At 37.6% G+C, this 72,089-nt stretch overlaps 1 protein-coding gene across 2 annotated transcripts; it reads right to left on the minus strand.

Moving 5' to 3' along the window:
• Positions 1–4,310: 4,310 nt before the first annotated feature.
• Positions 4,311–24,894, minus strand: LOC114273486 (chromatin-remodeling ATPase INO80). 2 transcript variants are annotated; one of them, XM_082898415.1, is made up of 23 exons: positions 24,308–24,859; positions 23,930–24,017; positions 23,292–23,679; positions 22,737–23,172; positions 22,425–22,625; positions 22,107–22,217; positions 21,042–21,472; positions 20,812–20,920; positions 20,633–20,713; positions 20,350–20,522; positions 18,563–18,688; positions 17,728–17,889; positions 17,570–17,627; positions 12,931–13,161; positions 12,619–12,765; positions 9,481–10,041; positions 9,111–9,371; positions 8,891–8,998; positions 7,603–7,697; positions 7,306–7,462; positions 5,883–6,080; positions 5,594–5,755; positions 4,311–4,991 (listed from the first exon to the last, which is right to left on the minus strand). In XM_082898415.1, exons 1-23 carry the CDS (start codon positions 24,365–24,367, stop codon positions 4,713–4,715), a joined length of 4,623 nt encoding a protein of 1,540 aa, XP_082754541.1. In that variant the 5' UTR covers positions 24,368–24,859; the 3' UTR covers positions 4,311–4,712. The 2 variants fall into 2 exon arrangements, with proteins under 2 accessions (XP_082754541.1, XP_082754542.1); XM_082898416.1 differs by lacking the exon at positions 23,930–24,017 and having other exon boundaries at positions 24,308–24,894.
• Between the last annotated feature and the right edge of the window lie 47,195 nt (positions 24,895–72,089).

Genomic DNA, 72,089 nt, shown 5'->3' on the forward strand with positions numbered 1-72,089 from the left:
AAGAAAGAAGCAGGTATTTTATATTCCTTATGAACCAGACTTTGATGAGAGATTCATCCCAACCAGAGCTCGCCCTAGTCAAATGAAAAAAGAATATTTAGAAATGTGTAAAACTGAAATTCAAAATCTTCTCCAAAAGAAGTTAATCAGAACTAGTCATTCTCCATAGAGTTGTACAACATTAAAAATACAGAAATAGAAAGAGGTGTGGCAAGATTAGTCATTAATTATAAATGTCTTAATGATGTGTTGAAATGGATCAGATATCTAATCCCGAATAAAAAAGATTTACTTTATTGATTACAGGATGCAGTCTTATTTTCTAAATTTGACTTAAAATCGGGGATATTGGCAGGTACAAATAACTGAACAAGATCGATATAAAACTTCTTTTACAGTACCCTTTGGGCATTATGAATAGAATGTTATGCCATTTTGTCTAAAAAATGCTCTATTAGAATTCAAGCATATCATGAATGATATATTTACTCCTTATACATAATTGGCTATTTGTTATATTGATTATGTTCTTATTTTTTTCATCATCCATTGATCAGCATATAAAGTATCTTAATATATTTAAGCATGTTATTATCAAAAATGGTCTAGTAATATTTGCACAAAAAATGAGACTCTTTCAAACAACAATACGTTTTCTTGGTCATAATATTCATAATGGTACTATTATACCAATTAACAGAAGTATTGAGTTTGCTTCTAAATTTCCCGAGGAAATAAAAGATAAAACTCAATTACAAAGATTTCTTGGTAGTTTAAATTATATCAGGGATTACTATAATCAATTATCACAGGATGTTGCTATCCTTTATATTAGATTACAGAAAAATCCTTCTCCATTGACTGAAGCACACACAGTTGCTGTACAAAAAATTAAGACTAAAGTAAAACAACTTCCCTGTCTTGCTTTACCAAATCCAGAATGGCAAAAAATTGTATAAACTGATACCTCTAATTATGGTTATGGAGGTATTTTAAAACAGGTTAATCCTACCAATACACAAGAAGAATTATTAAGATTTACATCAGGAAATTGGACTAAAGCTGCTTTAAATTATCCAACAATTAAAAAAGCGTGTTTAGCTATTGTTAAATGTGTTTCAAAATTTCAGGATGATTTGCTAAACCAAATTTTTTTAATTCATGTGGATTGTTCAACAGCTAAATAGATATTTAAAAAAGATGTTCTTAATCTTGCTCACAAACAGATATTTTCCAATTGGCAAAGTGCTTTATCTGCATTTGACTTTGATATTGATTATATCAAAGGAGAACAGAATTCTTTACCAGACTTTCTCACTCGTGAATATTTGCAGGGCTCATGAACAGTAGAGGTAGTCGTGGCTCGGGTCGTAGGGGCCGGGGCAACTATTACCAGAATCCATATATAACAGAATTCCTAGCATTACAAGCCTCCGCCAGTAATCAAGGGGAATCCTCTGGCCAATCCACTAAGGATGTCCTCCTTACTCCTAAATAGTACACTCCTAACAGTATTACTGAAGAAACAGTTCTTTGCATTAAACCAGCAAATGAAAAATGGATGTCAGATCCATAGGAAATTAAACGTCACTATCTTACGACTCAACAATTCCCCCCTCCCCACTTTGACCAGTACCGTTATATTTACGAACAGATACTCATTGAGACTGCTGCCATGGAAATCAAGCATACTTTGCATGATCCCTCCAAGACTACCAATCCGATTCAATTCAATAAAACTACCATCCGCAATATTATGCCCATTGCTACATGGGCATTCATCCACATACTACTTGTCAACTTGACATTCGCAACAAAGAAACTCGTATTAAGGAATTTCTTTAGTATATTACATTGAAGCGTTACGTTTGAGAAAAATACATTAAAGAGTTTTTGTGTAGTACATTGATTGGAGTGTTACGTTTGAGAAAAATACACTAAGGTGTTTTTTTGAAATGTTACGTTGTTACATTTGAAAAGTACACTAAGAAGTTTTTTAGTATATTATATTGGAGTGTTACGTTTGGAAAAAGTACACTAACGAATTTTTTTGAAGTGTTACATTTAGTAATTTCAACATTTTAAAAATACTCACATTTGTCTCTCAACTTATGCTTAGCCCTTTATATAATTCACATTAGAATGGGATTTTTGAGTCTATAAGAATAATTGGAGGACCAAACCGTTTGTAAGATTACTATTTGGGATTTATTGGTGTTTCACCGTTTAAAAAATATATAATTAGTTCTATATTTTTTATATAATTATATTAATCTCTCTCAAAGTTTAATTCAAATAACACTTGTGTCTTCTCTTTTTTTTATCAATAATTTGTTAACTGTATGAATGAAAAAAAATGATATTAGCATCTCTTCAATATTAAAATGTATATTTATATCTTTATTTATTTTCGTGTCTATTTACCATTGACTTAGATTTAATTACTTTAATCATACTAAAAAGGTAGTGTAAATATGTCAAAATTGTGAGACTAATTTTGTTTTTTCTTCAAATTTCAAGGAAAGTGAATGTAATTTACCCCCTTTTTTTTATGTGTATTTAATATTTTATATATACAATTTGAATTTCAAGTTGCTAATTTATATTGAATTTCTGAATTTTTTTTTCCAAATCCTGTATTGAATTTAAAAATATGTTTACACAAGTTCTACAAGTTGCGCCCAACCCAGTAGAGAAAGCAAATTTATTCACACAATCAGAAAGTGTGTGAATTTTAAACCCCATTCTATTGATTGATTAGATGAAATGAACCCCCTACTTATAACTTAACTAGAGCTGCACAAAAAGAACATATTTAAATAAGTGGTCTTACTTTTAATTCTAGTTGGCTTCACAAATGCAATTGGTTCTAAAAATAAAAAATAAAAACATACACCCATCACAAGGTTAGTACAAATTTTAGTGTGATGGAGGGCCAAGCTAGTTTAATTCATTCAATACAAGGTTAGTACAAAGATTTTGAATATAATTTATTTAATTCAAAATATGAGAATTTAAGAAGCTGAATGTTTCTCAAAGGAATTGCTATTAACCATTTCAAGAATTCCTATCTACTACCAAAAATATAATAATCTCCAAATTATTAATTGAGAAATTCTACTTGCACAATACTTTTAGCTTATTACACTCATCATTTTGATAATTTTTTTTATTACATTCTTATCCCTTTATAAAATTACTATTAAGGTATCTTTTCATCTTTCTTTCCATCACCCACCACCTAGCCACCATCCCTTCTTTCCACCAATCACCGTCATCCTTTTTCTCATCTTACTCGCTCCATCTATCTACAAATCTAAATACATCTATCTTAAAGAATATATATATATATATATATATATACATACAACGAACAACAAACAAAATAAATTTTATACTTAGAATGTATATATTATCATTATAAATAAGTAATATATACGGGTTTTTTTTTTTTTTTTTTGGTATTTAAAAGATGTTTGGGTATGATGTTCAACTGTGTTTGTATAATTTCACATTATTTGAGAAAATTGGGTTCAAAACTCGTTTCAGCTCTGATTCACTAAACAAATTGAGATTGTTCGTTCATATGTAGCCAAACAATGTAAGTTTGTTCTAACTTCTATGACCGAGCATGACTAATTAATCAATTTTGACCCATTCGGCAATACAAAATTGAACAAACTTAGTTTATTCAGTCATTTCCAATTGAACGAACAAAATTTGTTCGGCTATGTCCCGATGCACAAAGAACAATCAAAGTATGTTCAGCACTTGTTTGCTGAACAAAATGCGAAACCTGCAGATGAAGGTTTGAACAAAACGCAGAACAAAATGCGAGACCTGCAGATGAAGGTTGAAAAGAAACCTGCAAAAGAAGGCTTCGAAGGTGGTGATCATAGTGGGAGCTTGCAGGGTTATGATTGCGGTGGTAGGGAGTTGCGAGGTGATAGCCATGCCAGTAGAGTTGCAGGGTTGTGGTCAGAGATGGCAGCAGTGATGGTAGTAGATGGAGATAGAAGGCTTGAAAGATTTTGATTGTAAGGAGAAAAGAGGAGGTTATGGACGAGGGTACAAGTGAAATAAATGTGTACAGTAATGAAACAAAATTTTTGAATTTTAAGGGAGGTTTAATTAGAAAAATGATGTCATGAGGTAAACCTGTCGTGTAAATAAAATTTCCCTTGCTAATTTTTGTTTGATGCTCCAATCTAACAATTTTTTGAACATCTGAATAGCAGCACAGAAATACCAAAACAGCAGAACCCAATACAAACAATTTCTCCAAGCCTGGAGAGAGAGAGAGAGAGAGATGTGTCAAATTTCTCTGTAATGTACCCCCAAATAAGTGCAGCTTTCGGCCGTTTACAAAATCATTTATCTAATATGGATCTCTCTACAACTATAAATAGGTAGGGAGACAGATCCTAACTATACATGCTGAAATCTACCAGTGTAATAACCCAGTAAAACTGGACACAAATTGAAGTCCCAAAAAAATAATCTATACAACACTATCATACAGTTCCGCTTGCTCACCCTTTCTTCTGCTCCTCTGGTCTAAGTTCAGTCATCACAATGATCAAAGTTTAAATCCCTCCACAGAACAAAGACTTCATCTCAATTGATCAAAGTAAAAGTTTACTTCTTTTTTTTTTTTTTCACGTAGAATTACCCTGTTGACAAGAAGCTACTATTGCCTTAAAAAATCTTCCTCAGCCAGAACTAGGCCCATGGACAGGTGGGTTTTGCTTCTCTAGAGCCGCCACCATAGAGGGGGCTGTAAATGCCGGCTCAAGATTTTCATTAACACTCTTGGTTGGTCTCTTTGGCCTCTTGGGTTTCTGCTGCTGTGTATCAGCATACTGTACCGAATCATCCAAATCATAGTCCATTGGCCCCAGCCCAGAGTTGGGGGACGAAGAATCTACATTTTTTGCAACTTTTTGAGGCCTTGGCTTTGACTGAGTTTGCTTCTCACCAGTAGTTTTCCTCTGCACACAGACAACCCAAATCATCAACAACTACTGTAAATGGATAGTTTCTATACTGCAACCATTGAGCTTGACTTCAACATGTAGTTAACCCAACAAAAGAAAGGAACAGACAGAATAACCACAAGAAAGAAAAAGAACGTTAGAGAGGTTAACATATTCAAGACTTGAAATGTAATCAAGTATCAGAACATATTCGAGAGAGGTTAACAACCATAAGGATGACTTGGTGTACGAGACTCCTGCTAAAACATGATCTGGATAGGGCAAATGTACACAACCATACCACCATTTTTGGAGAGGAGGTTTCTGTTAATCGAATCCGCACCACAAAGGATGCTAACAGTAAGGCTTAGCTGCCCCTTTAGAGGAGGTTAACCACCACAAAATAAAAATAAAAAGATCAATCATGGGACAAATAGGTAGGCCCTCAGCACCGAAGAATATGAGGGAAAAAATTGTCATATCTGCTACATGACACAACAGAGAAATTTATTGCTTGATCAGACATTTTAGCAAGTCCCGGTGATAACCCTTCAACAAAATAAAGTAATGCACACATAACAAGTCCAAAAATCAAGAGTACAGAGTGATTTTGGCACCTTTTTACTACTAGACTTTGCTTTCTCAGGATCAGGAGAGGGTTCGAGTTCATTTCCCTGTGGCTGTGATCCATTGTTTGCAAGATCTTCCAAAGATGCATCACCTTCTGCATCTATCCGTATACCTTTTGTTCCACCTTTTTTCTTTTGTCTATCCCTAGCCTAAAATTAAAAAAATACCACATAAGGATCTTTAATCATTCTGAATATGATTTTTAACTGTGAAAATGCCTTGAACCCGTTGCTAAATATATAATGCGTCTTGGAAACAAGAAAACTAATAGGCTACCTGTAGGGGAATTTCTTTCAATTTCTGCTCCAACTGGGCATCATCAATAAGTAAAGAAACAACATCCTCAGGAGCCAAGAGGTCACCCTGTACATGGCCACCCGTCATGACAAGCTGCTGCACAGTGTTCTTCTGACTCGCTCTCTGCAAGATCTTCTCTTCAACTGTCTCTTTACAGATTAACCGATAGACAGTGACCTACATCATGAAAATAGATCAAGAAATAAAATTATTAGTAATACAAAATCCAGAATCACTATTATTCAAAGTAGTTATGTAACTCCTTGATCAAAACAAAATCTTGAGTGTAAGAGAGTACAGAATGAAGCGCCTAATCTTTTAACTGAGAATTTATTGAAAAAAACAAGAAAACATTCCACATTATATGCCCCAAGATGCTGCACCCTTCCGACAATGCCTTGTAGAATTTAATTGGTTTGACTTCTTACAAAATATGGTTCACACTATCACTAGATTGATTTTATATTAAATTTAGCACCGAATGTCATGTATTTGTATAATCAGAATGGATTCCTTAAGATACAGATACTCTTCAGGGTAAGTAAGAACATAGCTTTGAATCTCCAAAACCAGATTATTCTGTCCACACTTTAATGTTAATAATGTGATAAAAAATGGTCTTGCAAATCATTCTTCAACAAATCCTTTCAAAGATGCTCAACAAAATACGTATCAATTCTACAATTTGGATAGTCAACTTTTTTTTCGCCAATGATTTGGTAATGTTTGTGTCTATAGTTTTTTGTTTATATTTATAACAATTTTAAAAATTGTAAACATACAAAAACTTGTTTGCTATCTACTTTTATTTTCAAAAACTCGTAATCAGTTTACAAAATTCAATAAACTGTTGTAACCACAAAAATTTATTTCACTTGTTTACAAAAAAAAGTATTCATTCATTCCTCCTCACTCACATCACTCATCACCACATCCAGTCAAAGTCACTGTTTGACTTCCTTCCGCAACCACCGGTAATCACCACCTGGCAGCAACCACCTTTGGCCACCACCTCTAGCTGCAATCACCACCTCCCATGGCTGGCAACCACGTCTGGCCACCGCCAACCACCTATTTCTAGAAACCAACTCCGACGGTAGCAACCACTTTCAGCCACTACCTCCCACTGTCACTTGTTTTCAAAACAAGTTTTCAAGTTAGATGTGTACCAAACATTTTTTTTTTGTTTTCATTTTCATCAAAAATAAACATAAACATGTTTAGTGTTTTCTTTAAATAAAAAAAAAATAGTAAACTATAAACGTTACCAAACGGCACCTAATTGTGAATGAAATAGATTTCAGAAATGCTGTGAAAACAAGAGCAGAAACATGGAGGACAAACCATTCACATGCATGCAGTTTTATTGAAAGACCATAAAAGTGATCAGGAGGAAACTAACATCCTTAGTCTGACCCAGCCGATGAGCTCTATCCATTGCCTGTAAATCCAAGGTTGGGTTCCAGTCACTCTCATAGAAAATGACTGTGTCAGCAGCTGTTAGGTTGATGCCTAGTCCACCAGCTCTTGTACTCAGCAAAAAGACAAAGATATCACTCCTGCAACGAGACAATAAACAGTTCAATGATCAAGTCACTTACAAGGTTCCATATTCAGTGGATATAACTGAGTCACAAAAAGAAGCAAGAATACAAATAAAAAACCAAAGTCCTTCAAAAACTAGCCAACAAACCCGTACCTATGCTGGAAGTCCCTCACCATGTCCCGACGATCCATTATAGTGGAGGATCCATCCAGCCTTAGGTATCTGTATTTCCTATAATTCATATAGTCCTGCAATTGAATGAAAGAATCAGCAAAAAGTCAAAATTTCAATGAAAAATGTTCAGTTTAAATTTGAGTGAATTGGTTATGATGCAATAAAGCAGCAAGGAACGATGACACCAAGCTAACTTGCAAGCTCAGCTTATTATGAGAACCTGAGCGCAGGGCCTCTGAATCACTGTCAAAGGACTTTAAAGAGGTTGTTTAGCTTAACAAAAAAGACCAAGCTAAGTTCGAAAATCATTAACAACCCTACAGTAGCTATAATAGTAATATATACCAATTTATGCACTTGGCTTGATTGCGACTACTACAATGCATTGGGTAAGCAACCCAACAAGAGTATTGCACTGAGCTAAGCCTGAGAATGCAGAAAGTGCAGAGAATCTGAGCTAGAATGCTTCAGTACTAGGCAGCACAAGCTGATTTAAGCAATGATCAGCTGTGGTACCATTTGAAAGAGCATTGCAGGCCAGATAGATTTCCTTACAACCCCACAAATCTTTTTATCATTAAAAAAGAATTAACATTCCCTCAATTAATTTTCAAATATTTTCCTCAAATTATCTAAACCATCTCAAAGTTTCCTTGCAACTGGTTTCTGCTTTGCAATTGAAGATACTATTCAAATTCCCAACTCCACCCTTCAATTAAGATGCTATAGCAATTTTACCAGTTTGTTCCAATGGCTTTGGCAACTAGCTTCCTGACTTTATCATACGACTTTCATATTCAATATCACAATCTATGTGATCACTGTCGATATAAATTTCCATGTTCAGAATTTGTCATTTAAATGGTACATTTAACAAGTAATAAACCTTGGCCGGCATTTCCATCCAAAGCTTTCTCCAATTTTAGTGTCCAAGTTAATGCAAATGGAAATTTGTTAGAAACATAACTTGCCCACATTCGATAATTCTTTCATTCTTCTGGCTTCTGAACCTCTTACACAAACTAGAGTTTCTTAAACTCCATGTTTGACCATAAAGAGGCAATCAGGTCCATTGAGAAAAACAACACACACAGACATGAACACATCTGCGGAGAATACACAAGCTTAAAATAGTTATTCAAATGTAGTGAAAGTTTGTTTCATTCTTTTTCCTTAAATCAAATCCCGAATGGAGACCATGGCATGGACAATCAAGCAATATGAGAGAGAGAGAGAGAGAGAGAGAGAGAGAGAATTTTCAGAATACCTCAAGAATATTCAGCATTTTTGTCATCTGTGCAAATAGAAGAATACGGTGATTTTCAGCCCGCAAGCGTTTCAACAATATATCCAGTGTTTGAAGCTTCCCAGAATCCTAGGAGTGCATAAATTAAAATTTCAACTTTAGTATTGTTTCAAACATCCCATAATTTATACACAGGCCATAAAAGACTACGAAAAAATATGAAGTGAAGGAGTAGTCCTACTGTAAGCATCTTTGCAGGGTCAAAGCTTTGCATCGGTGGACATGAACCAAATATTTTGTATGTTAGCTGCAAGGCAGGTTGTGAAACAGGTAGTTCAGAGTCTATCTCTTGAATCAAATGATGAGGAGGACCATCTGGCTTCCTAGGGCCATTATGGTCAGATGTGCGTGCAAACCCAATTAACAACCTCTTAGTCCAAGGGTCATGTAGTTCTTCAACCATTTGGTAAGCAAAGTTTCTATCTGAGCAGTGGGCATTAATCTATCAAGCACACAAGAAACAAAGCAAAGAAAGAGACGCTAATATTAGTGAAACTTCCTGATTACGAATAAAAAGAATAACCCAAAAATACTCAGAGATGAGAACTCACAGGGGGTGCTCTGGTTCTCGGAATGAAACTGTAGGCTGAATGAAGAAGCCTGACATTGGATAGAACCCTATCCTGATGTGACATGACAAAAGCCTCAAATGGAGCATCCTTAGGACCAGTTGCAAGTCTCCTTCTAAGTAGATTGGTATGCGACTTTGATGGCAGCAGCAACATTCGTGTGACTGCTCTTACTTTTTCCCTCTCAATTTGATTACCATAAAGATCATCATCCTCAGCTTCCATATGCATGTTGATGATGTCATCCAGAAATTGCCGATCACATCTCATAATAGAAAACAATAATCTCTCTATAAGAGAACTAGTTGCCAGAAATGCCACCTCTGCTGGGGACAAATCAATCAAATGAGCAAACCCAAAGGCTCCACTTTTAGGAAAGCACCCATCTGGGCTATTCCCTTCTACAAGCATAGATTGATAAACATTTTCTGGGGAGAAAATGTTAAAATGTTTCTCAAATGATTCTCTGCTAAGACCATGCCGTACTGCAGAGCAAAGTGTACTGGAACTCCGGACAACTTCTTGGTATACCAGTTTTGGCATCTGGAAGGCATTACAGAAAACCCTCAGCCATAACACAAAGGGAGAAAATGTCTCTACATGTGTATATATGTTATTGTGCATATTAATAAAGCACATAAAATTGAATAGGCAAGTGAAATTGATCATGCAAATTGGGCCAACATATCATTCTATTGATCAATTGTCCAGGTAAGCATTTGTATCCTTTTCTATTGGTCTTGCATTTTATGTTCCTACTGGAGTCCTCAAATTAACAAAGACTACTACTACTAGATTACACCCAAGTAAAACATGATTTATAACATGCATGTTTTCGTCGGAGCTAGTATTAAGGGAGTTTGAGACCTGAGAGGCTGTTTATTGGAAAGGGAGAAAGTAAACCTTAATTTTCAACTGATGTGAGACAAGTTGGAAAGGTGAATAACTACCTACTGTTCAAGTTGCCTACAATGGAAAAGAGCAACAATTCTTGCAATTTGTACAGCCATGTCTTCTAACCTACATCATAAATAGAAATATGGGAAAAATAGTTTGGCAAAACACTCATTCAAAGAACTAAGTTCCATGTTCCATGCTTTGGTTCAAATAGACCAATCTCCCAAACCAAGGGGTAAAGGCTCTACGAAAAAAAGGAACCAATACCCAACAGAAATCAATGGAGAATCCATACCTATGAAGCACAGATACTTCTAAAAGAGAGGCGTATCGTTTCTGATACTGATATTCCTCCTTGGATACTCATGGATACTAGTTGAGAGTATCGGAATACTTCTTAATTAATTTTTGATTAATTTTGAAGTATCAGATGCTCCACGTCACGTATTACTTTTATCAGATACTTAATTACTATTATCGTATTACTCCAAGTGAGTATTACTTCTTTTACGAAATTAGAATAGTAGCATTTCTTGCATAGCATTATAATATAATATAATATAATATAATTGTGTGTTCTTTGATAAGAACATAATGAGTTAAAAGTGATAGAATTTGTCAAATTAACGTATCCTTACTTTATCATACATGTCCCTTACAACTGCATAAACAATAAAGATTAACAAGAGAATATGGCAATAATAAAATAAAATATCAATAAATAAATAAGCAACTAAACTTCCATAAATAGTGCAAAAGGGAAAAGCACATGGAGATTGTTTTGTAATTGTAATGTTAGACTTGATATTGAATGAAATATTTGCAAGACCTATTGAAAATAAAAAAGTAGACTAGCGATTGGCTTAAATTAATACCTAATTCTTAAAAATTAATATTTTGTATTATAAAATTATATTATGGTTAACATTCTTGAGAATGTGTAACTTGTTACTAATAATTTAAATATATATATTTTTTACAAATGTATCTTAGCCTAATTTGTATGTCCTATTTTTTTAGGTTTTGTCATATCACCGTATCATATCCATATCTATATCCATATCTGTGCTTCCTAGATCCATACTAAACGAACCTTAGACATTGGATTTTGTTCAGTTTGATTCTCAAACAGTCACTCGACTATGCATCCCTGGTACAAGTACAAGAAGATCAAATAAAATGATATGATGCTTTCTTTATGAGACTTGTTAAGCATACTTTGTTTTAGACCCATGCTTGGGTAGAGGTACAAATGCAAGACATCTCCCACAAAAATATTCACTAAGAATCAGATACCCTACGAGTAAAAGACTATGTAACTTGCAAGAAGGTGACAGACATTATGCAAGCTTCATGGCTCTCACCGAATAAATATACAAGAATGCATACCTGCAGGCTGCAGCACATTCACAGCTGTGTTACATGGATTCTTCTATTTCCCCGAAGGTACCCGTGTCCATTGAATATGACATGGATAAAGGTGTGGGATATGTGTCCAACACTCGTACCCAATTTAGATACTCAAATCCTTTAATTTGTGACAATATATGAAGAAGAAGAAACTCACATTTGCTAGTAAAACAATATATTTAGCCTCTCACATGAATTAGATATAGAAATTTCATATTTTCCCTGAATTCTTTTAATTTCGATAATTTACAACATCTCATCTGAGAATATTATATAATGTGCAATATATTGTGACAATACTAAGGTCTAACGCTTGAATACACCTACACCCGATACTCGTACCTGAGTCCATGTAACATAGAATCACGCATAACATGTGCCCTTCCACACATGACAAAAAATTCAGACATTCAAAAGATTATGAATCATTTGATGCCATCTTTACCCCTCTTTTAAGCTACCTGTTCCTTGAAACCCTTGTAACTTCTATGTAGCTAACTCACTCAGCTAACCCTTATTCCAATTAATTGGATCAAATTCCCATTACTTACCAAAAAAGGCATCAAATCTCCATATGCATGGACAAATTTGCAGTCCCACCAATAGATGTTCTTCAAATCACATAATCATTGTATTTTTGCTATTTGAAATGCGTCAGATGAACAGTAGAATGAGCGTCAGTGGTCCAAAATATTTAAGAGATGCAATATGTTCAACTGCAGTGTTTAAGATACTCTACTTGTCTTCTTATATATTGCATAACCTCATAAGTATGTAGGGACAAAGAAGTGGGCGGCACAGCCAAACTGGTACCTTGTATGTAATAGGATTCTGACCTCCAGGGTAGTATATATCCTCTAACTCCCCAAAGGGAGGGGGCAGAAGAGAATTTGAAATTTCTCCAAAATAAAGGTATGAACTTCCTTCATTTCTTTCAAATAACTCAGGGTGGTTGCAAACCTACAATAAAATAGAAAAGAAATACTTGTTGATGATACACAACTACTCAAGTCTAAAAAAAAATGACATAAAAAGCAGATAAAATTCACATAAGATCCACATACACTTACTATGTAAATAGAGATATACCAAACAAAAGCAAGAACCACAAGACTAATAAAATACCTTTCTCAGCTGAATGACAATATTCATTAAGTTCATAATTTTTATCTCATTAAGATGCCCGCGGTTGCTGTCAAACAACTCAGCAAGAGATATCTTGTTCTTTATAGCTTGATAAAATGCTTGCTGCCGAGAACTCAACTTGCAGTGCACTGTGATCTCAGTTTTAGTGGTTAACTCAGAAATCACATCTTTTTTAACCCGCCGCAGCATAAAAGGCTTTAGAATGGCATGCTGTTAAAGAAAGAGAAGCCAAAATATTGATCAGCAACACCCCTTCATATAATCCAAACCAATTCTAATCATCTACATGGAAATTTTCATATTTTCGCAGCAAGACAAGATCATACTGGTTACAATCTTCTTGAAACACAAATATACAAATGCAGTAGTAACAGAAAGAATAACAAAGTTGGTAACGTCCACAGAGAGTAATTGAAAATATTAACTACATGTTTACTTGCACTGTTATGTGTTCTCTTGAACAAGATGCATTGTGGAATTTGAGTCAAGGCTTCAAGCCAAACATTCTTATCCACTTAAGCAATCCATTCCCTCTGGAAACAAGAGTAACAACATGGGGAAGCATCTTGTATGATCAGGTATGTGGTGTGTTAGAGAACAGCTAGTCCAAAAACTCAGGCTGTTAGGAAATGGGCCAACAATGTGCGATCTTGTCTTGCACATGGAGAGATAAACAGATAACTAAACAGAGGTTAAACAAGCAAGCTTCTTAAGCAAAGGACCAAATACAACTGCAAAGACTTGAACCCAAGACCTTTAAAAACCAAAGTTCTAATGCCATGTTAGAGCATCACTAGTTTCAAGAACTTAGCTGATAGGAAATGGCCCAACAACATTTATCAAGCTATACAGCATTGTATATGCCATTTTTAAAGAAAGATTTAGTTGAGAAAACTACTGTTGGTCAATCCAAAGATAGAACGACAGAAAATCTTGAATTCTAATTTTCAGGTCAAGCACACACGACTCACACAAAATATATGTATCCTGAGCAATATAGTTAGGAGTTGGGGGCCACCTAACCAACTCTTTACCAGTAGACAGAAATGAGGGTATAGTGAGTTATCAAGAGGACGGTTTTTTTGTTGGGGCAGATTGAGGCACAGTGAGACTTGACTAAAGCAGCCATTTCTGTTTTCTTGGATCAATAATCAATGAAAAGGGAGAGACTTGGGAGGACATCATCCAAAAATATGAAAACCGCAACCATGATGGGCGAGTACTACTAGAGTGTTATGTAATCACAAACTTCCTGGCAAGTCAATCAATAGTTTCATAAGATGGCTACAGGATTAGTTGTGCATAATGAGATGGAATGTGGCTGATCAATAAGTTCGGCAACAAGGGATGTCAAGATAAACAAAAGATAAACTGCAATCAAGGTAATTAGAAGTGGCACCCGTTTCAACCAAGTATAGATATTATCATATGACAGAGTCTGTGACATGCAAAGTAGACCAAATGTGTAGATTAAGACAGTGAGAAAACATATCATTGCCTTTGTTGATTTTTTTTTTATTTTTTTTTATTTTTTTTTTTTTCACAAGGAGTCCACAGGAGAATCAAATCTTTGCAGCTGTTCCCAAGTAATCGGTATTAAATTTTGTTGAGAATCTAGAGATAAGTTGAGGAATCTGGTTCTTCCAATTCATCCAAACAAAGGATGATCCGATATAAATCTTACAGAAAATGCAATGAAAGACTTATTGGCTTTGAACAAACAAGTAAACAGAGAATACATAAGGAATGGATATGAATTATTAAGACAGGACAAGGGATGGGATGGTAAAGAGAGAAGAGAAAGAAAAAAAAAAAGGAGCCAGAAGATTTTTACACAGATAATAGCAGGGAAATCAATAATCTCTTATCACACAAAGCCATATAACAAAAAGAAGCCACCCTAATTATCTATAGTTTTTCGTTATTGACTCATCAGGTGTTAAAAAGTGTCATAGCCGGGCTTTCCTATATAAGTAAAACTTAGTGACAAGAACAAAACATATTTCAACTTTTTGATTTTCCATTTTCACGAATAAGAAAAAAGGGATGATCACTTGTAGTGACTAATCACAAATTGAACCAATGTATTGATCCACGATGAGATTTTTTCTATAAGTAATCCACAACAAGATAGTTGCAATTACAAGATGAAAATCAAAATGCAAAATAGAAACTGAAATACAAACTTCAATAAAGAGCAATGAAGCATGGACACACCATTTGAGTCGTTGTAACAGTGTCCGACACATGACAGACAAAGAAACGGCTTGGACACGTGTCGGCAATGCCACGTGACTTGCCAACTTTTTTTCTTTGTTTTTTTATGATTTATTTCACGGGACATGTTGGGGAACACATCAAGGACGGCATGCCCTCTGTCTGAACACACCACAAGATATGTTTGGGGTTTTATTATAATTTTGGAAAGGTGGATTGGTGGTCAAAGTATAGTATTTTCGATCTTTGATGGAATAGTATTTTATATGTTGAATGATGTTTAAATTATAGATCAAGTAGTTTTTTCATGCTGAATTAGTGCTAGTTTTTATTATTTTGGTTGTTTGTGGATAAAATCTAGCAAATATATATATATACTACTATAAGAGTCACTTAAGTTTTGGGAACAGTGAGATGGGTCATATTTTGCCATCTTCTGCCACCTTTGCCCTTTGGCGTTGGAATCCTTGTCGTTTAGTATCAAAACGATGTTGTATCGGTGAATGAAAGAGGAAAAAGAAAAAGAAAAACGCTTGCTCTGCCCAACGAAGAGAGATAGATAGAGAGAGAAAGAGGTAGACGAAACGAAGACAGAGAAGACAAAACAGACGAAGGAAGAAAACCCACTGTCATCGGCGATGGCGAAATGAGGAGAGAGAGAGAAGACGAAGGAGGAGAGCTCCTGAACCAGCGAAGAGAGTGAGAAAAGACCACCTGGGCTCAACCGCCAGAGCTCTTATGAAGAGAGACAATGACCGCAGATTGAATCCGCCGGAGCTGTTGTTGTCAATGTTGCTTTCAATCTTTATTTTCCTTTTCTAATGCTGAGTTTCTGTGTGATTTGTGTGTGTTGTCAATGTTGCTTTCAGTCTTTATTTTCATTTCTAATACTGAGTTTCTGTGTGATTTGTGTATGTGGGGTTGAAAAAGTGGGTTTACAGATTCAAACTATACCTACTTGACTTGACTGAACTCCACAACACATACAAAGAAGGTACAGTGGAATCTTTCAATCGCTTGGGTTTTATTGGGGGATGTTGTGCTTTTCTTCTCTCTTTAAAAGTAAATTTCTTTGGTAGTGTTTGTTTTTGTTTTCAAATCATGATTTGGGTCAAAAAATTGAAAAACATGTTTGGTTAACATGTTTTTAAAACACAACTCAAAAGTGTTTTCTCTCTCCTCTCCTCTTTTTTTTTAATTATTAATAAATCAATCAATCACTTTTTCTCTCTCTCATCTCTCATTCTCTCACATTCTACATATCAATCAATCAAAAAATAAAATAAAACTACAAATCATCTCAAAACTATTTTCAAAACTCATAACCAAACACAATTTCAACTTTCAAAACTCATTTCAACAACTTATCTTTCAAAATACAACTCAAAACTCACTTCAAAAACTAAACCAAACGGAGCCTTTTGTGTAATATTTTCAGTTAAGTGTGAAATACCCACAAAAAAGTTCTAATTTTTAACTTCAATTTTGCTTGTTTCACTCATTTTTATGTTTTCATCCATGTTGGACGTATATACCCCTGTATAAAATTCCTTGGGTTTTATTTCTTTGCCTTTCCAATTAATTGCGACTTGAAGAATATTTGAAAAATTGATGCATACACACGTATCCAGATATTCTTTGTTGGTTGGTTTCAGGATTTGAGTTTAAAAGTTTATAATAAACTGAATATTCTCTTTAGGGAAAACGACCGTACGACCTATTTTCTTTTTATCAAGCTGCTCCATAAATGGCCTCTCACCCATATTTCAGTTGGCCCGGAGGTTTCTGGCGCAAACTTGTTGTGCATTACTAAATGCATAGTGGTTGCATCTTGTGCAATCTAAGGCACGTAGTTCCTTTACATTGATGCTTGAGAAATTTAGAAGCTTCTTGTAACAAGTCTTAAACCTCCATTCTCAAATGAATCTCACTTGATCATTGTAATTGCTATACTATTTGCAGAAATGCATGGCAAGTATAAATGATAACAAAGAAATATCAAAATGTATTTGTGTATTGTGTTTTGCGAACAATAAATTTACCTTTCTGGGCCCAAAATTTATAAAGAAGTTAAGTCGTCTACGCTTCTCTTAAAAAAGAGTATACAAGTGATAGCTTAAATAATCTAATTAATTTACATATTTTTTTCACATAATCTTTTCATTTCAATATTTGCACAGGCGGTACTAGTATATATATATATATATTTCTTTATCCCCTCCTTGTCCTTATCCAACTTATTTAAAAATCATGTTCATAGATAAGGTGATGTTCCTCAAAAAAATAAAAATAAACAAATAAGAATCCAACTCCCCTAGCACATGCAATCAGAACTGTCCTCAAATGACAATATATTCACCTATATTCACAATAAAATTTTAGAAATTAGAAGCCTACTCACCAATCTGTTAAGCTGATGTTCATTTAAAGTGCCCCCATGTTCTGCATGGCCCTCAATTCTGATAATACATGATAAAGAAGTAAGGAAGGAACTTTCTTACTTCACTAGTTCAATTTGAGAAGACAGAAAACAGATTACTCTTATGGAAGGAAACATACCCTTTTGAAAACCATTCATTGAACTGTTCGTGGCTATCAAACAAGGTTGGCATAATAAAATGTAGTAGGGCCCACAACTCTGCCATGTTATTCTGGATTGGTGTACCAGTCAGAAGCAAGCGGTTTCGACAATTAAAACTAAGCAGCGTCTTCCACCTTATACTGTAGGATCAAAATTAATTACAAATATGACTAAAAGGAAGTATAAGGTGACTGTGCAGCTATAAAAGATTCTAACGATCATATGTCAAAATTGTGTGCTAGAAAATAAAATATTATTGGCAGTACAATATATATAATAGCATACAGTAGCTTATTTGTAAATACAATGTTCATAAGTTTAGACAATATAACCATCAGTCCGTAAATCAAACATCCATGAACTTAGGTTGACAATACAGAAGCAAGGAATAACTGTGGCTTTAAATACAGATAAACACACCATTTTTATTTTTATTTTTTGATTTGGGTTATTCTGGGGCAAACAAAAACCTTACTAAACAATCCAGACTAAAAAAGTAGAGGCAGTAATGAACATACATTCATAAATTCTGCCTTTAGGCACTGTCTGGTTGAGTTTTTAGAACTTATTTCCTGAATTTTTGAATGAAAACTTAGAAACTAATTTGAAAAAAAAATAAAAACCAAAAAAGGTATTTTTGAATTTTTAAAAAATATTTTTGCAGGAAAAAAGAGAACCATATGAAAATTAAGTGTTTTTTTTTTTTTTTTTTACACTTTTTTTCAGATACATATTCTAAAAATTCAACCAAAAAAAGTCAACAGAACCATTTAGGTCAAACCACACAGTTACTTCAAAGATGTCACATCTAACCTGTTTGAACTTTTGATTGCCTGGGCTTCGTCTAATACCATGTATTGCCATTTTACACGCCGGAAGTACTTCTCATCAGACACTAGCAATTGGTAGCTGGTAATGAGAATGTGAAATCCAGCCTCCCTAACAAGAGAAAAATTGAGTTGATTATTAAAAAGAAAGACAATACATGGCAACTTTGAAACGCTTAGATTAATGACTAGAAAAGGGAGGCAGCGAATCTGTAACAGCACATCCCAACAAAGCATAAGGAAGCTGACTCTAGAAGCAAAATGAACAAGTTGCCAATTGCCTGCCATATTTAATCATACATGGGCTTCCATAATTTAGGTTCTTACGAAGATCAGATGGTATTTTAAGGTGTATTGTTCTTTTCAAGCTTCTGAATGGGAGAGCTGTTATTTGCCAAAATGCTAATATAAAAATTGGTATCCTTTTCTAGAATGTTGGTTAGAGTCAAGATATCTGAAAACTGCTAACTTCCAAAACAGCTAATCACCCTTCAATATAGGTTGGTAAGGTTACGTATTTTGTAGGGTCAGAGGTTTCTTTACTTTGTTACTTTTCTGGCCCTGTTTGCCACTTTCCTCTCAATATTTTAGGCTAAATAGGGCATTCAATCCTCTTGTCCTTTCTTTGTAATTCATCTTTATATTTGATGCAATTTGTTGTTTCCTATTAAAATTATCAAAAGAAAACCATTAATGCATTCTAACTAACATGAATAGTCTATAATGTTCTCTGCCTGACAGATGCACTTCGTAAAATATGTCAAATCCCATTTCATGCACCAACTCTGGTGTCACTGTTCAAATACTACCATGCAATTAGTTTGTTATGCCAAGGGGAAATACCTGTTGAGTCCACACTAAGGTGGTTAATGAGCAGATAAGGGGTAAATCTGAAGATTGCAAAAGATTAGAGTGATGGATTGATTTTCCCGTCTTTTTTCTTTTTGCTGTGTTTCCTCAACTCCTTTGCAAGCCTGGTTGTACTGGAACAGACCAACCAACCTCACACAGAATCTCTGATTTCGCCGCTGATTATAAATTTAAAGAATAAAAGAGTTTATACTCCATGCCATTGGGAGTAAGTTCAGACTTCTTGTCTACAGCATATTGGTCATTAACTTTTATTCCTTTGCTAGTTAACTGTTATTGCCCTACTGGCCCTTAGTACCCATCAAAGAGGCAAACCACTCCTCGTGTATCTAGGCCAGTCCAGGTTAGCAGTTGAACCTGGAACCTCCAGCTAAATTGTAGAGCCTCACACAACTTGGTTCATCAGCTACACTAGTGAGGACAAGTTCCACTTGGTTATGCATAGGTAGCGCTATAGAGCAGCTATCCTACACATGAAAATATTTAACTACAACATATTCATTATTCGCAGTGCATGAATTACAGTACGGTGAATATTCACATATATACTTATCTATACACTATCAACCTTTACGTAACTGTACACACACTCCAACTTCATCATATTTTCAAAACTGCATTCTTAGACAGAAGTTTCTAAATATATGTTCTAGTCTCTTCGGTCAAGCATCTTTCTTCTGCGTCAAATGTGGATACCCATGTTGAAACTTGTTATATCTAAAGAAAGGGAATTTATGAATGACACCACATTTATTATAATGTTTATTGAGATAAGAATCTAAAAAAACACTAAAATACCATGCAAATGCCAAAAAAGAAGTATCATTTTTCATCTTACCAGGGAAGAAAAAGAAAATAACTTTTACAAAGAAAAAAAATGAACCCATGGTAGCAGACAATTACCGACGATAGAGACGCTTTGGGTTGATATTTTTCCTAAGAACCGTCCTTTCTTGAAGCCCACCCCAATAAGGAAGAGTTTTCAAGTCAGGGCAGAAACGACTAATTTCATCAGCCCAGTTGTTCAAGACAGAAGCAGGTGCAACAACCAGAAAAGGGCCCCATATATTTTTTTCCTGTATGGCATAAACCAATCCAAGTTACTATAAGCAACGTCCTGACACAACAAATCCATGATACCATTAGAAACTTTCTAGATAAAATTATAACCAAATAGTTTACTTACTTCAGCCAAATGAGCCAAGAAAGCCATGGCTTGGATGGTCTTTCCCAGGCCCATTTCATCAGCGAGAATACCATTTAAACCCTAGAAAATATCAGACCAGCTGAAGTTAACAGCTACATAAAGATATAAGTGAGTGCTTGTACAGAGAGAAAAGACTAGTCTGTGGAATTTCCAACTACCTGCTCATAACAATTTACCAGCCACTGAAGGCCTTTTAGCTGATACCCTTTGAGGGAACCTTTAAATAACTCTGGTGTCTGCACTGATGATTTTATGGGCATGGTCGAGCTGACAGCATTGAAATGGAAGGTTTCAACATACTAACAGAATAAAAAAAATGAAATGCCTCCAACATCATAGTACTTTCAGTAAGAAAATAATTTTTAATAGGGATGGCAGAGGGGCTTACGGATGCAATAAATCTATGTTACTAGATCCTGCAATTGACGCATCCTGGTCAGGGAGCCCCAAATCATCAGTTTGCCGCAGCTTTAAACATTCAGTATCAAATGCACTTGTTATTTTTTTCTGCTTGGAAACTGCATCTTGAGCAGCTCTTAATGCCTCCTTTTTCAATTCAGCCTCCTCAGGATCATCTTCCTCTCCAGGCTGAGCTTCAGAAGAACTCAAAAGCATTTCTTGGTCATTCAATTTATCATCATCTACAGTCAACACTTCAGATGGTTGTGAAGTAGATTTGTTTTGCATAAAATGACTGTAGAGTTCTGTTTGTGACAACAGGAAATTGAGCCTCTGCTGTTGCCTCTTTGCTTCACGAAGCTCCTGTTCACGCTTCAAAGCTTCTGCAACTTCTTTTTCCTCTCTTTTCCTCACTTCAGCCTGCAAAAAGAGAGATTACACACTAGAGAATTATTCTGGTAAAAATTATTTTTAAAATAGATTTGTATAACTTCAAAACAGTCTCTTCATATAGTAGTTCTTGGTGTAATAAATTGTCAGAATTCATGTTCTTTATATCTTCTAAGCATCAAGATATGGACGCACAAGTGCATCCAAAAACCCATCAAATCTTCACATCCTCGACTTTAATACAGCTCAAGGTTAGCAGTTAAGATGACATAGCATTTCAACAAATAGGCAAATAAAGGCTTGCAAGTCAAATACCATGGTAGAAGAGTGATAAAACTTATATAGTTGGTTGAGGTTAATGGACTCGGCTCATCTACATACCACCAAGGATCATAGAAATAAAGCCATCATATAAATGTACAACAGCATGCATATATTATGCAAGGACTTGAACGATTCTATTGAAACACAATACGCATTAATTTTGATCTATAGATACATATATATACAAAGGTATATATATATATAGAGAGAGAGAGAGAGCTTCTTTGTTTTCCACTGAAATTACAAATAAATATGCCTATTTGAAAGATGCTATGTTGTCAAAGCCCCTTTAACAACCAAGTTTTATTCGAACAATTTAACAAATGGAAAAGAAGAGTACCATCTCTTTATCAACTCTCTTCCAGAACACCAGCATGTCTCTGGCCAGTTTCCTTGTGCGAATTGCGGCACTCCTCATCAATTTAAGTGATCTACTCACCTTCATTTTCACCTAGAAAAGAAAACCCACCAGTAAGCTTGCAGAATAGAACAATATAACCGACAAGGTAGCTACAAGATGTATATACAGCACTAAGTACTAATAACAAACATTATAATCAACCATCACTAAGGCTTGAAGGGTAGAATATCAGTTCCCAAAATGCGAGTACAAAAATATGGTAAGCCAGCTACGGGCCCAGATAAAATTAATATGTACCTCTCTCTGACAGGTTTCTGAGAACCTCTTGGCATCAGCTAGTTGCTTCCTATGAAAGTTGGTGAAAATCCTATGGTGTTTTGGTATGTCCTTTCTTACAATGTTTACCCAATATTTCCCAATCTTCTCCATTTCTTCCTTCTCAATCATATAAGGGTCTTTCTTCATCTTTTGCTTCTTAGGTAAACTTCGTTCAATGATCTGTACAGCAACAAGTCCACATATTTCTAAGAAAACAAGCCAACCCCACTATCCAAACATAAAAGCATAATGTGATCGCCCCATTATATCTCAACGAAAGAAAATACTGACCTCATATGTGTCTCCTTTCTCCAACACCTTCACATAGTAAACTTGCAACACACCACCGTCAGACAAGATAGACCGTCTTATTCCTCCAGCTGCTCCCTCGGGGATGGAAGATGAATCCAGCCCAACATCACTGACTTTCAGACTGAACTTCTGACCTGAGTTACTGGCTGACAGGGCCTTCAATCTTGCTTGAAGTGATTCATATTGGGGCCTGGGTTCACCCATCCCTGCCCAACTTCTAGGCCCAAATCTCTTATCATTTGCCATCATTGCAGCCAATGACCCCAGATCAAGGGTGCCCTTAAGGTAAAATTCCTCTACCCAGATATCTGACATGCCCGGTAAGTTGAGTGATGCTGCCAACTTTTCATAAGTTGGAGGTATCCTATAAGTGATGCCATCTCCAATATCCAGGTAAGCAGGTTCATAATTTGATCTGCAAAGTGTTTTCCACATTTGAATAAACTAAAAAATCTTTCCAAAATTCAAGTATCACTTAATAGTGGTAATTCAAATATTTCAGCATTCATACAAGATTTTAGGGAAGAAGAAAACCTATCGATGCCATATTCCGGTGCAAAATCTACTTCATGATAGTTTCCCAGCTTTTGGGGACTAACGTCATTGAGAAAATCCGATGTTGTTTCAATTTCATGCAACCCTCCTCGATGATCAGTTCTCAATTTCCGACCCTTGGAACTACTTTTCACAGCCGGAATCCCAATTCGGGTAGATGCAGGACTTGCAGAGGAATTATTGGGCCTCCTCTTGTACTTCTGAATATGTTCTCCAAGCATTGCCCGATACCGCTCCTCCGTAATATGTACACCGTGGCTGCCGTCCTCCTCCTCGTCACTGCTATATGTGTTCCGCCTCTTCTTCTTTGCCAAACTCAAGTCCCTCTCCGACATAGTCCCATTACTGCGGTCTCCCATGGCTCCACCTATTTATAACCAAAAGAATGCAGCCAATCCATACACACAAAGTTAATACTTTACTAGCTCAAATCTCCAGTCGATCAAAACAACTAAAATTAAATCATACTAGTAGAAAAGCAAAAGAGATGGTTATGAATTTGTAAAATGAATATATGTTCAAGTGTTCAATCCAAAAGGGTCATCATTGAAATATCAAAACTATTAAGAAAGAATTGGCAAAACCAATGAAAACTATCTAGAAACAAAAGTGCCTACCTTGGGTACCTCTGCTCTCATCCTGACTACTATTCCCATAATAATCAAAACCATCATCTTGTTGTGGTAGTTGAAAGTTCATCAAAGACTACAATAAAAACCCAAAAAATATATATATAATAAATAAATAACACAAAAAATTCATTCAAAATTTTTAGGTAAAAAACAAATAAATTCAACATGCCCAATTGAAATTACCATGAAAATAAATAAATAAAAATTAAAAAAAATACAAATACATAATAAAAAATAAAAAACAAAGAATAAAAAAGAGAACTTTCCACAAAAGAAATTGAATCAAGTGATAAAAGGAAGAGACATCAAGTGAAGAAAGCAAACACAACCCAATTGAGAAGAGCAAAAACCCATTACACAAACCTCAAGATTGAAGAGTGTCGAGTAAGATAAGGAGGTTTTGGAGTGTCGCTTGGGGTCCATACGACTGTTGAGAAGAGAAGAACCCTGAGGACTGAAACCCTAGGTATCTGAAGAGCATTGAGGGAGATGAAAATTTTAAGGCCAGAGAATGGAGAGAGAGAGAAAGAAACCCAACCCTAACCCTAGAGGAGAGAGAAAGCGCGAGCGAGGTGGGACTGCCGCGCAGGATAAGGCTCGACAGAGGGACAGACAGAGAGGAAGAATCGTAGACACAGGTGAAAGACATCGCATACGGATGCTAACGTGCGCCTGTGGAGCGTCGTTGATTAACGTGCGCTACAGTGTTCCTTTTATTCAAGCTTGTGCTGTTCTCTATCTCTCTCTCTCTGTATCGTGTGGGTGAGCATGCAATGGGAAATTGTCTTTGAGAGAAAGTGTAGAGGTTATGTGAAGCTGCGGTAAGGTGTATCATACAGAACCTCAGATCACTGTACACGTGGCCGATTGGGCCTTGACTGGAAGATTAGGTGTGGGGACCACGGAATGGATGGTGTATATGTGATTTTGATGGAGTTTCTTGATAAATTGATTTCAGATGCTTTGGAGTGACGTCTTGTATAGGGTGATCTCAGAGGGACTTTTTATATGGTTGAGATTTTTTTTTAAATAATTATGTATGTACCCGCGACTTAGTATTACTGTATTCTTAATTTTTGTAAAATTAAATTTTAATTATTCAAAAAATCACTTTAAAATCATTCTACAAAAAATCACTACATCTTGATTATGATAAAATCACAGCCTTTGAATTTGGAATGTACCATTAGACTCAATTTGGATCACGAGATTGTAAACACACTATTTTGATCGATATTAAGACTTGGTACTTTATTTCAAAACACCTGATGATGAAAGTTACAATGTGTAATCTTTTGAATTCCTCAACAGGATACTAAAATTTAAATTTTAATCCCAACTATCCCGACTTAATACTCGTTTTGGCCAACATGCTTTTTGACTCTTCTAAAATCCTTTTTCAAAATATTTTGGCTGAGTAATTCCAAATATTTCCATAATATTCTGAGACTCGCGTTTTCCAACTCCAAATATTTTCTTTTTCAATAGACTGAGCAAAGAATAGAATGGAAGTGAATGAAAGGGTTGGAAATCTCTGAAAATTCATGTTTTCCCTTCAAAATATGCTAGCCTTGCACTATTAATCTAGCGGTACATTTTTTTTTCACTGCCCATATAACATCTTATGGCCGGATGGAAAATGTGGTCGGCCAGATAAATAAGCCAACTGATTTGTCCAGATACAGAGCATTTTCGGGAAATTCGGCTTCCTTGAGATATTTGTGTCCACAACTCTTTATATACACACCTTATAGGCTTCATTTCCAATGGTTGCAAAATATTTGCAAAGGCTAGAAGCTTGTTGAGAGCACCCTACCTCCACTTTCCTTGTATCATCTTCAACCTTCCAAGGGTTACAAAATGTGTTTTATCTAGCCAGATGGTTTATTCATACAGCCAGAGGACTTTTCTAGGAAGAATATAGCATAACAAGGCAATTTCTAATGTACGATCTCTTGAACCTACAGCTTCCACCATCTCTCTTTAGTTATCTTGGATTAACATTATGATTTGTTAGATTCAACTTCTGTTGGTTGAGTCAATTCATTATTATACATTATTTCCAACCCCATATATTTCTATTCATTCATTGTTGTACATAACTTCTAATCCCACGTCTTTCTATTCATTCATTGATGTATTAACTTCTAACTTCACGTATTTTATTCCTTTCATTGTAAAGGTTTGTTATAATAACTTCCAACTTTCATTTCTTTCTATCCCTTTGCTATGTATGTCTTCCAATTACCATTTCTTTCTCTCCCTTTCATTTCCATGTTTTCCATACTTATTAATAGCATCGCGTTTTCTTTTTATCATATCAATGCCTTGCATACATATTTCATGCATTCGAATTCAACTCATCTGCATATGTGGATTTTTTTTTCATTTGAAACATGATTTCGTATGCTACCTCATGCCTTGAGACGACTTACATGTCATATACATGAGCCAAATCTATAGTTGCATTCTTGTGTGTATTACATTAGTATTTCGCATATAGGATCATGCATAATGTGCTAACTTTTTGTTTATTCATTTGCGAGACACCAATACATACTATGTGAGCACTTATAGCCTTGGCATTCCGCCTATGCATGATTTTTCTTACTATGTCTAGCATCTTACCATGCGACTACGTGCTCAGTTGATATATTTCTATGATTGCTAATGGATAGAAGTTGTGTTGCTTAATTTGAAATAGTAGTGATTTTTACGCCTGTGAGCTCAATTTCTCTTGTGTGCATATCTCAAAACTCTTTTAACATGCATGAGATCAAAACATTCCAAGATGAATGACGCAGTTTATACTTGATTGCTTTATATAGTAATGTTAACATTAATTAATAATCAGAATATGAGCATATATTATTTATAAAACTCATATCATGATTTAGTAGAGAGCGATCATTTGATTGGGTGATTGTGGTGCTCAATTCATGATCTTCCCCTCTCATACCTAAAGTCCCAAACCGAGACATTTTTGGTTATGACAGACAGTGACATTTGGCACGAGTGACAAGTTTCCTAGTTTTTCCAAACAATTAGGTAACGACTTCAAGACCTAGTAATATAGTCCATTTCTGGCATATTTTGCAATAAATGGATTTTTTTTATTCTATAAAGTTGTTAGATCTGGACTCTCATTTTGCGTTTCACATTGCACTAGTGAAAACAGATTAGGAGATCAAGAGTTTGAATTGCAGAGCACCCTCGAATAACTCTAGGACACCTATGGAGGTGAGGTGAGAAAAGAAATGATTGTGATTTCTCACCTAGATGAAAAAGAAAAGAAATTATTATAATTTCTTACCATTATGTTTGGATGAATAAAACAGAAGAAATGTGATTTGTCACCTATCTTGTTTGGATAGAGTAAATAAGAGAAAAGAAAGGAAAGTGTTATCTTTCATTTTACCAAAATAACCTTTTATATTAATAAGTTATATTTTTTTATAAGGGTAATTTTGGTTTTTTAAAAAAACTTTTATTAAATTTAATTCCTTTCTCACCAAATCTCACCACTTTTGGTGAGAAACAAAACATAGGTTTTGTGATAATTATTTTCTCACAATCTCTCATTATTTCTCACATACTTAACCATCTAACCAAATGAAGGAGTTTCTTATTCTCACTATTTCTTCTTGTTTCTTACCAAACTTCTCCATCCAAGAGAAGTGTTAGTTCTACTGAGTTGTAAATGTTAGAACAGTGAAACAGTAGTCATCATGGTAAGCCGTTAAGCACTGGACTACTATAAGGGCCCGTTTGGTAATTTTTTTAGTTATTTTTTTTTTAATGAGGTGAAAAACTTGATCACATTGTTTGATTCTTTCAATTGAATATATAGTTGTTACGGAAAGAATAAATTATTAATTAATATATATGATGTGATATTTTGATTTTTTTTTACTTTTTTAGTCCCAAAAAAAAAAATTAAAACCAAACCAACCATAAAAAAGTGTTTGGGTATTCATTTTAGGGTGTATTATACTTTTTAAAATTTGTTTAAAATACGAATTTTTTCTTATAGTTTTTTAAAATTACAAATACTCTTTTATCATAATTTTTTTATTTAAATGACTTAACAGAAAAAATAAATAAAAATTATTACTCTCCTATACAATAATAAAAATACTTGAATTGTTAATTGAAATATATTTATGACATCATTAAAAATGGTTAATTGAGTTGATAATTTATTTATAAAAAAAAAAACTTGTTATGCCATTAAAAACTTGATGGGTGAGAGATAATTTTCAAAATCACATAAGGTAATATATATCTTAAAAACATCAAGGGATATATTTGTAATTAGGAGAAGCTTCTCTCCAGTTGGAAAAACCAATTGGATGGTGCTATTGGGCCTCCGTAAGCTCACCACAGAGTCCACATCAGTGATTTGAACCATTTAATGTGTAAGGTTCGTCAAGTACTTTATCTTTACAAAAGATTATATTGATCGAATATCGATAGTCACTTGCTCAGATCACATTTCCATCAACAATTTATTTTTAAAATCATATTTACCGTTAACATAAATGTGATCCGATCAAGTGACTATCAATATCCATCTACTTGAACCCAAATCTCTAATATTCTTACTCTCCCAAGAGACAATTACATGAACTACTGAGTCAAAGGCCATTTCCAATGTCCATGGCTATAAGGCCATGTTTGTTTGGGTGGACATAAGCTTGGGATTGGACTAATAGTCCAATAAAATTATTAATCCGATGTTTGGTTAAACAATTGAAGTATGGATTAATTATTTTAAACTTGATTATTAGTTAAGATAGGATACATAATCCAACGGATTCGTAGTCTTAGGACTATTAGTCATGGGAATGCTAATCCAGTCCGCCCAAACAAACATGGCCTAAGTGTTTAAAAAGCCTCATATTCCTATAAGTTTGAATATTCAATTGTTTATTTTTGCTATTACTGTTCGGAAAGCCTCATGTTTATTTTTGTCTTTCGTTTGTTTGGTTGTTTGTTTGTTTTTTTTTTTTTGCTACATGATTTTGTTTATGTAAAATACCATGTTTATTTTTATTTTTTCCCTCACATAGTAGGATGTTAGTAACCATATCAAAATCAGATATAGCAAGTACATTTTGGTAAAATTTGCCTCTTTCTCTTTCTCTATAAGGAACTTGTTGGTCAGGTGGTATGGCAACAGAAATAAATGTTCCATCAAGTGCACCCAATGCACCCTTTAAAACTTTAAAATCTCTAATAAGCTAGAGAGCATTGCATATTTTATATAATTTTAATAAATGAAAATTTCATAACTAAAACTTATAATATTACCTTAAATATTTCTCTTACACGACGATTATGCTGAATTTGATTTGTAGGGGGATTGTATGAAGAGGGATAAATCGTTTCTTTCGAGAAATTGAGTATAACACATAACACTTCATAAAAGTACTTATGTATTTTTTGCTTAGAATGATTGAATTTTCACTTACCAAAACGATTTCGTAGATTCTAACTCAATGTTATAAGAAACATGGCCGCCTTTTCTTCTACATATGTATAACAACTATCTTCAAGTCACCCTCTAGCCCAAAAATTGACCACAAATATGTACATATGCTTATTTTTCCATCCTTAGCATTTCTTGGCAATGTGCTTCTCAGACAACATATTGCTAGTAGTTTAATAATATCCAGTTAGATTAACATAAAACAAAATATCAATAGAAAATAAACATCAAAATTAAAACATTGCAAACAAATCCATCAATGCTAAATATGTTAATTGAAAAATAAAGTTCCAACCAAACTATTATAAAAACAACCTTAAACAATGTCTTCAAATTATTCTAAACATTCTCGTATTTCTAAATTTAAAGTAGTCCTAATTTTTTGCCGTTCACCTATATCCAAGTCTTTTTAACTATTTCTGGTTTTTGACGTAGCAACATCCGTTGCTCTCTATGTGCCTTACTCTTACAAAAAATACTACATGCAATTATATATAATGGCTCAGTTAGGGGTGTTTACCAAACCTTGAAACCCGACCGGACCGTCTGACATGAGCATACGAACATTTTTGAAACACCTTATGGTCAACTGTAGTTTGATAAAATTTAATTTATAGGGTATTGGTTCGGTTAACGGGTTTAGATATTTGGAACCCGTTGAAACTGAACCGACCAAATATATTGTAAAAATGTTACCTTTCCTCCTGTCAAGCTTTGATTGGTCTTGGGATTGCACATTATCTATGTGGCACGCGTATTAGGATATCTGGAAAACTCTCAAGCACGTTTCTCTTTTATCTAAACGTCAATCCCAAAACTCTTAACCACTTTTATTTTATTGTTTTTTCTAAGCATTGTATCTATTCTCCTCCTCTTATTCTCTCTCTTCCTGTCAACAACTTTCTCTTTTTTCCATGTATCTCTCTTTATTGTTCCCTTATTTTCTCTCTTCTCTCACTTACTGCCAACCACATTCTCTTTCTCCCATGTATCTCTTTTTTCCTCATTCTCTCTCTTCTTCTCTCTCACTATTCTATCAAAGATTCAATTGTAACCAAACTTTAGTCCAAAAACCTTATTGTCTCACCATATGAACATCCAAAGGGAAAGCCCCATTCTTTTTTGTGGTCGACAACCTTCAAGTTTCAACAATGGCAGATTTCTGAATTTTTAAAGTTGGTGACGAAATTGGAATGCGCATCAACTGATTGATCTTGAAGCTTCAAGAGTGATGATGGTAAAAATACAGATGGTTGGTGATGCTGTCATTTGCATGCCCAAATAAAATGAATAAAACCTGTAGTAACTACTATTACGAATTATAGCGATTGAGAATGGGTGTTGAACCACAGAGACTAGGGCAAGTTTTTTTAGTTCAAAGATTTTAGTTTTCAAAATGGAAAGTGAGAAAAAGAAAACCACAAGGTCTAGAATCCACTACTGACCTTGTAATTGGGGGTTATTATATTTAGATTGTAGAAAATCATTGAAATGGGTACTACGATGTGTCTTGGTTAGGACACATCACTTAAAAAGATTTGTGTTTTAAAATCAGAAAGTCACGAATCATCTTCGCTTAGCACGGACTGTCACCACTAAACTAAATGCCTGTTTGGGATCTACTGCAAAAGTTAAAAAGCCAAAAAGTGCATACTATAAACGTGTGGGGCAAGCTATTTTTTTTTTACTATATATCCGATAGGTTCAGTCAGTGTACTTTGCACATACATTTAGCAAAGTGAGAAGATGTGGCACATCCCAAGCCACAAATTCCCATTAAAAAAAAAAATAAAATCGTGCACACCCCAAAAGTCAACAATTTGGTCAGTGTACTATGCATTTATAATATTTTTATTACACAATTGCTTATAAAAAGTCAAAAAGTTATCTTAAACATGCATATTTTTTTCTCTACTTTTTAAGTCAAAAAGTCAAAAAGTGCACTTATTATTTAGTTGATGACCAATTGGGAGTTGTTGTACACCATTAGCTAGATGGCCTTCATCTGGTAGGCTGACTTCAAACCACCTAACAGTGCTTTGCACTCCGCTTCATTCTTGGATGCTGGAAATCCAAGTGTGATTGTTTGTTCAATGGTTAATCCATCTGGCGAGATGAGGACTGTCCCAAGTCCAACACCATGTCTGTTAGATGCACGATCCACAAAGAGCTTCAACATCTCTCCCACAAACAATTTCCAGCATATGGATGGGTTTGAAGATGTTTTAGGGTCTGGGACGTCAATGGTTTCTTATAAGTCTTTGTCCACTATTTGGATGTTAATCTCATTGCTCGGTTGCTTTACCCTTTCCCTTTCAGGCATGTCCTCCCAAATTGTGCTTGTAGTTGCGCGGTTTGCTCCTTCTCCCTCTGGCAATGCCCTATTGGCCATGGTGGACGGTGTAGCCATTATTAGGCTTAATGGCACATTGCGCGGTTGATCAACTCGCTGTGAGGGATGCGTTATTCCCGCGGAACTCCCCCCTTGTTCGATTCCTTCTGTCAAGTCGACCGGACAAACAGAGTGACTTCTTGGAGCAAACTTTGCCACAAAGTCTGCTAAAGCTTGGGCCTTTATCACCGTTCTAGGTTGGAATTTGATGTCAAACTGTCCCAACTCCATTGCCCACTTCAGTATTCTTCTAGAGAAGTCTGCCCTTTCAAACAAGGCTTTTACAGGGAATGCCATCAATACGACCATAGTGCACACATGGAAGTAGTGCGACAATATTCTTGAGGCCATCATTAAGGCTAACGCAAGCTTCTCTAACAGAAAATATCTTGTTTCGGTATCCAGCATTGTCTTGCTCACATAAAAGATAGGCAAGTGTTGTATTCCTTATGCGCATACCAGTATTACGCTAACTGCATGAAGGGAACCGCCAAGTATAAGTGAAGTTCCTCTCTAGGCACCAGGGTCGCGAACAGTGGCGGAGAGGTCAAGTACTCCTTCAAGCTCTTTATAGCTCAGTCGTACTTTTCATTCTACTCAAATTTTGCTTTAAGTACCCAGAAGAATGATTGACATCTGTCTGATGACTGACTTATGAATCAATTTAGTGCGGCAGCTAGGCCAGTCAAGTGCTGCAATTCCTTGACCGTGTTAGTGTCACGACCCAAACCCGCGCCCTAATAGTTTGAATCATAAACAGCCAATAATCACTTGATTACCTACGGCCTCAAATGAACATACAGAATAATTATAATAATGAGGCCATAAGCAGAAGCAAACAACAAATGAAGAAGTCCATTGAGTTGTGTGTAGACACCCCATTTTTGACAGTCCTCAAGACTTGGACTTCACCGTTTGAACATTCGGTGATCATCCACGTTTGTGTTCGTCTTGAGTTCCTGGAGGTCTCGGCCACGCGCCTTGCCTCAGGATCTCTGGACTCAACTGTTTTGTGTTTGGTTTTGCACCAAACACTTGTTTTTTGCCTTGGAGGGCAGGGAATGGCTTGTGGGCCATCCCCACACATCACCGGCCATGGCTTGAGGCCACCGGCCAGTGTTTTGTTGCCATCGGCCAGATGTTTGGTCGGTCGGCACTCTAGATGGTCTGTCGGCCATTTATTTTGTCAAAATAGCATTTTTGGCTGGCCGATCACTGTGTATCTGCTTTTGTAGATATTTTTATGCTAGCTGTGCTAGCTGACATACACCTTTTCCCCTCTCCATACACGTGTATGAAGGGATTTCACTTTTGCCAAGCTTGTTTTGTAAGCTTTGCAAGAGTGATCTTCTATAAAGAGGAGGCCTCTCCTCCCTCCTCTAGGGTTAGAAAAAAAAGCTCCAGAGGTCTGGTTTTTTTAGGGTTAGAAGTGTGTGTCTATTCTATCTCTATACCTCCCTCCCTTGTAAATTAAGTGTGTGTTTGTCCTTACTATTGCACACAAACACCTACCATTACACCTTACCTTGGTTGCTGAGGTATTGGGGGGTTGTCCTTGAAGTTTTTGAGCTGGTTTGGAGCTAAGAAAGCTGCTAGAGTGATCCTTGTGAAGAAGGTCTTCAAGGGTAAGATTCTTGCCCTTTTTACCCCATCTTTGCATAGTCTTTTTGCCTACCTTGCTTGCTGTTTTAAGGTTAGTGTATAACATATAAAAGTCTTGTTTTACCTGCTTAAAATAGTTGTTTAAGGTTGCTTTTAGCTTTGGGATTGTTTGACCCCTCTTAGGCCTTGTTAGGCCCTATTTTTGTGCTATTTTGGTGAGCTCTGGGACCACCTTGTTTAGGCCTCCTCACCACTGAAATCTTGAGGGATTTCAGTGGTGAGGATGGTGGTTTAAGGTCCCAAGAAGGAGAGGGCCACCCCCTCCCCTTGTTGTCTTCAATATGTGCCATTTAAGCCTCATGTGTGAGCAACATTTTTGAGACCATGTTGGCTATGTTTCAGTAGGTATTTGGTAGTATTTTACCATGTTTTACCTCTGTTTTTACTTGGTTTAGACACACCATACTTGCCTTGCATACTTGTCTTGTAATGCCATGTTTTAGCCTTAACATGCTTTGTGCTTTGAGCCTTGTTCTAGCATGATTTAGGCCTAGCTTTGTGGAGCTTTTATGCGTGTGTTAGCATGCTAAAGGTCTGTTTTTGGTCATTTGGGTCATCCATGCTTTGCTTTGTATAGCTACCATGTAATTCCCCTTGTATGCCTTGAGCATTGACCTCTCTAGCATGCCATCCTTGCTTTGTTTCAGTGGTTTGGAACCACTTGTCATGTCATTTCAGTCCATTTAGCATGCTTGTATGCTTGCATTTGGTGTTCCTTCAAAGCCTTAAAGAGTTCATGTTTAATGCTCCATGAATATGCCATTGCGTATGCCATCATGTGTAGGCCTCTAGGATGCCACGTCGTTGTGTTTTTGGCTTTGTTTTAGCATGCTAAAACTCTGATTTTGGTCAATCAATTCATGCCATGTTTGGTTTTGTTAAGGGTAGTTCAATACCTCTTTGGTGAGCCTTAGACCTCAGACTTTGCTTGCATGCTTTCATTACCTTGTTTAGATTGATTAGGCATCATTTTATAACATGATTTCAGAGTTTATAATGCATGCCATATGCCCATGATGTTCCTCTTTTAAGTGTGCTTAAAAGTTGTCTCTATATGCCTAAGTGTTGGACCTTGTATGCATGCATACTTGTATGTGTTTTGGCCCTCATTTCTATGGCTTTTTGGCCACAGTTTTGGGCCTAGTTGAGAGCTGTCCAAATTAGTCTAAGTCCACTCCCACTCTTTACATGTTGTTACATGTCTTACACTTTGCATGCTTTGATTGCATCATGTCTTGCATGTCCATTAGCCTTGTATGTTGTTGCATACTTGGCCCATCACATGCTTGTTTGTGTGCTTCAACATCCGCATTACATCTTGTATGTTTGTTGGCTAGCATTGATGCTTCATGCCTTGTGTGTTTGTTTGCATTGTCACGTTGCATACTAGCTCACATGCCTAGGTCGCATGGCATTGGCATGCATGCTTTGCCTCTTGAATTGAGTATGATAGAGGTTGAGCTCATTGTTTGTTTGTGTGCATTTCATCCCACATTGAAAATGCATACTTGGTTCTTGGGCCATCACGCATTGAAATGCGCGATTGATGGTCCGGGAATCGAGTACCATGCCCCTTTAAGTCATGAATATGATAAGGAGTGTGGTTGGTGCAAACATTACTTGAAATGCATTGCCATGCCTTGTTTTGCCCTCTGCTACTGTTAAAACAGATTCTGCAGGAAGCTTTGGCCGGTCGACTACACCAAGTGCCGATTAACCATTTATGGATGGTCGATGGCTCCATGGATGGTCGATGACCACCCTGCCATGGCCGGTGACCATTCCCCTTGGCCGGTGGTGTTCCACAATGTCCAGAGAGTGTTCCTTGGGAATTGTGCCATTTTCAGAGGAGCAGAGCAGGGAAAACAGAGGTAACTTGTGCATGGTGGCGGATTTCCGAGCGAAACCGAGCGTACATGCATTGGACCCTCGGCCCGAGGCTAATTTTTACTGCTTAATTAGCTTAGTTAATTTGCTTAACTAGTTAATTGTCTGTAATATTTAATTAGCTTGTAGGTTAATTAAATTGTATTATTCTTTTAGTCCCTCCGAGCGAGGGTGAATTTGTAATAAGTGTAGGTGCGTGTGTGCATGTCTTCCAACCCCCACTTCTTTCTTCCTTTTACTTACCTGCTTTGATGGTTAGTGTTAGGACACGTTTAATTTAGCATACCTTATGCTGTATATGCGTGCATCATTCATCAGTCTTGCATGCACCAGGCTCGGCGCATCATGCTAACTGCATAGTATTTCGAATTCCAAACTTGAATACGTGTATCAAATTTGTTGTATTTCATATGTCATCCTTAGATTAGCCGAGCCTATTCTAATGACATTTTGTATGCGATGCATTAGCCATTTTTAAACTAGGATCATGCATGATTACTAACTAGTTCATTGTTTTGGCACGGAATACGATGTAAGTATTTATGCTTTAGCATCTCGCATGAATGTGAATGTTAACATAACAGTATGCCTACCATGCGGCTATATGCTTACATGATATTACTGTCTGAATGCCTGTGGGTGAAGGTTGGATTATTTGAGTTGGAAAAACTCATTGAAATCCGTGTTTTAGCCTACTCGTGAGTAGCAAATTTCAAATCATTTTCAAACAAACGGATATGCGATGCTTTGATCCAAATTAGGCAATCTAGTCTATACTTGTTTTGCTGCGCGCATCACATAGTAATTCTAGGCTAATTAACCGGAATAAGAACGCATGTGTTTTCAAAATTAGATATCATAGCTGACCTTCTTCAATCGTACCCAAGTTCCTGAGCCGAGGCAACTTTGGTGATGACGGACACATGGCCCTAGGTAAACGAGTCAAGGTTTCCTAAATTCTTCCAAAATAAAATATTTAGGTGGCGACTCTGTATCTGGCAAAGCAATCCATATTTGGCACTTCTTTACAAAGATCTGTTTTCCAAAACGATTTGCCAGATTTGGACTCTTTGGTGATTTATCAATCTCATATTGCACATTGTGAGATCAGATTAAGAACCGACACAAATCGAGTCCGAACTGTAGCATGGGGCCCAAGGGCGCGTCTACAGTTTCTGGCGCGTCTACAGTTTCTGGCGACTCTGCTGGGGACTTAGAGAACTTGACTCGAACTCATGATATCTTGTGTTGACTACACTTATGTGTTTCTTTGCATTGCATGTCCATTGGTGCGCCTAGGACACCGTGTTTACCATCTGCTATTCCTGAATGGTTTGCCGGAGGCTGCGTGCCATAAGGCTGACCAGTTACGGGCTCTGCCACGATGGGAACACAAACCCCGATTTTCACCGGGGCACCCTTTTGACCATTCGACCTAGTGCATATTCGGAATCCGTAGCGACTATTCCAAGCTAGGACAGGTTGCTTACCCGATGCCAGGTTGTTTGAAACCGCTGCGTGCGTAGTGAAACCCTAGCTCCTGACAAAAATAGGACAGGGAAACCCTACCCCAACATAGGGGTGTTTTGGTTCTCATTTACTTGCTATGTGCTTTTAGAGTGTATCTCTACATGAACACACATATCAGTTCGCAAGTTTAAGAACCAGGCATGAGGGCATCAGTATCAGTGTTTTGGGGAATCAGTTATATCTGCGGGTATTAGACTCAGTTTTGGGGCAGTGATTTTAGGGAACAGTGATCAGTAGTAGAGTACAATTTTTCAGCTATGCCTGTGTCTGTTCCGTTTGGGCTGAAATGCTGCTTGTTTTCCCTTTCAGTTCAGAGATTTGGTGTTCTTCTTCGCTGAGGCAAGGCAGACGTTTGATCCGTCAATCGTCGGTTGCATTATCTCCGTTCGGTTCAGCGGACTTATGATGACTCAAAGTTCAGAGGAAATCGTGGTTATGGCAGCTGCATTAGACCAAGGGGTCATCTTGTAGGATGAGACCAATGTTGATGTACCACATCTGCCCAGGTTGTCTGCCGCACGCTCAATCTGGGAGCCCCAGTTGTTTTAAGCTCGTGAGCCCACCACGTTTGAGTTGATGGAAATGATTGGTGACCTCTAGAGGTCTGTGACTGATCTCGCCTACGGAATGTCGGCTTCGCCACCAACCCCATCGTATGCCAGGAATTTTGTACCACAGGAGCCCCCGTTACTGGGGCGAATTGTGATCGAGCTCAGCCAGCCTGAAAACTGTCCCAAGCTATGGCAATGACATGTCAACAACAACCGGGTTCCGCTTTGATATAGCAACCCAAACCCTCGATCAGGCTGAGGCTAGAGGTAGGAACAAAGTGGGAACAGATGTTGATCCCGTTGAACAACTGCTGTGGGCAGTCGAGGCTTTGAAAGCCGGAGGAATGAATAAGCGGCAAGCATTCGTAGTCATGACTAAAGCTGTGGATGATGCTTTCCGTACTCCAGCCGAGGATAGTTCAAGCCAGGCGAAAAATCGGGATAGGCCCCCTCATGCCAGAATAGTCCCTTCTGCTCCCAACCCTGCACCAAGAAAAGATCAGAAAGCCAAGGCAGTGCCTGCCGACCCATTCGCTAGTACGTCTAGCAAGAACCCTCAGACTTCGAAGTATCTGCCTCGAGGACGCAGAGTCTTTCATGCCCTCTACATGCCTTTGTCTAGGGCATTTCAAATACTGGCTAAAAAGGGGCACCTTAAACCCCTCGAACCTCGACCTCTTCCGAAGAATCTCCCCCTCACACATGATGCCGCCTTATACTGCGCATACCATCAGCAAACCGGTCATAGCACCGATGGTTGTTTCCACCTTCGCCACGAAGTGCAAGATTTGATCGACAATGAGGTCATCCTCCCACCCACCTCAGCAAAGTCTGTTACCACTGAGTTGTTGGACTTCGAGGATACTGCAAGTATGTGATCAGGGGTTGGACCACCTGCGGGCGGCGCTTGGTGTATTTCAAATGTGGCGTTTGGCACGCACTGTCGGGAGCATTTGCGAATGCAGTTTTGTAATTTCTGGCTTAGGTGTTGAGTCAGTTCTCTATTTTGTTTTGGGTCTGTCTCATTGTCTTGAGTCAGTCTTTTTGCTTAAGGGTCTGTCTTGTTGTGTCGAGTCAGTCCCACTGTATAAAAATCGGGTGATTCCAGGGTTGTTGCCTCGGATATCATTATTTTGTTTTGGTAACTATCCTTTTTCTTTCTTTCGAGTCTGTCTCTTCTGTGGAGCCAGTTGCAACTAGGAAATCTGAATGAAACGGCTGCGGCTATCAGGTTTTCGTGCTTATTACTACTTTGAGCTAGTTGTGCCAGAGCATTTGAATGAAACGGCAGAGCATTTCACTTATTCTTCTGCACCTCGAATTCATTACATTGACCTAAGTTTTTCAAAACTTTTTTAACACTGTGGTGATGAAAACGAAGAGGAAAGAATTCCTCGGGATTTGCAAAACTTTGATCATTTGAGATAAAGAGAGGCATGCTAAGCCCTTACTGATTGAAATCATGTTTGTTAACGTGAGTACTGAGAAGGACCCTGGCTTGATCCAGATTGGTTCCGGACTATCTTCAGCGCGAGCGACTTGTCGCTTTCTTAAAAAAAAATTCAAAAACAAAATATTTTGCGCAGTCCTGCGAAGACCTGTGTGGAATCACTCTTGAGATTGTGCAGCTTAGGATCGCTCTCAGCCTCAAGACTTGAGCCCTTGCTTTCAAACCTTGGACCTTAGTTCAGAATGTTCAACGGTCAACTACAACATGAGGCCTGCGTGGCCAAATTTGAAGCAACCCTCGAACAAAAGGCCAAGAAAGTCAGATCAAGAAGATCAGACCTCATCAGAAGAAGCTTGCAAAGCTAAATCAGAAACGCCCCTCGAACTACGGGCAAAAATGTCTGATGTGCTCGAAGAGCCGAAGACGGATCCTTCTGCAAGTCAATACAACAACCACCCTCCTGGATACGGATGGCTTCAAGATCTTAAAACCATTTGGCATGGGCCTGTTACACTTTTACCCTTGAGAGGCTCGCTGGGCCGAAAACCCGGAAGGGCGACCCAGGCAAAAGTTAGAGCAAGAGAAAAATACAAAAAATAAGAAAAAGAAAAATGCAAAAAGAAAAGAAGAAAAAATGAAGAAAATGAAAAGAAAAGATGAAAAAGAAAAGAAAAGATGAAAAAGAAAAGAAAAGAACAAAAAGAATTAAAGAAAAGAAAAACACAGCTCGCAAGGTTGAAAACCCAGAAGGGCGGCCTTAGCAAAAGTTAGAGCGCAAAAGGAGAGGTTAATACCCGAGTGTACCTTACCGGAACTACGTAAGGCTTGATTCCCATGTCTGGGATACGTAGGTAACTTCATCTTGAAGTTCAGCCACAAACACTTCCAAATCAAGTGTGTCCATGTAATGGTTTTGATCATCCTTGCCTTTTCTGAATCCGATAGTTCGGTTGTGACACGACCAGAACTACGTAAGGCTTGATTCCCATGCTTGGGATACGTAGGCAAATTCATCCTGAAGTCCAGCCCCATGCACTTTCAAAGTGACTGTGTCTATATATTGGTTTTGACCATCTTTGTCTTCTCTTCATCCGAGAGTTCGGTTGCGATCATCACTAACAAGGACCGTTTACAGTATGCTGCGGCGTTATCTAGACAAGGGGCAACTTTCCGTTGCCATGAGTCGCCATCCAAACCAGGGGCAACTTTCCGTTGCCGTGATGTGCCCTTTGGAACAAGGGGCAATTTTCCATTGCCTCCGATCCGAGGTTGTACATCTTGAGAGTAAGTTTCATGCTCGTTGAGCACTGGCTGTTTGCCAAAATGATTTTTGAGAATTTTTTACCGAGGTTGACTATTTTCTCGAAAATTATTTCATTTCTCTAAAACTGGACCATTTTCTTGGACCCAAAAAAGGAAAATTTTCAGTGCTCATAGCCTAACTTGCATGATTTCAAATCAAAAATTGAACAAGCATGTTAATCTAACTCTCGTCTTGGTCAAAATTGTTTTAGTAGAAAGCTAAAAACAAAAATGGTCAAAATAATGCACTAGGGGCACAGTTGAGTCAGGCTTCCTGTCTTTCTCCCATTTTCAACATACTTGCCAAGAAGGGCACTCTACGTTCTAGAAGGGCACAGCTGAAGTTGTCAACAAAGGGCTGAAAGCTCTCTCAACCTCCGAGCAACGAGGTATCAAGCCAAATGTGAAGCACGAAACGGAATGGATCAAGATACTCCACTCCCTTATCAAGAACATCGACTACACGTCATCGAAGGAAATAACTGCGAGCTAACAGTGTTAGGCATGAACCCACGACCTCTTGTTTATTCACCGACCATATCTGGGGAGGAATGAAAAATGAGAGAGTGAAGAATAGAGAGGTGTGAGTCGAGAGAAAAGTGAGCAAAAAGGGGTTTTGAGAGAAAAACCGAGCCTGAGGGCCGAGTGATGTGAGAATCACAAATAAGAAAGGGTAGGAATAATACCCGAAGAAACTGGCTTCTCGCAAACTAAGAGGTTTCTTGTCTTTTATAACACGTCTGTGTGTCGTGTCTTTTGTTTTGACTGCCTCGATTCTTGTCTTGAGTCGTCTCGAGTGTTACTTGATTTGTTTAGGTTGAGTGCCTTTTTGTTTTCTCTGTTGAGTCCTTTTCGCTGTGTTCAGTCGTAGGCTCAATACCCGGTTGAAAACCCTTTCCCCAAATCGCTTTGTTCTCAGGGTGCTGTGCCACTCTCCACATTTGTGCAAAGTAAGATTGGTTCTTTCAACGACTGCAGGGCCTACCCCGATAAGTGTGAACAGAAAAAACCTCGACCTATCTGAAGCTTTTGGGTTCCGGATTGCGAAACAAGAAATTTTGGAGCATCTGAGTGTGTTTCAACTTCTGTAGAGTTCAAAATGAACCGTGTATTCAGAATGAGCAATATGCTGCTGTGGGCTATGAGTTCAGAATGGGCTGTGTGTTCAGAATAAGCAGTGTGTTGTATGAGCTGTGTGGATCCGCTGTGTGCAGAATAGACCGAGCGCTGTGTTATGGGCTGTATGTTCAGAATGAGTAGTGGGTTGTGCGAGTTGTTTTGTCAGTAGCCGGTTCACTACCTGGTTATTACAATACAAGTGTTTGATTTTCAGACAAAAGATCAATCTCATTTACATTGTTGTGTAATATGATGCGATGCAATGCGATGCGATGTAGGAAATACACAAATGTAACACTTTTTCAGACAAAAAGCTTGTTTCATTTCATCATCTTTTCAAGTACAAAGTTTCGAAGAAAAAAGAACCTGCCTGCGGCAGTAGAGGGCAGTGACTGAAAGTGAAACAGGACAGATTCCAAGGAAGACAGGCATAGTTACTTCTAAAACCGCTGCATGCATGCCATCCTTATGCTTCCATTGTAAATTGTAAATTGTAAATTAATGATCTCATAATGGTTATAGTTATTAGCATTGTAATTAATATTATTGTAGCAATGATTCGTTAGATAGTTAGTTTATTTTGTTGTAATAGATTAGCTAGTTTAGTTAATTATAGCTTAGCTAGTTAGTTACTTATTCGTTTATTCGGTTTTGTAATAATTAGTTTAAATCGGACTCTTGGACATTGATTCGCACCCTCTTGCACGGGGGCAAATATATAATAACGTGTATGTCTCCCAACCCCACATCTTTCTCCATTTTACTTACCCACTTATGACGGTAGCATAGAGCATCATATTTACTTAGCATTCCCATGTTCGCATACACTTGTTTCATGTATATTTGGGTTCGGCTCATCATACTAAACAATGTTGATTTCAAATTCATTTCTTGAATACGTGACTTATAACATGTCTCGAATGGAATTTTATACCATGCTAGTAGCCGAGCCTATTTTCTTACATGATTGTATGTGTTACATTAGTCATTTTGCAAAAGTTAGGAGCATGCATGTTTTCTAATTATTTTGCTTTGTTTGACTTGCCTTGGAGTACTAGTGTCATGACCCGAACCCGCCCCTATGGATTAAGGTCATAACCGGCTAGTAATCATGAGATTACCTACGGGCTCAAACCTGATTAAACGTGTTTCAGAAGAAATAAAGGAGGCCACAACGGAAGTAGACTTAAAAATTTTGTCCAATGAGCTGTGCTTATATGACATAGTAAAATTATTCCAAAAACATTTCATAATAACTCACATATATAAGCAGACTTAACGTTTTGTACATCCAGGAACTTCAAACATGTAGTCAGCTAAACAAAAGCTTATATATACATGGGTGGTCCAACGTATTCACCAAGGTAGCAAAAAGAGTAAACAAAAAAACAAACAAAGTCTCGTACATGAGACATTCGGGCTAACTCCATAAAACTCGACTTCCTTTCACACATTCTTCACTAAGGCTGGGTTTGGATATCTCTTTGCTCTCCTACATACATATAAATGGGAGTGAGTAAAAGCCCAGTGAATAATATCAAAATAAAGAAGTCACATGAATGAAATTCATAACAGACATATTAAATGGTCTTAGACCCATCTATGTTCTATCCAATACATCAAATGGCCTCGGGCCCAATTCATTCTTATCAAATAGCCACGGGCCCAACTCATCCATATCAAACAGCCTCGAGCCTAATTCATTCATGTCAAATGGCCTTTGGCCCAATCATTCATGTCAAACAGCCTTTGGCCCAATCATTCATGTCAAACTGATATTCGTTCACGATTTAAATTATCAAATCCATGAAACTTATATAGGAGTAAACATTTGGAGAGTAGCAAACTTCAAAATATCCTTACTAAGATATTACTCACAGTGTTCAACCGATGGATTTGTCCTTGTGTTTGACCCTACACATTTCATAACATATTGGGTTACAAGTGATTCGATCCTTTCTTAATTTATTTATTTCTCTTAGGCTTCTTTCTTATCCTTTTAGGTCATTTACAATACCTAATGCATGCCAAAGAGTGCTTAGAAATGAAAGAGAATGGAAAACAAAACACAAAACGACTTTTCAAAATTTCTAAAGTAGGGCTCTCTGCTCAAGCACAGCTTTGGTCGCTTGAGCGACCTGCAAAACTCTGAAAAAGTACTGGTTGCATGAATTTTACGCTCAAGCGAGATTTTCGATGCTCGAGCGAAAAGTCTTGCAAAACAGGGTTTGCTCGAGCGTAAAGTCTGCCGCTCGAGCCACTGTGCAAATCTCTGCAAAACTTCTAGGAGCTAAATTTTCACGCTTGAGCGAGACTTTTCTTGCTTGAGCGGACTAGTCGAATTCTGGGTTTTCCAGCAAGCTATTTAAGCTTCAAAACACAACCCCAAAGGCTCCAAAATTTGCAAATCAATATCAAATCATAGAAAAACATTGTGTATCATAAGAACTTGGATAATTTGAGACCAATTGTCCAAAATCATGGTCCATTCCCAAAATCATTCCAAATTCTCCTTATCATTTTCAAAACTCATGCATTCAAACTTCATACAAACTTCATATCTTCATGAATCATGCATAGATGTTAATTTTTTACTTCAATCCCATTTCAAATGGTACAAATGATGCTTATAATCATGAAGCTCATGAAAATTATGCATGCATGTATGATTTGATGCCATATTCTTCATGTTCCAACAATTATCTTCTAAATACAAACATGAGTCCTTAGAATTGGGTTTCATACAATGATAATCCTTACATGCATGTGTATATTGACTTCAAATTCATAATATATAACTTAAACCTTGTTCTTGATTACTAATTCTCTTTGAATTCATATAATTACAAACTCAAACTCATGAATTAAAGGTTGGTTACTCATCTAGAAGCTCCAATCATTCCAAAATTAGCTAATTTCTTGAGTCTAGCTTCCAAATTCCCAAGCTTTGAGCTAAAATCCATAATTTGTGCCCTCTTCTCTCTCTAGAACTGTCCCTCTCTCTCTCTCTAGAGTGTATTTTAGATTTTGAGCTCAAATGGGGAACTTAAGTTTATATAGGCCTATATATATATGCTTGCCTAATCAACCTTGATTAAGGATAATTAATTGTGCCTATTTCAATAAATTAAATCTAATTGATTTGGTCTGAATCAATTCTTAATTAAATTTCACCGTAGACTCTAAAAATCATGCTAAGTACAAAAATACAGTGAATTTCGGTTTCTGTCGCCTCTATGGCCTTTAATTAAATTTTATAGCAGAAAATCAAACAGATTTTTCCTATAGTGAACAGATAGAAATTCAAAAACACATATAATCATATAAATGACAATCAAAATCATATTAAGCACATAATCACGATCATAAGTAAGATTAATTAACAAATCACAGGACAGGGTTACCACAATCTTCCCCCTTTTAGGAAGTTTGGTCCTCCATACTTATTATACCCCATCCGGAAGCAAATGAGGATAGTGTAGCTGTATCTTATCCTCTTTTTCCCATGTAGCATCCTTCCCATAATGTTCTTTCCATTCTACCTTCACTATTGGGATGGACTTATTTCTCAACTGTTTTATTTGCCGGTCAATGATCAGTTTTGGCCATTCTTCGTATTCTATATTTTCATCAAGAGCTATCCGGTGGTAATCAATCACATGAAATGGATCTCGAAGATAACCCCCCAACATTGATACGTGAAATACGTTGTGCATTTGTTCAAATCCCAGTGGCAAAGCAACTCTATAAGCAACTAGACCAAGCCTTTCTAGAATTTGAAATGACCCAACGTAACAGGGTGACAATTTGCCAATTTTACCAAATCTCATCTGGCCTTTCATTGGAATCACACGAATAAATACATGGTCGCCGACCTCATACTCAAAAGGTCTTCTTCGAACATCTACATGATTCTTTTGCCGGCCCTGTGCTGTCTTGAGCCTTTGTTGGATGATTTTAATCTTCTCCAAAGTGTCTTGCACAATTTTAGGCCCAAGTAAAGCTCTATCTCCAACTTCTGTCCAACAAATTGGCGATCTACACTTCCTGCCATACAACGCTTTGTATGGTGCCATACCGATGTTGGAATGGAAACTGTTATTGTATGCAAATTTAGCTAGTGATAAATAATCTTCCCAGCTCCCTTGAAAATCTAAGGCACACATTCTGAGCATGTCTTCCAAGGTTTGTATGGTTCGTTCTGATTGCCCGTCTGTTTGTGGATGGAATGCGGTATTGAACCTCAGTTTTGTTCCCATTGCTCTCTGCAGGCTTTCTTACAATCTAGATACAAACTTTGGGTCTTTGTCTGATACAATAGATACTGGAACTCCGTGCAAACGAACAATCTCATCAACATATATAGTGGCTAATTGATAAGCATCAAATGTAGTTCTTTCAGGCAAAAAATGTGCAGATTTGGTCAATCTATCAACGATAACCCAAATGGAATCCATACCTCGAGGAGTTCGTGTAGACCAACAACAAAGTCCACGGTCACATGCTCCCACTTCCACTCTGGAATAGGGAGAGGTTGAAGTAAACCGCTTGGTTTCTGATGTTTAGCTTTAGCTTGCTAACAATGAAGGCACTTGGACACATATTCTACAATTTTCTTCTTCATTTTGGGCCACCAATAGCTTTGCTTCAAGTCCTGATACATTTTGTTGTTACTCGGATGCATAATAAACATCGACTTGTGAGCTTCATCTAGGATTCTCCTCTTTAGATCAGGAATGTTTGGGACACACATTCGGTTTTGAAATCTCAACACTTTACCATCAATGTTGAATTCTGATTTCGAATTTGCCTCAAACTCATCAATTATTTTTTTGAGGAACTCATCCTCTTTTTGCCTTTGCTTAACTTCATTAACTATTCCTAGCTCAGCTGAAATGGTGGCTATCAATCCAGCTTGTTCGTACAACACAACTTCAATCTCGGCTCTCTCAAAATCTAGCAAGATTTCCTTCTGTTCAGTAAGTAAGCAAGCTAAATTCCCCATCAATTTTTTGCTCGAGGCGTCAGCAACTGTATTGGCTTTCCCAGGATGCTATTGAATCTGAAGATCATAATCTTTTATTAGTTCAAGCCATCTTCTTTGTCGCATGTTCAACTCTTTCTGAGTAAAGAAGTACTTTATGCTTTTGTGATCTATGTAGACTTCACATTTTTCCCCATACAAGTAATGTCGCCAAATTTTCAAAGCAAATAAAACTGTGGCCAATTCTAGGTCATGTGTTGGGTAGTTCTTGTCATGTGGCCTCAACTGTCGAGAAGCATAAGCAATCACCCTTCCATTCTACATTAATACACAACCCAAACTTTTATAAGAAGCATCACTATATATCTCAAAGTTTTCCATACCTGAGGGCAATGTTAAAACTAGTGCAGTGGTTAGTCTTGTTTTCAGTTTTTGAAAGGCAGATTCTTTTTCATCATTCCATTCAAGTGGTTGTCATTTGCGTGTCAATTGGGTAAGAGGTACAGCTATTTTTGAAAAGTCCTTCACAAACCTTCTGTAGTACCCAGCTAAGTCCATGAAATTGCGGACTTCTGTTACATTTGTTGGTGTAGGCCAACTTACAATTGCTTCTATTTTCTGTGGGTCTATTGAAATCCTATCTCTGTTAATGACATGCCCTAAGAAAATAATTTCATCCAACCAAAACTCACATTTCTTTAATTTAGCAAATAATTTCTTCTCTCTAAGTGTTTACAAGATGGTTCTCAGATGCTGTTCATGTTCAAGTCTACTCTTTGAATATATCAGAATGTCATCAATAAAAACTACAAAAAATTCATCGAGGTGAGGCTTAAAAATTCAGTTCATAAGATCCATAAATGCTGTCGGGGCATTAGTTACTCCAAACGGCATAACAAGGAATTCATAATGGCCATACCTCGTTCTGAATGCGGTTTTCTCAATATCTTTTGCCTTTACCTTCAACTGGTGGTACCTGGATCTCAAGTCAATTTTTGAAAATACTTGTGAACCCTGCAACTGATCTAACGGAGTCGTCAATACAGATTAAGGGTATTTATTCTTTATCATTACCTTGTTCAATTCACGGTAGTCAATACATAGGTGTAAGGTTCCATCTTTCTTTTTCACAAATAATACCGGTGCACCCCAAGATGAAGTACTTGGCCGAATAAACCCTTTGTCAAGTAAGTTTTGCACTTGTTCTTTCAGTTCTTTCATTTCAGTAGTAGCCAGTCTATAGGGGTTTTTTGAAATAGGCTGAGTGTCTGGCACAATATCAATAGTAAACTCTATCTCCCTGTCAACCAATTCTCCTGGCAATTCATCTGGGAATACATCTGGAAATTCGCTTACAATGGGAATATTGTTGAACTCAAAATTCACAGATTGTTCAGAATGCACAACATAAGTAACCCTAGCATCCTTTCGTGATTAATTTACATGCTTTCATTGCAGGTATCAAATAAGGTGGAGGCACTACACCGTTACCCACGAACACAAATTTTTCCTGCCCTGGTGGTCTAAATACAACTCGTTTCATTGCACAATCGATGGTGACATAGTATTTAGATAACCAGTCCATGCCCAAAATTACATCAAAATGTCTAAAGTCCAAGGGTAACAAATCTACATGCAAAGTAGCATTCCCAACACGCATATCGCAAAACCGACACACAAATGTACACAACACAGATTCCCCGGATGGAGCAAATACACATAACAAATATGGTAATGATTCTAGAGGTCTACTCAATCTAGATGCAAATGCATAAGTCACAAAGGAGTGCGTTGATCTGGAGTCAATTAACACAAATGCATCCTGATTACATATAGAAATAGTACCTAATACGACTGCTTATGCATTTCATGTATCACCCAAAACGAGTGCAAAGACTCTCTCTCTTGCCTCATGGTGTCTCCGGTGGTAGTAGGCCTTGTAGTGTTTCCCGGTTTTGGGATCGAGCTAGCAGCTAACTTCCCGCTGTTTTGAGTACAATCCCTGGCCAAATGCCCTATTTTACCACACTTAAAGTAGGCCCCTGATACACGGTAGCAAACCCCGCGATGTTTTTTACCACATTGGTTGCACATTGGAGACATATCTCTAGAAGAATTTGAAGTGCTTGAGGAGCCCGTATTCTGTTTCTTTGAAAGTCTTTTCTTTGAAAAGAAGCCCTACCTCTTACTTTTCCAATCAGTTGATGATTTGCTCTGCCTGGCTATGTTAGCTTCTGATATGATAGCCCGGTCTAGCACATCAATATAGGTTTCTAGTTTTAGTACATTTACCTTCTCTAAGATGTCATCTCGAAGACCTCCTTCAAAGTGTCTCTCTTTCTTATAGTCGGTATCGACCATATGTGGTGTAAATCTGGTCATTTCTGTAAACTTGGCCTTGTACTCGGCTACTGTCATGTTGTTTTGCTTAAGTTCCATGAACTCCAACACCTTCCTGTCATGAACACATTGTGGAAAGTATTTGTCGTAGAAAATTTCCAAGAATCGTGCCCAGCCAATATCTTTATTGCTTTTACGCATCAACATCCACCACCTCCTTGCTTCTTCTTCAAGTGTAAAAGTGACTAGCAATACCTTATGTGTTTCTAGACAAGGAAACACTTCAAATAACTTTTCTATGCTAAGGACCCACGCTTCAGCCTTCATTGGATCCAATCCTCCATGAAACTGTGGCGGTTTCATTTTCTTAAACTCTTTGGTGAGATCTATTGTTCGGTCATCATTCTGTAGATCCTGTACTTGTGGTACTGGAGGTGGAGGTAGAGGGTGTGGTTATTGCCACTATTGCTGCCACTATTGTTGTTGTCTCAATGTTTCTGCCATGTCCTGTATCAATATTTCAATCCTATCCATTATGGCAGTAGAGGACTCCTCTAATTCATCACCTCTTGTTCTCACCATTATCTGATTAAACTTGCATTATTCTTTATACAAAAATGTTCACAAGTATGCATGTATAAAAGAGCATACATATTCAAGTAATTCACAATGCAAGCAAATCACAAAACATATAGCACATAATCATTCATTTCGAAACATTTAAGCATATTCTTAATGTTATCAAGTTCATATTTATCACATCAATGCATCCTAGATCTTTTCTAGATGCTTATTGCTCATTTGGACAAGGGTGTGAGTTATTGACTCGTGTTCTGATACCACTCTGTCATGACCTAAACCCACCCCTATATATTAAGGTCATAACCGGCCAGTAATCATGAGATTACCTATGACTTCAAACCTGATTAAACGTGCTTCAGAAGAAATAAAGCGGGCCACAACGGAAGTAGATTTAAAAATTTTGTCCAATGAGCTGCGCTTATATAACATAATAAAATTATTCCAAAAACATTTCATAATAACTCACACATATAGGCAAACTTAACATTTTGTACATCTAGGAACTTCAAACATGTAGTTAGCCAAACAAAAGCTTATATATATATGGGTGATCCAACGTATTCACCAACGTAGCAAAATAGTAAACAAAAGAACAAAACAAAGCCTCGTACATGAGACATTCAGGCTGACTCCACAAAACTCGACTTCCTCTCACACATTCTTTACTGAGGTTGGGTTTGGACATCTCTTTGCTCACCTACATACATATAAATGAGAGTGAGCGAAAGCCTAGTAAATAATATCAAAATAAAGAAGTCACATGAATGAAATTCATAATAGACATATTAAACGATCTTAGACCCATCCATGTTTCTATCCAATACATCAAACGGCCTCGGACCCAATTCATTCTTATCAAATGACCTCGGGCCCAACTCATCTATGTCAAATGGCCTCAGGCCTAATTTATTCATGTCAAACGGCTTTTGGCCCAATCATTCATGTCAAACGGCCTTTGGTCCAATCATTCATGTCAAACGGATATTCGTTCAAGATTCAAATTAACAAATCCATGAAACTTATATAAGATTAAGCATTTGGAGAGTAGCATACTTCAAAATATCCTTACTAAGATATTACTCACAATGTTCTGCCGATGGATTTGTCCTTACGCTTGACCCTACACATTTCATAACATATTGGGTTACAAGCGATTCGATCCATTCTTAATTTATTTATTTCTCTTAGGCCTCTTTTTTATCCTTTTAGGTCATTTACAATGCCCAATGCATGCCTCAGAGTGCTTAGAAATGAAAGAAAATGGAAAACAAAACACAAAATGACTTTTCAAAACTTCTGAAGCAAGGCTCTCCGCTCAAGTAGGGATGGCAATGGATAACCTACCCTGTGGGTATCCATGGAGACCCAACCCAAATACATGGGTTTCCCCTTTTTTTCTTATCCATTGGGTAGGGTAAGTGATATTCTTTAAATATCCATAGGGGATGGGTTGGGGATGGGTACCCACTAATTTCCCCATATGTTTTTTTTTTATTTTTATTTTTAAGATTCACAACCAAAATTAAATATACATTCAATCTTTTTTCTTTTATTTATTTATTTTTTTTTCAGGTTCACAACCATTTTTTTTTTAAAGATCCACAACCAAAGCTAAATATACATCTAATTTTTTTTTATTATTATTTTTTATTTTTAAGGTTCACAACCATTTTTTTTTTTAATTTTTAAGATTCACAACCAAAACTAAATATACATTCAATCTTTTTTCTTTTGTTTTTCTTTTAATTTTTTTTTAAGGTTTAAGGTTCACAACCAATTTTTTTTTTTAAGATTCACAACCAAAGCTAAATATACATTCAATCTTATTTTATTTTATTTGGCTCACCAATAAAATCAAATATACATTAATTAACATTGTCACATTATTCTTGTCAAATTTTATACATATCTAGAATTTTTTAAATTTATTTTAAAAAATTAAGGATACTGTCTAGTGCCGGTTTCGGTTTGCTTTTCTATGTTATTTTATTTTGTTATGTATTGTAATTTTCAGAATGGTTTGCTTGTTCTGAAATTTCAATTAACGAGTATAAATCTATTTGTTTTATATTATCACACAATTTATACAACATATATATATATATATATATGTATGAATGTATTTGAAAATAAAGAAATTGTAGAGAATCAAAACAAGCATGAGTCATGATTGGTTAGAAAGGATGGGTACAAAGATTTATTTGCTGGAAAAATAAAAAGGGGATACAAAGTCTTACAAAATAATTTTTTTTAAAATAAAAGAATTTTTCTTAGTTATGAACAGATTTAACTGAAATCAGCTTGTTTCCTAATGTTATGCATCATTTATTTAGATAGAAAATATTTTTTAATGAAAAATATTTTTTATAAAAAAAATTAAAAATATATTTTTTTATATTTGGTGGTGGTGGTGATGGAACGAAGGTGAAAGTAGAGATTGTGACATAGTGGTGGGGTGATGGCGGCAGTGATGATGGTAGTGGCTATGGTGATGGTAGTGTGACAGTGAAGGTGAGAATAGTGGTGATGGTGTTGTGAAATTAGTAAAAAATTAATTGAAAAAACATTTTTTGTTTTTTAAAGGTAACAACAACAAACTTCGTGGGGGACTAAAGGAAGAAGATGGAGGATGGATTGGGTGTGGTAAGGCATAAATATCTTAAAATGAGTGGATCAGATTTGTTGAAGGTATAATTAGATTTTAGATAAATTAAAATGAATGGTTCAAGTTTGCTAAGACAAAGATGGTTTAATGTCTAAAATATCCGTGACTAAGAGATCAACAAACAATTCCTTATTTATGCCCTGATGCAATTTAATATGGGTCTTATAACACTTTCTTAAAATAGGTTCTTTCACATTTTATTTCTTCAAACAGGCTCTTATAACATTGTAATCAGGTTCTTGTAACATGTAAGGGAGAGAGTGAGAGTGATGGTTGTAATTTTTTTTTAATCTTCCACGTTCTTCCACATTTTTTTTTTCAATTACTAAAACTTATTTGATTGTCTCAAAATGATATATTTGATTATTATAAAACAAACTTTTTAATTAATTAATTAATGTGTATTTGATTTTGTTGTTGAACCAAATAAAATAAAATAAGATTGAATGTATATTTAGCTTTTGTTGTGAACCTTAAAAAAAATAATAAATAAATAAATAAATAAATAAATAAATAAGTTGTTAACATTAAATATATTAAAAAAGAAAGAAAAAATATTGAAGGTATATTTAGCTAAAACCTTTATAAAAAAAAAAAGAGAAGGTTGTTAACATTAAATATATTAAAAAAGAAAAAAAAAAGATTGAAGTTATATTTAACTTTTGTTGTGAACCTTAAAAAAAAAAATGTTAACATTAAATATATTAAAAAAGAAAGAAAAAAGATTGAAGGTATATTTAGTTTTTGCTGTGAACCTTAAAAAAAAAAAAAAAAAAGAAAAAAGAAAAAAGAAAAAAGTGGTTGTTAACATTAAATATAAAAAACAAAAATGGGGATTAAAGTGGGTGGGGGAAAATCCATACCCATTAAGAAATGGGGAGGGTGGTACCCATGGGGAATGGGGAATGGGGAAAATTTATTATAGGGGAATGGAGATGGGGAATTAATATCCACTCCATTGCCCTCCATTGCCATCCCTACGCTCAAGCGCAGCTTTGGTCGCTCGAGTGACCTGCAAAACTCTGAAAAAGTACTAGTTGCATGAATTTTACGCTTGAACGAGATTTTCGATGCTCGAGCGAGGAGTCTTGCAAAACAGGGTTCCCTCGAGCGTAAAGTCTGCCGCTCAAGCCATTGTGCAAATCTCTGCAAAACTTCGGGGAGCTAAATTTTCACGCTTGAGCGAGACTCTCCTTGTTCGAGCAGACTAGTCGAATTCTGGGTTTTTCAGCAAGCTGTTTAAGCTTCAAAACACAACCCCAAAGGCTCCAAAGTTTGCAAATCAATGCCAAATCATAGAAAAACATTGTGTATCATAAGAACTTGGATAATTTGAGACTAATTGTCCAAAATCATGGTCCATTCCCAAAATCATTCCAAATTCTCCTTATCAATTTCAAAACTCCTGCATTCAAACTTCATACAAATTTCATATCTTCATGAATCATGCATGCATGTTAATTTTTTACTCCAATTCCATTTCAAATGGTACAAATGATGCTTATAATCATGAAGCTCATGAAAATTATGCATGCATGTATGATTTGATGCCATATTCTTCGTGTTCCAACAATCATCTTCTAAATACAAACATGAGTCCTTGGAATTGGGTTTCATACCAGGATAATCCTTACATGCATGTGTATATTGACTTCAAATTCATCATATATAACTTAAACCTTGTTCTTGATTACCAATTCTCTTTGAATTCATGAAATTACAAACTCAAACTCATGAATTATGGGTTGGTTACCGACCTAAAAGCTCCAATCCTTCCAAAATTAGCTAATTTCTTGAGTCTAGCATCCAAATTCCCAAGCTTTGAGCTAAAATCCACAATTTGTGCCCTCTTCTCTCTCTAGAACCGTCCCTCTCTTTCTCTCTCTAGAGTGTATTTTAGATTTTGAGCTCAAATGGGCAACTTAAGTTTATATAGGCCTATATATATATGCTTGCCTAATCAACCTTGATTAAGGATAATTAGTTGTGCCTATTTCAATAAATTAAATCTAATTGATTTGGTCTGAATCAATTCTTAATTAAATTTCACTATAGGCTCTAAAAATCATGCTAAGCACAAAAATACAGTCAATTTCGGTTTCTGTCGCCTCTACGGCCTTTAATTAAATTTTATAGCAGAAAATCAAACAGATTTTTCCCACAGTGAACAGATAGAAATTCAAAAATAAATATAATCATATAAATGGCACTCAAAATCATATTAAGCGCATTATCACGATCATAAGTAAGATTAATTAACATATCACAGGACAAGGTTATCACAACTTGGTGAGTGTTTATTGTTTTATCTTTTTACATGTCATCAAAGCATGATTCCAAGAGGCTAAGTGCTGAAGTGATATATCTGTTTGAATGCCGGTGGATGAAGGCTAATTGCTTGAATTGGAATAAATTGATTAATGTACATACAAGCTCACTTTTTCAAGTGACGCATATTCAAAATACTTTTTTTCAAACAAACATGAAATCAAATGTTTCAGCTTTTGCAAATTAGTCTATACTTGTGTGCATCACATAGTAAATTAGCCTAATAAATCGGAATAAGAGCATATAATGTAAATAAAAATCATATCATGATTAGTAAAGGCCGATCTTTGATCGGGCGAGTGGGGTGCTTAATTCATGACCTTCCCCTCTCGTACCTAAGTTCTCGAGCCGAGACACTTTGGTGATAACGGATAAATGGCCTTTGATACGAGTCTTGGGTTTCCTAAATTTCTCAAAAATATTTAAGTCACGACTCTGTATCTAGTAAAGTAGTCTATTTTTTGGCATTTTTGATTCAAAATCGACTTTCCAAAAGAATTGTCGGATTTGGACTCATTTGTGTTTATCTATTTCACATTGCACTTGTGGAATTAGATTCAAAACCACAAGAGTCTGAACTGTAGGGCTAGTCGTATCCGAAAGGATCATGAAAAGCAAGCTACACTGTCTTAGGTCCTATAGCGATTATAGTTTTGACCCGACCTTTATTGTATTCCGGACTCGAGTTTCGTGGTTTAATATTGTTATCCATGTCTTGTTCTCCCTCATTTGTCTTTGAATTTGAGTGTTGGAATGTCTTAGGCATGTTTGGGACAGGTCGGTTGCTAGTTGGCCTAGAATGATATTGCCCAGATTTTGGCTTCTTCGCTCGAGCGAGGCTTCTTGCGTTCGAGCGAGCTTTGTGAACTCCCAGCATTTTTGCAGAGCTGTAGAGATTCTGGAAAGGTAATGTTCTTCGCTCGAGCGAGGATGTGCATTTGTAAAACTTCTGAAGGTTTGTATTCTGCACTCGAGAGAGGTCACTTATTGTGTATGGTCGCTCAAGCGACAACTCCTTCGCTTGAGCGAGCCTCGCATATATCAGATCGCAACAAAGCAGTTTTATATCACTTTTGATCTTCTTTTCACTCAAAACCCTAAATTGACACACACTCTCTCTAAAATACTCTTTCTCTCTCTTTCTCTCTCTACAAATACACCTAGATTTAGAGATCTCTCAACCTTACTTCCTTTGTTAAAAAGATAGAGCATCTTGTGGGCCCCCATTTGATCTGAGGAAAAACGAGTTTGGGCATTTTTGAAGTTCTTCCTCTTATTCTTTGGGCTTCTACTCTTGAGGTAGGGATATTCTACACTTTGTTATGATCTCTAACCTAGTTATTTGTTGTTATGTATAAATGATGAGTTTTGGGTGTGATTTGGGTACAGTTAGGGTTTTGACTCAAATTGAAAAAGGAGTTTCTATGTTAGGTTCTATAAATGGACTTGGGGTTTTGAATATAAGGTTACCTTGGGTTAAAATGGTGAAACTTAGCCTTGGGGTTGATATTTGAAAAATGGAGAAATTTGCCCTAATTTGTGTTGAATGATTATTTTGTATAAATAATGGAATTGATATGGGAAATGTGAAATTGAGAGGATGTATGAAGGAATGGTGTAGTTGGATTTGCTAAATCACTCACCTATGAAAATTTGATAAATTATCTATTATATAGATTGTATATCTGTAATGACCCATTTTTTTTTAAATAGCTAGTGCATAATTTAATTGAGTAAATTTTCGAATTTGATTGTTGTGTAAATTCTATGCGAAAATAGTTCGGTTTTGTATTTTTTAAAAATAGTTCCCGATCTCAGAAAATTATGAAATGTTTATGGCCCTGTTTGGTAGGGCTTATTTCTAGCTTATTTCAGCTTTTAGCTTAATTTAAGCTATTTTGATGTATTTAGTTCAGCTTAACAATACAGCTTATACCTTTTTATAAGTCAAAAATCAACTTATTCTTTGAGTGGGGGAGGAGAAGCTTAATTTATAAGTCAAAAATCAACTTATGTTCACAGCTATAAGTTATAATCACTTTCCCATAACTCTACCAAACGGGGCCTATATGTTGTTCCCATATAAGTCTAGCACGTTGGATAAAAATTTCAGAATTAAATGATGAGTATTTATTTTATGCAAATTCACGGACTGATTGGTGTTTAGTTTAATTTATAGCGGAATTTGAAATTGAGTTATGGGTGTTTAGACCATGATTTGAGATAAATTTGTTGGGTCTATTTGGTACATAATTGGACCATGTTTGCCTTATGGGTGAGACCCATGATTTAGATTTAATTTAATTTGAGTTTGTTTAGTGACTCATGTTTAACTGTTTGGTCCTTTTATAATTATGTGATTGGTAGTAACCACCTTGGAAGTTGTTATTATTTACTATATAGGATTATAATAAATATTTGATAGTTAATTTTATGGTGTGTATCATATGATGAAAAATTGTATATTTTTTTAAAATGAATAAAATGGGTGTATATTTCATGATGAGCAAAATATTATATTTTGTGATGTACAAAGATATTATATTTTTGTAATTAGAAAAATTATATCATTTTTATAATTTATCTTACAAAATTTTTGGGATATTTTATAATATATTTTATATTAATTTATGTATTGAATTGGGTGAGAATTCTTGGGAAGCCACCAAACCCACGTGGGGTTGTCCCCACGCCCCTCTTCCTTCCCTTCGTTCTTCATTTTGTTTTTCTTTTGTTGCCAAAGAGCTCAGCGCCTCTCTCTCTCTCTCTCTTTCTCTCTTTCTTTCTTTTTTTTCCTCCATTGTGGCTCAATCTTTGAATTTCAAATGGGAGTCCTTAGAGTGAAATTTTGCAAAAGTGTTGTAAATGAAAATTGGAGAGCTCGTCGTGATCTTCGCAACGGTGTTCTCGGATGCATGATCGGGTGATGTTTGCCTTTTCTAATTGCTTTTTTCATATTTGAAGTAGGGACTTTTTTCATATTCTTACATTAAAGCTATGTTAGAGTTATTTTGAGAAAATATGTTATTATAAGAGGTATTGCATATATATATATATATATATATAGATTTTTGTTTGGTAATTTTTGGAAGAAAAAAATTAGGTTGAAGTGTTAAGAATATTGTTTTTTTGAAATTGATTTGGAAAAATCATCTTAATACTTGTTAAAAATCCGAAAATAAAATAAAATAAATAGTTGTATGAGTTGTATCTACCTCATATTATGGTTAGATAATTTATTTTGGGAAAATAATGTTGAAATATTTGTCTCATCTTTGAGTTTTGGAATTTATTTTTGAGAAGAAAAATAAATTGATATTGATGAATATGGTGTGAATTGTTAAGTTGAGATTATAGAATGATTTTGGGATTTAAGGCTCTAAAAGTGTGATATTCATGATGTTTTGTAAATGTTAATTTATTAATTTTAGAAAAGTTGTGACATTGTGGTTTGTAGAGATTTGGAAAAATTGGCTAGGCATGAAATGTGGGGATATTTTGGGTGATGAGTCATGTGAATTTATGTTTGGTATTTTTAATTTGGAAGATGGTGAACTTAATGGATTTACTAATTTGATGAATTAAATTAGTTTGGTTAATATTTAAAATACTTCGTAATTAAAGGGGTGTTATTGAGTTTAAATTCCCAACTTTTAATATTATGAGATTAAAAGTGATGATGTTGACCAAGAATGAGATTTGGGGAAATAAGTGAGATTAAGTTGATGTGATATGGTATTTGGTCCATTGTTTTACTAGTTGAGTTATGTTATTATAATAATACCTAACATTTTTATATGAGATATTCAAATTGTTTTGGCGGATTTTGACAATAAAAGAAAAGAATATGATTTTAGCTCGTTTGGAGCAAATGGATGTATTGGATTAAAACAAGAATGAGTTATCAAAACTTTTATTTATTTATTTATTTATTTTCTTGGTTTAATTTGATGTAGTTGATGTTGATAATCAGAAAGTGAACACTCACGTTATATTTTATATTTATAGTTAAGAAGATTTTGATATAATTGATTAGATGTTAGAATATTCACTTATGCTTATTGAGAATTATGATTGAACTTGAAGATCTCGAGATTTCACTTGCATGAGAAAAATGAGAATTTGATTCTATTTAATGTTTGGAATGAGGATGAGTTTTGAAAAGATTGTAATTACATTTCATTGATAAAGTATGTGAGTTAGAAATCGATGAAAACTTGAACGCACTTTGGTGTCATATGTTATTGCTATTGATGAACCTATTGCTTAGAAGTTTTAGTTTTGATAATTGGTAGGGAATTGCCATGTTGGTATTTAAATGAGGAGATTTTTAGAAAGGAAAGAAAATGTTTGACTTTGGAAGTTTGTTTTATATAAGAAATATTGTTGAATTGTCTTGAAAAGACTAAGTTAGAAGTTGTTGATTTACATGTGGTAAATACATGAACATTGGCATTGTTATATTATCTCTTGGGATTGTATCATGATATTACATTGATAGGAATATGGAAATTGATCACAATGGAGAATTGTGTGGAGGAAATTGGAAATGGAATCATATGAATGATTGTACATTTTGCATTATCATTTTATCGAACCACTATTGAAATTGATTTTTAATCTCGTATTGGATGGTTATGGTTTTAAAAGAGAAATTGTTTTATGAAACAAGATCTATTGTTTTGTTTTTGATAAATACGTTGGTAAGTCCGAATAGGGGGTGTAGTTGATATTGGTTAAGTTGGCCTAAGTGTCCATGGTGAAATACCAAAAACCCGTGCAGACAGGTGTCGAGCCTTCCGGTTAATACAGGTAAAAATGACAATTTAGTAGTACTTGTATAGTTTACTTGCAGACACCGGCCTAGGGATTACCTGAGTCGTATTTACCACATTAGAATTTTATTAAAATTGTTGGATTAATATGTTTTCAAATTGGCATTGTACATAAGATTTTCAAAAGATAAGAAAAAATATTTTAAGCATGACATGGCATATGCATTCATCTCATAAGACTGTATAAAATGTATTGATGCTTTGTTAAATGTCATTATAAATTGTTTAACTATGTGATTCAATTGACAAATGAGTAATTGAATGAATTGAAAAGGATGTCATGTTGTAATTGAAGCATGTTTATTTATTTAAATTAACTAGTTGTGGTTAATTAAAATAAATTAGGTTCAAGCGATTATGTAATAGAATCATATGGTTTTGACATGATATGATTTCACGTATATGTATGACTATTTTGGTTCTCGCATATCTTCTAATGTTTTAATATGAGATTGTTTGGTGAGTTAGTGGTTGCTCACCCCCTGTCTGTACATGTATATAGGGAATGCTTTTCGGATTTGAAGATCTAACAATGGGTTTTACCATTTCATAAGTGTGATGTAGTGATGGATTGTACTACTTCATGTGTTTGTTTGGCTGAGTGCTATTTTTTTGTAAAGAGTAGTGTCCTCTATTTTATTGTTAGCCTAAGGGCATTCCTTTTATTCATATGTAAATATTTTTATTGTATCACGAGAGAGAGCATGTATATTTAATTATTTATCATTTCAACAAAGGATGAATTGTCATTTGTAAATGAACTTAATTAATGAATATTGGTAATGTTATCCGAGTAATAAAATTTGGGGATTGACAATATTTGTTTAGAAATATCTGCTTTGGGCTATCGGTGGAGGATAACTGTGATTGTTGTAGAAATTGCATGAGGATTAGGTGAATTGAAACTAATCATTTGAATTATGTCATTGAATATGGCAGTATGATTAAATCATTGAATATGTGTTGTGGATAGTCATTGTATATGACGATGTTTTGGATACATTGTGTACACACCCTATTTTTGACCGTCCTCAAGACTTGGTTCTGCTTTCAGGTACATCCAGCCACAAGTTCGATTGCTCATTGAGTACTCGACTTTCGCGGTGAAACGTCACCGGTTTGAGCTTTCCAAACCCTGTATCCTTTCTGCCCCATTCTTGGACCATGTGTTGGTCCTTTCTGCATGCTTCTTGTGACGCACTGCCGACCATGGTTTTGTCCCTGCCTGCTATTGATGAAGCCTGCCAGCCATCAATGAGGCACTGCCGGCCACCACTGATAGCTGGCATAACACTTTGTCTCAACAGATTTCACGCCAGATCTTTTGAGCCAGCTGGTTTTCACTCATTCCTCCTCCATACACGTGTATGGAGAAATGAAGCTCTTTTCAAGCTTGTGTAACAAGCTTTGCATTGCATTCTTCTATATAAGGAGAGGCTCCTCCTCCCTCACAGAGGTTCAACATTTTTGGAGAAGACATATCTCTCTCTCTATATTTCTCATTCTCTCTCTATATTGTGTTTGTTTTGCGCCTTAAAAGTGCATTTTCCTCTCACTTTTGCACTACAACACATAGTGATACACCACCATCTTTGAGCTGAGGTTCTTGGGAGTGTTGTTTGAGCTCTGAAAGTTGGTTTTTGGCCTCAGAGATTGCTGGTTTCAAAGTTGTGTTTCAAGGGTGAGCGTTTTCCCCATTTAAGCTTTTGTTTGTATACTACTTTGGCCATCCTTGCATATTGTTTTAGGCCTTGCTTTCAACTGAAAAAAGTTCTATTTTTAAGTGCTTTAGATGGTTGTTTAAGGCCTCTTTGGTGTTGAGGGTGTTCTATCCTCTTGTGTGCCTTGTTTGGCCTTATTTTGTGCCATGTCTTAAGGCCTTTGAGTTAGTCTTTGTTTGGCCTTTTAGCCACTGAAATCCAGTGGATTTTTAGTGGTAAGCATGTGGTTTTGAGGCCTCAAATCAGAGGGGGTGATCCCCTCTCTTTTTGTTTTGTTTGCTTGAGTTGTTGGCCTATCAAATGAGCATGTATCTCTATACTCTTGGGGCATGTTGTGAGCTTGTTTTTGTGAGTTTTTAGGTCTACCATAACTCTATTTTAGGCTGGTTTGGTTGTTTCTTGAGTGGCTCATGTACTTGTAGTGCAAATCTTGCTTACTAGCCTCGTATGCATGATGTTTTGGCTCATTATTCTAGCATATTTTAGCTATGCTCCAGCATGATTTTATTCATATTTTGGGCTGTTCTAACTCTATTTTAAGGCTTCTTAGTTGAATGATGCTTGTCATGCATGCTTGTAGTGGAAAAGCTTTGACTAGCCTTGAGTTTTGAGGAGTCTTGCATGCTTAACTTGATGTATTTGCATGTTTTGGCATCATTTAGAATGATATTTCAGAGCATATAGGGTTATTGCACTTCTATGTTTTCCACTCTTTAAGTGCTCTTGAGAGTTGTACCTTTATGCCCTATTTGTGAGCCATTGCATGAGCCTCATTTTCTTGCCTTTCAAGCCATCATCTCAGTCCATTTTTGCTACTGTTTTGGCCTGCATAGGGACTGTTTGGGGTTGGTTTGGCCATTCGAGCATTGTCTTGCATGCCCTTAATGTAATACACTTCACTAGTTTTGATGTTTGAGCCTTTCAACATGCATTGCATGGGTTGTTTGCATGATTCCAAGTCATTTTGCATGCCATTTTAGTGCTGGAACACATGCCACTATACTCCATGCTTCACTCTTTCAAGGCCTTTGGAGAGTTGTGTTTTGTGCCTTAAGCTTGGACTAATATTTATGCATGTTTGTATAGCCTTTTGAGCTTCTATCTTGGCATGTTTTGCCACTGTTTTGGGCATAGTGTAACTCTGTTTTAAGCTGGATTGGATGTTTGAGCATTGTGATGCATGCTTATAGTGTTATCTTCCTCACTAGCATTGGTACTCTTGGCCCCTTAACATGTTGTGCATGAAGGCTTGCATGTTAGAGTAGTGTATTTCATGCCATGATTAGCATGTTGTTTGCATGTCATGTTGTTTGCATGTTTTGCATTGCGTTCAATTGGACGTCATATTGAATGTGAGGAAGATTGGTTCATTTCATCCTTAAAGTGATTAAATAAGCCAATCTCCCTTGGTCTCCATTTCCTTTGATTCCTCATGATAAGGAGATGGTCTTGGTGTCTTATTTGTTATACATTTATTGAAATTTGCACATGTTGGATCTTTGGCCATCATGCATCGAGATGCGCGATTGATGGTGTTGGATCCAATAATGCCTATTCCATTGATGTTTGAAAGTGATACGGAGTGGCATAATGCGTACATACCCTTGGGAGACTCTCCCTTTCCTCTATTTTGTGCTCTACTGCAGCTTGGTGTCACAGCACACCAGTGGCCGGCACCCCTCTTTGTCTTGGCCGGCAGTGTGCATCTCTGGCCGGCAGGAGGGTCGGCAGCAGCTCCTCATGGCCGGCAGGCCACTGGTGCACTCCTCAGCACTGTTTTGGTGAGATCCAGCAGCTAATTCTCAAGGACACCCTGCAGACAGAGCCTCAAGAGAGCATTTGGAGAGCTTTTCGGGGCGGCAACCAATCATGCATACTCTTCTCTTTCAACCAGAGCTGGAGCAACTTAGTTTAAAGCTTTATTTGTTAATTAGCTTGAATTTGTAACTTAATTGATTTTGTTTAATTAGTTAAGTTTTGTAATAATTAATTAATTTGTTAATTAGTTAATTGTTGTAATAATTAGTTGTAGCTAGTTATTCAATTTGGTTGTGTAATAATTAGTCTAATTAGATTATTAGATTAGTTAAGTAGCTCAGCTTAGAATAGTTTAGCTTTCATTTGGACCCTCCGACGAGAGGGCACAATTTTGTAATAAGTGTGCGTGTGTGTTATGCATGTTTTCCAACCCCATTTCTTTCTCCCTTTTATTTACTAGCTTTTGATGGTTAGTTTTAGGGCATGTTTCGATTAGCATCTTTCTGTTTGCATGTGTGCATCCATTCATTTGTCTTGCATGCACCAGGTTCAGCGCATCATACTAACTGCATTGTATTTCAATACCAAGTTGAATACATGTATCAATTGTTGCATTTCACATGCCATTTTAGAATAGTCTAGCCTATCTTAGTTGCATTCTTGCATGCGTTGCATTAGGCATCTCAGCATAGTTAGGATTCATGCATGATTTCTAATTAGCTTCTTTCTTTGGCTCGGAGTACTAGGTAAGCTTTTATGCTTTAGCATCTTGCATGAGTGTGTGTTGCCATGATAGCATGCTTGCCATGAGGCTATTTGCTTATGTGTTCAACTGCTTGAATGCCTGTGGGTGAAGGTTGGATTACTTGAATTGGAACAATTCATCGAAATGCAAGTTTTAAGCCCACTTGAGAGTGGCAAAATCATGTTTTTCTAAGCCCATTTGAGGGTGGCAAATCCACGTCTTAGCCTACTTACGAGTAGTACCTTCAAACCATTTTCAAACAAACAAACATGAGATGTTTTGTTCTAACTTAGGCGATCTAGTCTATACTTGTGTGTTGTGCGCATCACATAGTAATTCTAGGCTAATAACCAGAATAAGAGCGTATGTGTTTTCAAAAACAAGATATCATGTTAGTAAAGGGCGATCTTTGATCGGGCGAGCGGGGGTGCTCATTGCATGACCTTCTCCTCTCGTACCTAAGTTCCCTAGCTAAGGCAACTTTGGCGATGACGGACACGTGGCCTTAGGCACGAGTCAGGGTTTCCTAAATTCCCCAAAAATAAAATATTTAGGTGGCGACTCTGGATCTGGCAAAGCAGTCCATGTTTGGCATTTCTATTTAAAAATCAGTTTTCCAAAAATGATTTGCCGAATTTGGACTCTTTGGTGATTTATCGGTCTTGCATTACACTTTGCGATATTAGATTCAGAACCGTGACATTGAGTCTGAACTGTAGTAGTCCAATGAACAAAATGGATTTCGCGCAATTCGAGCGCGGAGGTCGGGACATTCGGGCACGTCTATAGTTTTTGGTGACTCTGCTGGGGATTTAGAGAACTTGACTCGAACTCATGAAATCTTGTTTTGACTACACTTATGTGTCTCTTTGTATTGCATTTGCATTGGTGCGCCTAGGACACCGTGTTTGTCGTATGTTATTCCTGAACGGTTTGTTGGAGGCCCGTTTTGAGAAGCGTGCCATAAGGCTGACCGATTACGAGCTCTGCCACGACGGGAACACAAACCCCAGTTTTTACCGGGGTACCCTTTTTGACCATTCAACCTAGTGCATATTAGAATCCATAGTGACCATTCCAAACTAAGACAGGTTGCTTACCCGATTATAGGTTGCTTGAAACTGCTGTATGCGTAATGAAACCCTAGCTCCTGACAAAATAGGACAGGGAAACCCTACCCAAACATAGGGGTGTTTTGGCTCTCACTTGCTTGTTATGTGCTTTTAGAGTTGGCCTCTACAGGAATGTATGTATCAGTTTGCAAGTCTGGGTATCAGGCCTATGGGCATCAGATTCGAAGAATCAGTTTTTACCTGCGGGTATCAGATTCAAATATGAGGCAGTGATTTGGGAACAGTGATCAGTGGTTGAGAACAGTTCATTCAGTGTGTGTTTGCCAACTGTGTGTTGTGTTAATTTAAGCCGTTATGCTGTCTGTTTTTTTGTTCATTATTTCCTTATTATGCTTTATTTATATTTTTGCAAGGTAGTTTAGCACCATTGTATCCGACCAGGCAGATATCCCTCGAGCACTCTGGGTTAGAGGTCGTAGACATAATCGATCCAGGGATCTGATAGACGGACAAGCAGTGTTCCTTTCTTTTCCCCCGGTTACCAGACGGAGGTCAAAAAGGCGCAGTGTATCGGTACAGCGGTCGCCAGATCAGTGGTCTACCCCACTAGTGAACAGTCAGGCTGAGGTCTCAGTTTTTACTACAGGGACAGATATACCAGTTATTTACCTAGATCAGCACAATATAGCAGGCTTGGAGAAGATAATACGTTAGCTCCAGGAAAGTATGAAAGCCATGTAGTAGGATGCTGCTCATCAAGTAGAATTTGTCACACGCCAGGCCGAGGTTATGGCCCAACAGGCAGAGTTAATCGCCAGGCTACAATAGCAAACCGGAGCATCTGCTTCGCACCATGCTCCTCCCCCACCAAGAGTTCCAATACTCGGGGAGACAGCTAACGTTTAGGAAGATACGGACGTTCCAACAGGGCCAGCTCTGCCCCCAATCCTACCCCAGCTGTCCAAGGCACCCACACCTACCAACCTATCGGATTCTCTCTTTGAGTTCGAGGTGGATCCGATAGCACTAAAAGTGAGCAAGCTTGAAAAGCTGTTCAAGAAGTCTCAGGGTGTGAAATCCATTCCGGATATTTAGGACGGGTATACCAACTTGGCCTTGGCCCTGCCAAATCAGTTTAAAATGCCACACATAGACCGTTTCGATGAGTCTGGGGATCTTATGGTGCATTTGCGGCTATTTTCGGATATACTAAGGCCGATGGGCCTTTCCAGATTGCAGAAGCTTTCTCTGTTTGGCCGGACCCTGTCGGGTGTAGCGGCTATTTGGTATGCAAATCTGGAGGACTCTGTTAAGAGGAACTGAGAGGAGATGGCTGAGGCCTTCATAGCTTAATATTCCTACAATACACAGATCGAGGTCACAACCTATGATCTCGAGACAACTAGGCAAGAGCCGAAGGAGAGCTTCTCCGATTTTGTGACCCGGTGGAGGGCCAAGGCCTCGATGATGACCATCAGGCTTGTTGACAAAGATCAGATTCGGATGGTTATGCGGAACCTCCAGCCCAAGCTCATGCAGAACATGATCATTCTCTCCCTCCCCATCTTTGCAGATCTACATGAGATAAGGGTGCAGATCGAAGACGCGATGAAACAGGGCCTCATTGATCATGAGAGAGAGCAGCCCAAAAGGGCCTTCAACCGTAGCACGAATGCAGGCACAAGCAGTGCTACAGCTGCCAGAGCTTCAGACGTGGGAATGGTCACCACCACCACCCCAAGAACCCTTACAGCCACCCTATTCACCGGTGCGTCTGGAAGTAACTCACAAACAACCAAGTTTTTACCCCGAGGCCAAAGAACCTTCACCCCACTATACATGCGTTTGTCCAAGGCTTTGGGGGTTTTGATCAGGAAAGGGCACTTGAAGCCCCTGGAGCAGCGACCACTACTAGATAGACTCCCTACTTCCCATAACCCAACCAAGTATTGCACCTTTCACCAACAACATGGTCATGAAACCGACCTTTGCTTTCGATTGCGTCATGAGATTCAAGATCTCATTGACAATAGGGTGATCGTGCCTCCGAAGAAACCGAATGTCACAACCAACCCTCTCCCACCACATAACCAAGCTCCACCTCCCAAACGCATCAATCTAATCCAAACTGGGGTTGTGACATCACCCCTTCCCACCTACCCAAGCCGGAGGTGTTCATTCCTGACAGCACTGACTTGTGCATGCTGGACATCTCCCAAACCCAGCCAGAAGTAGTTGTGGTGGCTATCGAAGAAAGAATTAGGTCAACTGTGGAAACAAATGAAAATGATCAGTCAGAGCCTGAGGGGTCTGCGAGCTTCATGTACAACCCGAGCGGTTACATTACATTAGCAGGCCAGGTTAGGCCAAATGTGGAATTGCCAATGGGGGCAGAGATTTGTGTAGTACGAGAGGATGGACCTAATCAGGGGCTAGATGACCTAGCGGATCTAGAAGAGGACATTGCTAACCTTCGGTTTTTCAACGAACAAGATCCAGGAGATCTGACAGTCAACTAGTTTGATTTTGATGGGTCAGCAAAGTCCACTGGGTGGCTTGACGACTAGCCGAATGTTGTTGAACAACCTCAGCTAGAACAGGGTCCGTCAAGGACGGGGACATCAACAGTGGTCGGAAAGGCCGGGAATCAGTCTGCCTCGCCGAAGAGCACCGGTGTTAAGAATTTTGCTAAGAATACGGGCAGTTTGGGTACGGAAGAAACTGAACAGTAGGCTACACTGAAGTAGTTTGAGCGGAAAATGAGTGAGGATTTTGAGAGAGTCGGAAAGGCCAAAGCCCCTACGGGGACAGAACGTGCTGTGTGCACAGGAACGAAAGGTGCTGTGGGCACAGAAATAGTTGTAACGGAGCCGGACAGGTGTCTGTCGGCTGCCGATGGCATGTGGTGGGAAGATGATGATCTATGTCTTGCCCACACAGATGAAGACTGAGGGTGAAGCCAGTCGGATGATACCTGGTATGTTGGCAAAGTTGGCCACATGACTAGGAACGAGCGTTATTTCAAGCCCCCGCACTTAGATCAACAAGAGGCGTCTAGAAAGGACAAGGAGGTAGAGAAGCAAAAAGATAAGCTGCTCGAGGAGGAGGCTGTGCTGAAACAGCTTAAGAAGATACAAGCAGACATCTCCATCTGGGGACTGCTTATGGCCTCAAGAGTACATAAACAAGTTGTCCTTTTTGCAATGGACAAGGCCAAACTTTCAATAGATACCACGCCTGAGCAGCTGGTAGGATTGGTTTTTCCGGGAGGAGCTTCCTTGACGTTGACCTTCACCGACAAGGAACTGTCGCCCGAGGGCGCAAACCACAACAAACCACTCTACATCTCTGTGGAGTGTAAAGACAAATGGATACCGGTAGTTCTTGTCGACACGGGATCCGTCATTAACGTGTGCCCGTTGAGGACGGCATATGCAATTGGGTTAAAGCCCGCGGGTTTTGTGCCAACTGCCCAGGTGATAAGGGCATACGACAATACAAGTAGAGAGGTGATGGGGCCTGTGCAAATCCAGACTCAGGTTGGTCCAAGACAGCAGGATATTGACTTTCATGTCTTGGACGTTCCCGCAACCTTTAATCTACTCTTGGGGCGGCCGTGGCTGTACCAGGTAAAGACAATCTCTTCCACCCTGCATCAAATGTTGAAATACTCCCACGGGAAGGGGGTGGCTATAGTTTTTGGAAATTCGTCAATCCATCCGCCACCAGAGGTGCCTATACTGATTTTGGAAATTGAGCATGGCACGAAGGATGTGTGCCTATCAGCATTTACCCTAGCCGAGGCCCGGGTCGTACAGAATATTTTGGCTGTTGATGAGGGGTTGTATACAGCCCGCAGTCAGTGTACCTCATGAACAAGCTCCAACACATCCCTAGGATGGGACTAGGAAAAAGTGGCCGGAAGGGCATTACTGAATCGGCCGAGGTGCCGCAGAACCCGCATTCCTTTGGTTTAGGTTATCTGCCTACCAAAGAGGACTGGGTGAGGAAAGGCAAAGAGATGGCCGGAAGAGCCAGAGCCAAGCAGACTGGGAAGCATTATGAGTTGATGCATCGACCTATCCAGGGCACCCTGAACGGACGCTTTTTCCGGGAGGGGGAAGACTTTCCATTCTGCAGCTTCCCAGAGCCATGGCTAAACGTAGAGAAGAGGCGCCTGCTGGGATTTGAGATCTTCTTCGACTTGCAGTTGTCCGGGGATGATGTTGCTGAAGAGCAGACAGACCCATCAGCTGAGGTTGAGTAGCGTAAGGAAGTGGATTCTGAGAGCACCGAGATTGAAATGGGGGTAGCACTGGCTTGTCTACTTTCAAATCCTCCGATCGTACATGAGTGCTTGGGGGATGACCTCTCAGTGTCTATGATCAGGAATGAAACGGCTGCGGGCCCACCTTCAAACATTTTGGATGCGTCCATCGCACTCTCCCTCGTCTAGCAGTACGAGGAGGGATTCTTATCGAGCAGCACCGGGTCAGGTAGTGAGCCAAAATCTGATTCCACCGAGTCTGTAGAGTTGGAATCAGGTTCCAGCTTATCTGAGTCTGAGCCTGGTATTCCTAGGGGTGACAACCCAGATGCCATAGTCCTGTCTAGGTCGTCTTTTTCTTTTTCCTTTGAGTCTGTTGTAACAGAGGAATCAGGCGACTTCGAAGTGATTAATGAGAATGAAATGGCTGTGGCCTTTGAGTACTTTTCTGTGCCTTTGATTTATTGTATTAATTAGGACTTTCAAAATTTCGATGTAAACGACGAGGAAGAAATTTCTCTGGTTTTGAAATATTTGCTAGATCAAGAGTATGAGAGATTTGCTAAACTCTTGGTTAATGAAATCACCCAAATTAATGTTAGTACTGAGAAGGACCTGCGGCTGGTCCAGATCGGGTCCACGTTGTCTTCAGAGGAGAGCGAGTGCTTAGTCGCTTTATTAAAAGATTTCAAAGATGTTTTCGTGTGGTCCTACGAAGACATGCCTAGAATCGATCCTGAGATTGTACAGCACCGGATCCCTCTTGACCCTGTGGCCCTTCCTGTTAAACAGAAGCTCAGAAGGATCCGCCCAGACTGGGCTATCAAGATCAAAGAAGAGGTCACCAAGCAAATTGACGCAGGGTTCCTGCTGGTATCTGAATACCTAACTTGGTTGGCCAACATAGTTCCGGTGCCGAAGAAGGACGACAGAATTTGGGTATGTGTGGACTTCAGGGATTTGAACAAAGCCAGTCCGAAGGACGACTTTCCTCTGCCACATATCGATGAATTAGTGGACTTCACTGCTGGGCATGCGTTGCTCTCATTCGTGGTTGGCTTTTTAGGCTACAATCAGATTGTAATGGCACCCAAAGACTGAGAGAAGACTGCTTTTATCACCCCGTGGGGAACCTATTGTTATAGGGTGATGCCATTTGGGCTGAAGAATGCTGGAGTTACATATCAACGGGCCGCAACCACAATATTGCACGACATGATCCACAAAGAGGTTGAGGTGTACGTGGACGACATGATTGTCAAGTCCAAAGAAAGAGAGGGCCACTACACCGCCTTGCAAAAATTCTTTCAACGAATCAGAGAATTTTGGTTGTGGCTGAATCCTCAGAAATGTACGTTTGGTGTTACAGCAGGGAAAATGCTTGGGTTCTTGATTACACAAAGTGGTATCGAAATCGACCTTTCCAAAATTAAGGCCATCTTAGAAATGCCACCACCGAGGACTGAAAAGGAGGTGCAAGGCTTTTTGGGTAAAGTGCAATTCATAAGATGATTTATTGCTAAATTAACCTTGACTTGTGAACCACTCTTTGGTCTCCTGAAGAAAGGAAAGAAATTCTAATGGGACGGCCGATGCCAAGCTGCTTTTGAACAGATCAAGCAATATATACAGAACCCACCCGTGTTGTCACCGTCTGAGCCGGGAAAATCGTTGATTCTGTACCTTTCAGTGACTGAAACTACCATGGACTGCATGCTTGCACAAGAGTCTGAGGACAAGGTGGAGAGAGCTATCTACTACCCGAGCAAGAAGATGCTAGATTATGAGATCTGCTACACTCTGCCGGAGAAGGCTTGTCTGGCCTTTGTATGGGCTACCAAGAAGTTGCGGCACTACCTGTTAGCTCACTCTGTAATACTGGTTTCGAGATTAGATCCCATCAAATATCTCTTCGAGAAATCGGCACTTACAGGTAGGCTAGCCCGTTGGTTGCTTCTGCTTTCCGAATTTGATCTGAAGTATGTAACGCGCAAGTCAGTGAAGGGGAGAGCGGTAGCAGAGTTCCTAGCCGATCACCCAATGGAAGGGGATGAAGCAGTTGAGTACCTGTTCCTAGACGAGGCCATTCTGCATGTCAGAGAAGAGTTTTGGACGATGTACTTTGACGGAGCGTCAAACCAATACGGGTATGGGATAGGGGTGTTGCTGATAGCGCCCGACAATTCTTGCATACCCCTAGCATTCAAACTCCGGTTCAAAGTCTCGAACAATGAGGTAGAGTATGAGGCGTGTATTGTGGAACTAGAAGCAGCTCTGGATCTAGGGGCAAAACGATTGGACGTCATCGGGGACTCGAACCATGTTGTATCTCAAGCTAAAGGAGATTGAAAAGTCAAAGAAGAAAAGATGAGAATCTACCACCAGACCTTGGACATGCTGATTCCTCAGTTTGAGAAACTGAATTTCGCTCATCTGTTAAGAGAGAACAATAGGTTTGCAGATTCATTAGCAACTCTATCTTCTATGATAGACATCCCTTTCGGAGTCCGGATGCGTCCGATCATCATCAAACAGTAATTTGCGCCGGCATACGAGCTGATTGCTGCCATAGATGAAGTACAAGATGAGAATCCCTGGTATTACGATGTCTGGAACTTCTTAGAAAAAGAGGTGTATCTACCAGGGGCAAACACCAAGGATAAAAAGGCAATTCGAAGAATGGCTGCTCAGTTCATCGTCTACAGGGAAAAACTGTATAAGAGAGGTCATCTCGGGATGCATAAACTGTGTGTTGATGCCGAAGAGTCCAAGCGCCTAATGGAGGCCATCCATGGAGGAGAGTGCGGAGTGCATATGAACGGGGTGATGCTAGCTCGAAAGATCCTTAGACAAGGTTACTACTGGTCCACTATGGAGGAGGATTGTATTGGCTTTGTTCGGCGATGCCACAAATGTCAGATCTATGCAAACCACATGAACATTCTGCCGTCGAAGCTGTACAACATGACTTCGCCATGGCCATTTTCAGTCTGGAAGATTGATGTGATCAGGGTTGTCACTCCAAAGGGATCCAATGGGCATGAGTTCATTCTGGTTGCAATAGACTATTTTACAAAGTAGGTTGAGGCCCAATCTTATGCGGTGTTGAAGGCATCGCACGTTGCAAAGTTCATCAGGAATAACATCATCTGTCGCAATGGGGTCCTGAACGAGATCATTTTAGATAATGGTTCCCACTTCAAGAAGGAAGTGACCGACTTGTTGGAAAAGTACAAAGTGGTTTTTCATAAGTCATCTACATATCGGCCACAAACCAATGGAGCAGTTGAGGCCGCCAACAAGAACATCAAACGTATTCTGCAGAAGATGGTGGAAACCTACCGAGACTGGCCAGACAAGCTACCGTTTGCTCTGTGGGGCTACCGGACTTCAATTCGAACTTCTACTGGGGCAACTCCATCTTCCTTGGTCTATGGGATGGAGGCCGTTTTGCCTATCGAAA

The sequence above is a fragment of the Camellia sinensis genome, chromosome 12 (genome assembly GCF_055761805.1).
Source record: "Camellia sinensis isolate YWXY chromosome 12, ASM5576180v1, whole genome shotgun sequence".
Lineage (NCBI taxonomy): Eukaryota > Viridiplantae > Streptophyta > Magnoliopsida > Ericales > Theaceae > Camellia > Camellia sinensis.

Bases quoted from the DNA above. Each gene is read 5' to 3' on its own strand.
- LOC114273486 (XM_082898415.1), bottom strand. From the start codon at position 24,367: ATGGACCCCAAGCGACACTCCAAAACCTCCTTATCTTACTCGACACTC. The intron at 23,680-23,929 runs GTAGGCACTTTT...GGTTATAAATAG, and splicing joins TGAGAGCAGAGGTACCCAAG to GTGGAGCCATGGGAGACCGC. The intron at 9,372-9,480 runs GTGAGTTCTCAT...TGTGCTTGATAG, and splicing joins CGAGAACCAGAGCACCCCCT to ATTAATGCCCACTGCTCAGA.